Consider the following 72,089-nt stretch of genomic DNA (forward strand, 5'->3'; position numbering starts at 1 on the left):
CTCACCCTCATGTCGTTCCACAGCTGTAAGAACTTAAAAACGTAAAAACTTAAAAATAAACATGCACAGACAAATCCAAATTAAACCCTGCGGCTCGTGACAACACACTGATGTCCTAAGACACGAAACGATCAGTTTGCGTGAGAAACCGAAAAGTATTTATATAATTTTTTACCTCTAATACACCACTATGTCCAACTGCCTTGAGCATCCGGTGTGTGAGGTCTGAACGCGCTCTGATGCCAGAAGTGATCTCTCGCGCTTATACTTCAATGAGTGGGAGAGATCACTTCTGTTGTCAGAGCACGTTCAGACCTCACACACCGGATGCTCAAGGCAGTTGGACATAGTGGTGTTTTAGAGGTAACCAAAGATTGTTGTAATACAAAAGAAGACAGGAGGAATTAGAATGTGTGTTGATTTGCGGGAGCCTAATAATAAGGCCATAATAGTGGATGCTTACCCTCTGCCACACATGGACGAGACTTTAACTGCCTTGTCAGTTTTTTTCTACCATTGATTTGGAAAATGCTTACCATCAGGATCCGCTCCATCCAGATAGCCGTGACCTCACAACCTATATCACACATGACGGGCTCTTTCGGTTTCGCCGTGTCCCATATGGTCTCGCATCGGCTCCGGCCGCATTTCAGAAAATGATGTCAATAATACTCAAAGGCGTTCCCAATGTACAGAATTACTTAGATGACATCATCTGTTTCAAGGCTGTTTCACAGCAAGAACATGACGTTGCTTTGGATGCTGCACTCAAACGTCTCAGCGGGGCTGGTCTACGAATGAATGAGAAAAAGTGCAATTTTCGCCAGTCCTATCTTTCTCGGAAACATGGTCTTATTTGTAAAAATTATTTTATTAATTATTAGACTTAAATGAAAATATCATCACAGTGAGACCACAGGTAACCACAGGTAAAACTATACATGCTACTCACTACCACTGTCAAATGATATTATATTATGATGTGTTATATTGGTCTATAAAAAACACCTAAACACAGGTAAAAACTATACACACCTTCACAAAGAAATGAATTATATATTCCCCTACCCACCTAATATTGCAATATAAATGGCTATAACATAGTATTCAATATAAATATTACACATTTCCACTAACCATGCAATTTACTACAGTTTATTAATGGTAAAAGTTTGTGTGTTAGTGTGGTGATTTTGGGATTTAAAAGTCATATCTTCATTCATGGCACGTTTCTCCTGTTTCCTCATCAGTCTTGTTGGGAATGTTGAGACTGTTTCATCTGATTTAAAACTAGTTTAATCATCAAATGATTTGTAGATTGTAAGCGAGAAGTGTGTGTCGAATTGAAACACTTCTCACTGAATGTCGCAACGCTGTTTAATAATGGTGACCAGGAATAAACGCGGCTCCTTTAAGCCTTCGTTCCGTTATCCACTGGGACGTGCTGCGTAGTGCAAAGTAAACTAGTGAAACGCCTGAAAACAGCACTATTTGTTCTGTATTTGTTGTTACTAACCAAGAAATCACCTCAGATGATTAAGTGACAGAGCGGTCTGAGTGAATCCAAATCTTTTCAGATTGTTATGCAAGTGCGTTTGGCCAATTCATGGAAAAGAATCAAGACAAAAGAATAATTCATTCATAAATGACTGATATCGCTGGTTCCGTCGACAGAAATACGGGACACACATAATAACTGTTTAAATATTTGCACGGAAAACGTTTCTCGGGTCAGTCGAAGGAGCGTGCATGGTACAAACAGTGCGTATATAGCCGTACAGCTGCATGCGCCACTGCGGCCACGATATCAAACCAAATTTAACCGCACCGCCAGGAAAAGAGGAGGAGGGAGATGGGGTGCCGGATGAACATGATTGGCGGGCCGGATTTGGCCCGTAGGCCGCCAGTTGACAAGCCTTGATCTAAGCCATGGAAGCGACTTTCTCCAAGTTTACCGCTCTACTCCTCATGCCACCACGGGAGTTTCACTCTTTGAATTGCTCCATGGGTGGAGGATGAGAACAAAACTGAATGTTACCTTTCATTCCCCTGCCAGCACTCTAACCAGCAGCTGTTCGTAAGCAAGTTGTTATTAAGCAGTCTCAGATGAAGCGCTACATTGATGCAAAACGTGGCGCACAACCGGTTGTCCTAAAAAAGGGGGACAGGGTGCGGGTGCGCAAGCCCTTTCATGTGCCGAAGGGACACTGCAAATTTTCTGACACTATTGAAATTGAGGAGTTGGCGCCGATGGCCTCATGGGCAGCACGCCGACATAGCGCCAATGCGCTGTTCGGGCGACCCCAGTTTGAGTCCCGGTTCATGGTCCGTTCCTGATCCTGTCCCACTCTCTCTCCCACTTCGCGGACTGTCTAATTACTGTCCTATCACAATAAAGGCAAAAACGCCAAAAATAAATCTAAAAAAAAAATTAAAGAAATTGAGGAACAAGTGGGTCCGAATACCTTCTTACTGGAGGATGGATAGGAAATGGCATTCTTCGCAACTGGCACAAGCTGTTCAGATTCCTGACCCTGCACCTGATCTTGCGGAGGAAACCTCCATCTGTAATACTGAGAACTCTCCAGCAGGGGCTGGCGCAAAATGCGGCATCGGCATCTCGCAGCGGCACTTCCGGCGGCATCTCCAGCGGCCAGGGACTTCTTCGGCAGCTCTCCCTACAGCGGCATCTCCAGCGGCCGCGGCATCGGCATCTCATAGCGGCACTTCCGGCGGAATCTCCAGCGGCCAGTGACTTCTTCGGCAGCTGTCGCTAGAGCGGCATCTCCAGCGGCCGCGGCATCGGCATCTAGAGCAGCCAGGGACTTTATTCGGCAGCACCTGCCGCTGGCCATTATATTTCAATGTTGTTTTTTGTTTTATTTTAAAAACTAGGCCTACATTTAATCAAAATAACATAATATACCAGAAGACTATCATTTGTAAGCATTTATCACAAATTTTGTTAATAACGTTCTGATGCTCCACTACATAAGATAAAGTAAATCACATGCTTTGATAAAATAAAATTGCAATGTTATCCATTGCTTTGAAATGCACATGAATATAAACTGATATTTATACAGAAATTAATTTCTGATAGACTATGCTGCACAAAGCTGAAATTGCGGCATCTTGTAGCGGCATTTCAGGTGGCATCTCCAGCAGCCACGGATATTCTTCTAATTTTAAAAAGCTACATTGCAACAAAATAGCATTATATATCACAGGACTGTCATTTATCATTAATTTTTGTTAATATGTAGGCCTTTTCTGACGCTGCAGTTGCTATCAGAGCACGCTGAAATTACTGCGTGTGTATATGAGTCATTCTACGAAACGGATGCTATTTGGGTCCGCAACGTTTGATCAGATGCATAAGGCACAAAAAATGTCCCAATTTTTTTTCAAAGCTTAAAGTTATTAATTCAAGTGTTCTTTTTAACATGATATATGATCAAATGTTTGTTTTTTTGAAGATTAGCATACTATTTTTAATCATTTTTCATTATTACATAGCCAATTTCACATGTCCGTGTTAACCAACATGACACTTGCATCTAAAGTATCACCAAATAAGTTATATATTTTTTTTCAAACATATACTATTTTCAGGATTATATGTGTGTCCCTGTTTACACAAAATATATTTATTCACAATAAACCTTATTTTTTTGGTAAATATTATATGATTTGTGCACGTCCCTCAGTTTGACTTACCACCCTGTCACACTAACTTGTTTTATCTATAAATAATGCTCTGTTCCTTCAAATGACATCACAAAGCCTAAGTGACATCATTTGAGCCTTATAGCCACCAAGAACAAAAGAAGGCTATGCACAAACTATGCACATTTTTTTTTACATTGTTTATTTGTTGCTTTTTCATGTTAGGCAGGGCCCGTCAAGCTTAAACTTACCACCCCGGTGGTGGTAAATTTCATCCCAAAATGTCCCCTGATAAAAATCATATTCTGGGGGGTAAAACTTTTTTTTTTTGGCAGGTTTCCTTTGGTAAAATTTACATTCCAAGGGCTAAATATCATGTTATTTGGGCTCGCTTCAACCCGCGGACATGAAAAACAACCCACGGCAACAGTGTAAAAGTAGCCTAGCCCAATTTCGCAGGAAAAATGCAGACTTGGCAACAATGTTTGGTTCATTAATTCACTCATTCACTCACTCACTCACACACTTTTTACTCAATTTGAAGGTCTCCCCTCCCCCAGTTTTTAAAGTTTAAAACCAGCAGATCATATAGAGAAACACTTCGTCCATACCACCCCGTCACATCAGTTACCACCCCGTTACAGGGTCATTTTGTTAAAGGTTTATGGAAAGAAAATGAAATATTACATAAATTAACGTTGAATGATGTTCTTGTTGTGTGGACTGATCAGATAAATGTAACTTTATTTGTATTTTTTAAGTACAAACAATGAGGCCATTGAAAGGTCAAAAGGTCAATTTCAAGATTAAAAATCTAAAAATAAGAAATATATATGAAATTACAGACTTTCTACTGATGGTTTCCAAAAAAAAGGGACATTTTTCTATTATTAGGAAAACATTAGATTTTAAAAATCTGTTTCTTGTTTTACTATTCCAATGGACAAAGCTGAAATTGCTGAAATTGCGGCATCTGCAGCCACGGACTTTCTCTGGCAGCTGTCGCTGTTTGTGGCACCTGCCACTAATTCGGTGTAATATTTTCACTTTAAAACTACGTTTGAAGAAATTAATATTAAGCTGCTATATACACAGGACTGTCATTACATTATATAGCTACCATAAGTCATATACACACGCAGTAATTTCAGCGTGCTCTGATAGCAACTGCAGCGTCAGAAAAGGCTTACATAACAAAATTAATGATAAATGTAATATAATATAATGCTATTTTGTTGCAATGTAGCCTTTTAAAATTAGAAGAATATCCGTGGCTGCTGGAGATGCCACCTGAAATGCAGCTACGAGATGCCGCAATTTCAGCTTTGTGCAGCATAGTCTATCAGAAATTAATTTCTGTATTAACAAAATATCAGTTTATATTCATGTGCATTTCAAAGCAATGGATAACACTGCAGTTTTATTTTATCAAAACATGTGATTTACTTTCTCTTATGTAGTGGAGCATCAGAACGTTATTAACAAAATTTGTGATAAATGCTTACAAATGATAGTCTTCTGGTATATTATGTTATTTTGATTAAATGTAGTTTTTAAAATAAAACAAAAAACAACATTGAATTATAATGGCCAGCGGCAGGTGCTGCCGAATAAAGTCCCTGGCTGCTCTAGATGCCGATGCCGCTCTAGCGACAGCTGCCGAAGAAGTCACTTGCCGCTGGAGATGCCGCCGGAAGTGCCGCTATGAGATGCCAATGCCGCGGCCGCTGGAGATGCCGCTCAAGCGACAGCTGCCGAAGAAGTCCCTGGCCGCTGGAGATGCCGCCGGAAGTGCCGCTGCGAGATGCCGATGCCGCATTTTGCGCCAGCCAGCGGGAGAATTTCAAGATGTAAACGTGTAGTTATAAACTGCCTATCCCAGGTGAAAAAAGTTTTAATTTCTATAATATACTTAAAGTGCTCTATTTTCGTGCACTAATTTTGTACTTAATATACAAAAAATTCTTCTTTAGTAGGTCTACTTCTTAAGATCATCTTAAGAACATCTAAGTGTACTCAACTGTGCTATTTTCAGACAGTATGAAATATGAACTAAAATGTGCTTTTAAAAGACTATCTCTGTATTTAAAAAAATGTATTTAGATACCGCTTATAGTACATTTGAACACATAGGCCCGGTTTCACAGACAGGGTTTAGGCTAAGCCAGGATTAGGCTTTATTTCAATTAAGGTATTTAAGTAGCTTTTATAAACATACCCTAGAAAAAAAACATTACTGGTGTGCATCTTGAGACAAAACGACGGCTCTTGACATTTTTTAAGATATGTCAGTGCAAGTTACTTTCAGTTAAAGCAGCTCAAACATGCATTTTAGTCTAGCTTAAGCCTTGACTGTGAAACTGGGGATAGTGTACTACAAGTGGTAGCTAAATATATTTTTTAAATACAGAGATAGTATATTACAAGCACATTTTAGTTCATATTTTATGGTCTCAAAATAGCATAGTTGAGTACACTAAGTTGTTTTTAAGATTATCTTAAGAAGTACTAAAGAAGAATTTTTAGCATATTAAATACAAAATTAGTGCGCGAAAATAGAGCACTTTAAGTACATTATAGAAGTGTACTTTTTTCACCTGGAATACGCTCTGTTGCCTGTTATAATTAAGATAAGCTTGTTTTTGTTCTCAAGCAATATTCTGTTCAGGAAGTTATAAAAGAAGAAAAAAAAGTAATGTTCAAATAATTGTACTTCCTTGGATACATTGTTTAATTGTTGGATGGAAATTTGTTATTGTTATTTCATTGTAATTAGTGGTAAGGTTAAGGTAGAGAGGAAATCTTCTGTATTGGGGGATGTTGTGTCTACTTAGGCTGTTATTACTAATAATGAACACTAGGGGGAGATAGAGAAGGAGAGAAGGGTAGACAAGGGTGCATATACAGTACAGTCCAAAAGTTTGGAACCACTAAGATTTTTAATGTTTTTAAAAGAAGTTTCGTCTGCTCACCAAGGCTACATTTATTTAATTAAAAATACAGTAAAAAACAGTAATATTGTGAAATATTATTACAATTTAAAATAACTGTTTTCTATTTGAATATATTTCACAAAGTAATTTATTCCTTTGATGCAAAGCTGAATTTTCAGCATCATTACTCCAGTCTTCAGTGTCACATGATCCTTCAGAAATCATTCTAATATGCTGATCTGCTGCTCAAGAAACATTTAATGTGTACAGTTGTACAAAATATTTGTGTACAATATTTTTTTTCAGGATTATTTGATGAATAGAAAGTTCAAAAGAACAGTGTTTATCTGAAATCTAATCTTTTGTAACATTATAAATGTCTTTACTGCCACTTTTGATTGATTTAATGCATCCTTGCTGAATAAAAGTATTCATTTCTTTAATTTCTTTTCAAAAAAATAAAAATAAAAATTCTTACTGACCCCAAACTTTTGAACGGTAGTGTATAATGCTACAGAAGCTTTGTATTTCAGATAAATACTGTTCTTTTGGACTTTCTATTCATCAAGGAATCCTGAAAAAAAAAGTACACAACTGTTTTCAACATTGAAAATAATAATAAATGTTTATTGAGCAGCAAATCAGCATATTAGAATGATTTCTGAAGGATCATGTGACACTGAAGACTGGAGTAACGATGCTGAAAATTCAGCTGTGCATCACAGGAATAAATTACTTTGTCAAATATATTTAAATAGTACACAGTTATTTTAAATTGTAATAATATTTCACAATATTACTGTTTTTTACTGTATTGTTAATTAAATAAATGTAGCCTTGGTGAGCAGACGAAACTTCTTTTAAAAACATTAAAAATCTTAGTGGTTCCAAACTTTTGGACTGTACTGTTCATGGAAGAGAGTTGGTCTGGATTAAAAGAGTGATAATCCAAGTAATTATTGTGCCATCGTGTCTTTTATTGTTTTGTAAAGTTAAGTGACAGCACAACACTATATGCCTGTATCAGTTTCTGGTTTCTGGTTCAAACATTCAGTATATTAAACCAATATCTCCACTTGCCACTGTGTAGCATTTACTACATTTGACTGAGTGGATCGGGTAGTCTGAGCTGGTGTGATTGAGTGGAGGCTAGGACTAATATGAATTCATGGATCTGCGTATACAAAATGAAGCAAGGGTGTAGAGTTACTTTCAAGCTGTTTTAAGGCATGAAGAAATTATTTTCACAGGGGAAAAAAAAATGTCACTTTGGTGATCAAAGTGTTTTAAAGGGATAAAATTATTGAATACAGGGGGGCTTTAAGCAACACTGAATGTGAATACAATTAAAGGGGACCTATTATGCAAAATTAATGTTTAAAAGGTGTTTGAACACTGATGTGTGTCTGCAGTTTGTGAGAACACAATTTTTTTATTATTATTTCCATAAATCAGTCTCTTTAAACAAGCTGATTCAGATTCCCCCCTGCAATGACGTCATTGTAGGGAGAAGCCCCACCCACAGCCGGTGACGATCTACCCTATTAGCATAGATACAGTCCTAAGTGAGAAGCACAGAGTCCGCCATTTTCTGTATGCTGCTCACTGTAGCAGCTGGAGTTGTACAATGTCTGCGCCAAAGAGGCATTACAAGTCTTGCGTTTTGGGATGTACTAATGCATATAAGTGTCTCCATAGACTCCCACCATCTGAGTCATTTTCAAATTAAATGTCCTGAAGAAAATCATTAAAGTCTTATACGATCCAATTATTTTAAGGCAGACTGCTTCACAAAAGAGGGTCTTTTCAATTCTGGATTTTGAAAAGTTTTTTTCTAAAAGATGGGTCAATTATTGACTGTCAATACCAACACTTTGTGCACAAACTTCAGATCCAGACAAAGTATCACATGTCATATGTTGTGAGTCCTTCCAAATTGCCCTTCTGAAAGAGCTTGTTGTACAGCCAATGTTGCTAAAGCTACCATTGTCTCTGCCTGTTTTCACTGATGCTGCCCTCTCATTATATCAGAATTATCGTAAATACGAGTTTCCTAGTTAAAAATTGCACATGAACGCCATATGAAGTCGCCCACTTGAATGTGATGAGCCTGTAATCACAACTTCAGAAGTGAGAATTATGAAATTTCTGATAGCATGTGAAGGCACCAGGAGACTAGAGCTATGTCATTATATTTATCCCACAATGCTCACCATCTTCGGAATTCATAAACGCACATTTATTATTCATAGTACAGTCAGATGACGGATGAATGAACATATAAGGCTGAAAACCGCTATTGACAGTTTCTGACATTTTCAGTGCGTGAGATTGTGCTGTTTTGTTGTTTGCCAGTATGCTGGAGCATATGTGTCATATTATGTTTCTGCCAGTGGGTGCCCACACTCCATACAACACCCCCCCCGCAACGAGAACGCACATGCAAATACATTACCAACCAAATATAAAACACATTTTTATTCACCTCTGTTTCCATGAGCAAATGATAGGCTAACTGGGCTAAGTTATTATACACAGTGTTGGGGAAAGTTACTTTTAAAAGTAATGCATTACAATATTGCGTTACTCCCTAAAAAAGTAACTAATTGCGTTACTTCGTTACTTTTTATGAAAAGAAATGCGTTACTTTACTTTTGCGTTACTTTTTCTCACCGGGGCTGGGCTTGCTTGTTTGTTTGTTTTTTAATAACAACAAAAACTTTCTATTTTTGGCAAAAAAGGCCCTTTCACACCAAAAGTGAAATCAATAAGCCTCAGGCTGAAGGAAAATCTTATTTACACCTGTACAGTAGAGGGCGCAGCTCCAACAAACCTTTCAGATGTGCTGCCGTTCTGGATTTAAGAAGAATAGGATACAGGAGAAGGAAGTTCTAGTTCTTATTTCTAAATCTAATCTAAAGTATTTCTGCTTATTAGTATGGCTGAATTAGATATATTGAAGGTCAGCAGCAAATACATTGGTTAATAATTGAGATTAAATACATAAAAGATATTTGTGTAATTTAATATAGTGAATTATTACAGGTTTGCAAAAATTCTGAGATTGTATTTCACTGTTTTTATTCATTTTGAGGAATACTGAATGATTTCGTGCAAGTGAAATGAGTAAATGCATGTTCACATTTAGTCTAGAACTACAATAACCATCATGCTTACACAGCGCACACAATATCTCTGCACTTTATTTCTCTCAACATGGGGACAACATGTCAGTCAATAAATGTGAAAAAGTAACTTGCGTTACTTATTTGAAAAAGTAACTTAGATATTTGTTGTAAATTGAAAAGTAATGCGTTACTTTACTAGTTACTTGAAAAAGTAATCTGATTACGTAACTCAAGTTACTTGTAATGCGTTACCCCCAACACTGATTATACACATGCAACAAATGCCCCTTAAAACATTTTAACATTGTCATTACTCAGCAATTAATTATATTGTTAGTTTTTCAAGAATACTGTTGTTTTCTCCGTTTGATGGTGTGCTTAATGAATTAATTCTCGTTAAAAGAAATGCATGGACTGATTACCAACCAAACAAAATTGCATACTATCCATGAACGTTGTCAACGAGTCGTGCTCTTGCTGATTTAGGCTTACCTGATGATCAGTAGCGGTTCACTAAATAAAATAATTCAATAAATAACCTAGCTCAGCGTAAATGAGTACACCCCCTTTGAAAAGTAACATTTTAAACAATATCTCAATGAATACAAAAATAATTTCCGAAATGTTGACAAGACTAAGTTTAATATGTTTAAATTATAACATGAAAGTAAGGTTAATAATATAACTTAGATTACACATTTTTCAGTTTTACTCAAATAAGGGTGATGCAAAAATGAGTACACCCCACAACAAAATCTACTACATCTACTTTGTATTGTCATGATCACCTGCTGGAGTACCCTGGTTAGCCACTAGTGGGCACTCCACCACGAAATGTTGTTTCACGATCACGGACTCATCTCCCATAATCCTTTGTCCCAGTCATCATTGATCATTGCACACAGCGGTCACCTACATTGTTAGTGTTTGTCTATTTATACCAGTTTTGTTTCAGTCATCATCATCAAGGTTTTGTGCATTGTTACCTGCACGTCTAAGCATGATCTCTAGTTTGTTTTCTTGGACTGGTTTATGTGTTTTGACTCTTGACTGGCTGTGACTACAGTTCTGGATTTTCCTAATAAACTGCACTTGGATCTTACCCTAAGTCTCAGAGCTAGTGATGGGCAAATGCGCAACCCATTGCTTCACCAAAAGGTTCATTACCCGAAGCTTCATTCAGCATTGCTCACTAGTGACACCTAGCTAAAGAAATAGCAGACAAATTAATCCTGAGCCTATGACCTGAACAGACATTTGTGCATTGCCTGGGTATAAAATAAAATGTATCTTTCTCTGTCTGACTTTACTTGTGCAGAGACAACTGTCACACACACACACACACACACACACACACACACACACACACACACACACACACACACACACACACACACACACACACACACACACAGTTAATTCATTATTCATAAATTGTTTGGATAGTGACAGTATGCATAACAAAATTGATGCATGTGTTAAGTGCAGTGATTATTGTGGAGGGAGTGTAATACTGCAAACTGCAACAGAGCAGTTTGGGGTGGGAAAAGGTAAGAATTGTTACAGTTTTTGGTGCATCGAACAGTTTTAGTGCAGTGTTGTGCTTATGGGACTGGGGATATGGAGCAAACTGCAACAGAGCAGTTTGGGGTGGGTGAAGGAAGGATTATAATTGAAAATGATTTTTATTGAGGAACAGAATTTTTTGAAGTGTGTTGGGGTTTAGATGATTCCTCTTCTTGGACAAAACCTCTCCAGCCTTGGAAAAGATCCTTTCACAAGGAACAGAGGATGCAGGGGAACATAAGAATGCCAGTGCAAGCTGGTATAAGTGAGGATACAAATGCTTCTGTTGAGCCCAATATACTAGTGGATCCTCAGAACTAGAGAGATTCACTTCTGATAAATATCGGTCCACTTCAACAGTAGCATCTGCTGTTGCACTTAAGCTCCTTCTACTGTGATCAACTGTGCTATCCAGCAGATGCCAAAGGTCACCTAATAATAGAGGTACAAAGAGAAAAATGGTTCACAGTACTAATCACTTATGTGAAAATTCACAGAACAAAAAAATATACTACTTACTGTTGTTTGTACTGTAGATTGACCTGCTTCTGAAGAGGCTGGCAGCTGAACTGGGGGTGTATTGGTGGAAGCAGAATGGGCACCAGAACTTATGATTACAGTAGCACATTCTGATTTTAATCTTGATACTGCTTCTTGTAGTTTCCCTTGGCTTAAGAATCCCAGTTTTTTTAAATCTGGGATCCAATAATGTGGGTATGGTCATCACACTTAATGATTCAAAATGTACAGCATTTTCTCTGACCCTCCGGACCAGGCTGTCACCCAGCTGCCTTGTTAAATTGGACTTGAGGCCTTCCAGCTTACTCGTTATGGTATAATTTAACATCTTCATCAAAGGAATCACTTTTGAGGCAGACACTCTTTTCTCAGCAGAAAGCTCTACTGTAGCCTGGTGGAAAGGGGCAATAACATGTAAGGCATCTTGGACAGCCTCATACTCCAAGGCAGTAGGTAGAGAGATGTCAGTCCTTAGACAGGCAACTGATAGAGCAACTGATAGAGCCGTTCCAGCATGTTATAAGTGCTGTTCCAGCGAGTGTAATTTGAATTGGAAAAATAACATTGATTACCCTTTGGTTAACTGCAAGTTGGTCAAACTAGTTCTTAAGACACAGTCTTAATATAGTGACTAAGTTTATGCAACTGGCCCCTGGTCTCCCCATCTGCTCCTGTACTTGGGCCAGTCTTTCTTTTGCTGTAGTGCTTGTTCGGAAATATTTCTCAAGTTTCCTACATTTCAATCTAATGTCATTGAAGCTGCTGATGTCATCAAAGGACTTCCTCACAATGAGATTTAGTGCATGTGCAATGCATATTGCATGCCTAACATTTAATGATCTTACACATGCAATTATATTGGCTGCCGCATCAGTTACCAGACACTTCACTTTCTCCTTTATGCCCCACTCCTCCATGAGCTTGATGTGTTCAGTAGCCAAATTCTCAGTGGTATGGCTCTTAGGAAAATGCTCTACACCTAGTAAAATAGTGCAGAGCTTGTCGTTTTCATCTATAAAATGGCAAGTTACTGCTAGGTAGGCATCCATGTGTAGGGATGTCCACATGTCAGACGTAAGGCTTACAGCCGCAACTTTCTGCAACTGCTCTCTGGCCTTCTCCTTAGCCTCCTTGTATTTATTATCAACCATGACCTTCAAAGCCTGTGGATAAAAATAAATGCAGTTACTCTTAATTAACTGCTTAAATAATTATAAACCACTTTATTAATCATATACCTTTTGAGTTGGGATAACATAAGTGGGATCCAACACATGCAGGAGCTCCCTAAATCCAGCATCTTCCACAATGGAAAAGGGTTGGGAGTCCTTGACTACCATGTTCACCAGGGCCTCATTCACCATTTCTTTTTTGGAATCTATAATAAAATACAAAGCTGGTGTATTGTAGGAGCCTAACACCTTATTTAAATTAAATAAAGAAAAAAAATATTATGTATTACTTTGAGTACTGTGTGGATTGTTACTAGTTTCTGCATGTTCATGCAGTGCTCGATAATGCCTGAGCATGGAGGAGGTGTTATTGCTGTATGTCAGCTCCTCCAGGCACAGCAAGCATTTCACTTTGAAACATGAAATAATAGACATGAAACATTATACAGCCATATAGTGAGGATTATAATTATATTAAGACAGTTAAATATAACAATTACACATACCTTATTGTGAGCAACCATTTCAAAATGCTCCCAGACAGGGGAGGATTTCCTCTTTCTTGCTGGCTCCATTAAGAGGTCACAAAAAAGCAAACAAATCCACAAGGGCAATCCAAATCAACAAGCAGTCCAGTCCAAGTCCAAAAGTCCAAAGCAATCCAACTAATCTTATCTATGTAATATAATAATTATATAATATAACTAATATAAGTAATAATAACAATATACTAACACTAATATAACCTAATATAATGTAATAATATAGCTCTAATAATACAATAACTACAATGACACAACTCTGACTCTAACTCGGACTCTCCGACACTCACTACATGTCGTGTGTGGAGCCCGGGAATCCACTCCAGAATTTGCTCCAGCCCAGGAGTCTATTCCAGAGCCTGCTTCAGTGCCCGCTCCAGCCCGTGAGTCTGCTCCAGCCCGTTCCAGAGGTCACTCCAGTCCATGAGTCCGCTCCAGTGCCCGTTTCAGCCCTTGAGTCTAGTCCTAAGCCCGCACTAATCAAGGAGCCTGCTCCAACCCATGAATCTGCTCCTGAGCCGCTCCAGTTCATGAGTTTGCCTCAGAACCCACTCTTGCCCAGGAGTCTGCTCCAGTTCATGAGTTTTCTGACTGTTTGGCGGGGACCAAGGAGGTCAGCCATGAACTCCCTGTTCACCTTGATACGACCACAGAGGTCCCACATAAACTTCTTGTTTACCTTGACGTGACCTCAGAGATCATTTCTGAACTGTCTGCCTGCCTCAATACGATCAGAGAAGTCACTCTGGGCAATTCTTTGAAGGGCATTCCTGAGCTCCCTCTCTGCGCTTTATGTTCCAGTTTGGCCTAATCAGCAGTGTTGGCCTCTAGATCCACCTGATCCACCATGGGGGGTCTTCAAGCCCATCTGCACTGCTGTGGTGGTCATCTGCTCTGCCGTGGGGGTCTTCAAGCCCGTGTGCACTGCTGTGGTGGTCATCTGCTCTGCCGTGGGGGTCTTAAAGTCCATCTGCCCTGCTGTAGTGGTCGTCTGCTTCGCCGTGGAGGCCTTCAAGCCTGTCTGCGCTGCTGTGGTGGCAGGCTGCCCCGCATTGGCTGCCTACTAAGCCTGCTTCACCCTGGTCCTCCTCCGTTCCCCCTCCCTCCTGAATTTTTTTTGTTTTTGACTTTGTTGGAGCGTCTGGAATCCGCTCCTTAGAGGGGGGGTAATGTCATGATCATCTGTTGGAGTACCCTGGTTAACCACTAGAGGGCATTTCACCCCGAACTGTTGTTTCACGATCATGGACTCCATCTCCCATAATCCTTTGTCCCAATCATCATTGATCATTGCACACAGCTGTCACCTATGTTGTTAGAATTGTCTTCTCTTACAACACTACACTTTCTGAGAAAGAGCAAGTAGATTCATGAGTGCACAGCACAAAGTCTGAGCGTGCACACTTAAAATCTGAGCAAGAGCAGAGCCATGAGACCAATACAATAATGCACTCTCGACATTTGTCTTTAAAAATAATGCCGTAGAAACAGCCTCAAATAAACTATAAAAAAAGTTGTGTCTGAAAGCTTCAATCATTGTTTTTATTGATTAAAATGTATGGAGAATATCTTGTATTTTTCCATGGGTGCTCGACCATTTCGCTGGAGCATGAGCTCTTGAAGCTCCACCCTCTTCTTGAAAGGGGGCCAGGAACACCAGCTCATTTGCATTTAAAGGGACATACACAAAAACGGCACATTTTTGATCACCCCCAAAAAGTTGCACTTTTAAACACATTTTTTGAGATATGAACAGATATGTACAGGCTGCACATCACTGTAAACACTAAAACACTCATTAATTTAACCAGCAACTGAAAACTGATTATTTTTGCATTTTTCTAAGCAATTTTGTTCTTCCAGGTTGAAAAGCAAAGTCGAAGCAACGTCACAGACTCTGACGTAGAAGCGTACATCTGGAGTGTGTGATTGGCAGCCGGTGCTAGAGAACACAGTTCTACGTCATACGGTTCTGAGCACTTCTCTGCATTTGTTCATGAGAATGAACTCTTAACCCAATGACTGCGCTGTATTACGCATGAGATTGCATTACAATGGAGAATTCAAGCAACATGTTACAACATGTTACAGGGCCATCCATCTTTGGAATTCCTCCAGCCTCCAGTCACACGAACTGGACACACTGGCGTCAATGAGTCAGTGGTATCTCCTCTTGCGTTCTCCTCTCCACTTAGACATGCAGGCTCTATTTGCCACCAACTCTCTGCCAGGTCATTTCGAAGTTGGATTCCACATAGGAACTATTCATCAAAGACCGGACCAACGAATCGGAAAAGTGAGAGGGGAGAAAGAGTCTCCTCACTTAATCTAAAGGGATGTGTCGAGCGAGCTTTCAAATCCCCAGACCACCATCCTGGTTCCTTGTATATAACAGCCCATCACAGTTGGACCCGATCTTCCCATCGAGGTTACAGAGTACACTGTCGCTGACTCACTATGGTCAGCTTGGAAGAACAGCCATGGAATGGCATGCTAATTAAGCAGGATCACCCTCTGAGAGGGTTTAAGATGGGATTTCCCAATTTTCCAGCACCAACTGTCAAGAGCCACTGCCAAGTCAGGCCTCCCCAGGGACTGAATTTGACACTCAAATACTTCCAGGTTGTATCTGTGATGCTGGTTTGATGCTGGTCTAGAACCCATGGGGCACAGTCCTTGACCGAAAATGAATGGCTGCAGGGCCTGACGTGAAAGCTACAGCACTTTCTAGGTTGGACGTAAAGGCCAGGGGTGTAATATGATGTATGTGTAATGAGTTTGAACTTGACATCCACTCCATTCAAATGACCATTAACATACCATGCTTTATAATTTTGTTCTACTGATGTATTTGAATTTATGTGCAGGATTGTACCAATATGTCAACGTCAAAATCATTCTCAACGTTGTCAACACTTCTTGATGCTCTTGTTTTTGTTTTTATCAGGGCTTTCGTCATACACATCTTTGCAAAATGATTGTTCTTTCCACATTCGTGACATTCTACCCCATACGCCTGACATTGTCTTAATTTATGCAGTCGTCCACATCTCCTACATTTGTTTACAGGATGACACTTATTTTTCTCTTTACTTTTGTAATTCATCGTCATCCCCCTTTTTTTTCAGAGCAACGGAGACCCGTCAGACAGATTTCTATACCTGTAAAAACAGGATAAAATGAAAAGAACGGGAGAGTCGGGTCTGCTCTTCCACAGCTCCTCAGTTGATATCTTTATTTAGTGCACAATCAATTTAATTAATCAAGGTACATACAATTGCTTTTAAAGTTTTACTTCACATTTTGTTTCTGTGTCTTTCTTTTTTCATCACTTTAGTGTCACTGTTATCACAGTAAATCACATTTTACCATTTTTCTTGCCTCATGTGTTCAATTTACTCTTTTGTTGACACCTGAATACTCCATAGACATTTTATTAACATCAATACTACTATTTATAAAGACAATATGACTTAGAATTGGATTTACTCAATATATAAAGTGTAAAAGTGTATATTTTAAACCACTTCCTTCTCAAAAATATTATATAACACAATTTACTATTTTTTCCCCTCATAGGAGAGTATTTATAATAGAAGTAGCATTTCCTCTAATCGTTTTTCACTTCATTTTTGACTAAATATTAAACATTATAAAATAACTAGGTTTAAAAATAAATTTTGTCAATGTGAAGTATGAAATACTCAAAAAGTCTTAAGAAAAACTATAACTTTTCGTGTGAATTAATGACACAGAAAGCACCACACTTTCCCTTTATAATCACAGCAGCTGTCAGTCAGTGCAGCGCAAGATCAATGATTTCAGCACACTTGTAAAAACACACATTTTATTCAATTAATCTAACTAAAGTGCACAAGAAATATTTAATATATTTAAAACAAGCCCTGAATTGACCCAGCCCGCCAGCCCCAGCCCCCCTCTTTAATGAACCATTCGCAGTTTCACAGTACCGACCCTGTGCACTTAGACCTACATGGCTTAATCTTTGAGACAAGGTGGCACAGTAGGGTGGCATCAGAGGAGGAGCTGGGGGACTACAGTGGAGGCGCGGGCGAGGAACTGGAAGAGGAGGTGGGAGAGGGAGACTGGGCAGCTTCCTTGGAAATACAGGAGACTTGGAGCTGGGCAGGACCAGCGGGAATGGGAGACTCAAGAAAATAACATCTTCCATTTCCTCATAATGATAAACTTCTGCAGAGGCAAGTTACAGCTCACCTTCAGCAGCTGTAGTGTAGACAGGGCTTTCCTCCATTCCCACTACGAGCAGCCCCACGGGGGTTCTGAATGAATGAATGAGGCATTTATATAGCGCTTGCATATGGACTACTGTACACCCAAAGTGCTTTACAATCATATCAGGGGTCTCTCCTCATCCACCACCAGTGTGCAGCCATTAACATCTCATCCGAAGGACGGTGCTTGTTACAGTACAGTATCCCCTTCACTATACTGGGGCATTAGGACCCACACAGACCATAGGTGCTCACTGTCCTCACTAGCACCTCTTCCAACAATAACCTAGTTTTCCCAGGAGGTCTGGTCTCCCATCCAGGTACTAACCAGGCTCAGCCCTGCTTAGCTTCAGTGGGCAACCAGTCTTGGGCTACAGGGTGATATGGCTGCTGGCATTTCATTAATCATTTTAATATAGAATTTTAAATCAACAAATAGATTAAAAAGAAAACATCACTTTCTTTTGGTAGACCCATGGTCAAAAAAGCACAGCCCAGGGGCCTCGTTTATAAAATGTTGAGCAGAAATCATCCTAAATTTGATCTTATGATCATTTCTCAGATGTGTGTACGTGTGATTCATTGAATGAATGTACACACAGAAAACAAGCCTACGCCTCTCTTTCAGATGTGAAATCTATAAATTGCAAATGATCTTGAACTTGCGCACGCAGCTGAATGGTTTCAGTTCTCTGCATTGTAAACAACACCTAATTAACGTCATTTACATATAAAAGATTACCAGTCATCGTCTAAATCCTTTAATTTAGAATGGCGAGCTGCAAGAATAGCTTCTCCAGTAATCTGACAAGGAAAAGTACATATGTCTGCTCAGACACTGATGTGGCGCTAAGCACTTTTCCACGTCAAAGGCTGTTTTTATAAATATAAGCGTTGGCATGGATTTAAGCATACGCACACTCTAAGATCAATTCTGTGCGTATGCACGCTTTATAAATGAGGCCCCAGTTCACTATAGATGAAGATTTCTACAGACACAGGTTTTATGAAATGACTGATGCACTGATTAACCAGAGAGAGTGAGGCCAGATTGATGGTCTTTTGAGAATCCCTTAGCAAAACTAACTGAGTGCTATGCCTGAGCAAAATGATCAATTGAGTAGAGTATGAGGGTAGACAACTGTATCATGAGGATCCTTTCCCGGTATGATCCACAAATTGCAGTGTTTGTTGAAAAGTGTGCGTTTGTGGTCCAGGTAAACCCTGGACATGGGTACAAAATCCCCACAAAGATGACAATATCCGAAATCCTTGTGGGGACATTTTTAGTCCCCACGAGGAAAAAAGCTTATAAATCATACATAAGTGATGTTTTTTGAAAATGTAAAAAAAAAAAAAAAGAAGGGGGAAAGGTTTTCTGTGATGGGTAGGTTTAAGGGATAGAATATACAGTGTCACGTTTTGAGTTTGTTTTGATCTGTTTTCATGTTTTTCCCTGTCTTCAGTTTCTTAGTCAGTTTTCTTTATACTTTTAAAAATAAATATTTCAAAAGGAGGTTTTTGCAGTGATGCCATGGAAGAACTTGGGCTCCTCAAAGAACCTTTCAGGCAACATTTCTTAAAAGAAACATGTTTTTCTTTTTGTAAAGGAATAGTCAATTACGATGCAGTGTCAACAATGTGGTTTTATTTGACAGACTTATTAGGAAGTGGCATTAAGTGAAGGATGAATTTTCAGTCTCGGGTACAACAATAAACTTTCTTGTACATTTCAGCTTCATAAGAATCACAATATCTGTCATGATCACCGTCTGTTCCTGTCAGTTCCCAGACTACATCTCCCATCATCCTCTCTGCCACTCACCTGCACACACTTAACACTAATCACTAATCACCACACCCAGCTGCAGCTCATTACCAGGACTATAAAAGACTCCAGTGTTGTGCATGAACGCGTTCAATGAACGACGTTCACTGAACGCGTTCATATTTTCGCCGAACGCTGAACTGAACGAGTCACTTTTCATTCAATGAACGTGAACGAGAGCGGCGCTCACTCTGGCAGGAATGAGCAGCATGCGCAGTTCACGTTCACGCTCATTTGAAAACTCAGGTTTTACGACACGACTGTTTACAGCAAACACCTTGATGGTGCAGCATCATGACTAGTGCTAGTACTAGTTCACGTGATTCAAACTTAGCTACAGCTGAAGCCAGTTTTGAAGAGCACTTAGCAGAGTTTTATGTACAAACAAAGGAAGACTCAGACGGAAAAAACCTCACGTTTTTGTGCAAACTGTGCCCACCGGGACTAAACAAACAAGTACGTACGTCAGCCACATCGAGTTCAAATTTGAAACGACACATCGAGTTACGCCATCCGAGCTATCTTGGCAAATATCTGCGACTGAATGATGAACGCAAGAAATCATTAACGAAGAGAGGACCGCCGCCAAGCACACCCACCCAAGTTAAGCTCACTGCATTTAGTAAAGGACCTGCTGTTTCCTTCGTTTCCCAGCAACAAGTGGACAAGCTTGTGTTGGATTACATTGTGGGAGATCTGCAGCCTTTGAGTAAGGTCAGGACCAAAATTAAGTTTATATTACAGTACATAAATGTTATCTGGTCAAAACTTACTGATTTGTTGAAATTTGCTCATCTTTGTCAGATGACACAAATGATATTTTGTGAAGGACTCCTGAATATACCTTATTTTTAAGTCCTGTAATTTGGTTCATGCTGGCTAAATAAAAGTTTCACTGAACATACAGTATACCTTGACTGCACCTTGTTTTTTCCAATTTCTACATATCATGATTACACATTATTTAAGGGGTAAATATTATTTTTCTCCTGGCTATAATAATTGTCTCTTGTTTATTGGTACAATAATTTTGATTAGTTTTGGAGTTGCAGTGATTTGCAGCTGGTAATGGATGGTAAAGAGGTTCTATTGAGTAAGATAGTGGCCTATCTTAAAAAGAATTTAACAAATGAACGTGAACTAGTTCATTTTTAGATATGTGAACTTAGTTCATTTAAAAAAAAAAAGAACTATGAACATGAACTAGTTCATTATCATCTGTGTGAACTGAACTTTGAGCTAGTTCTCTTTAGGTATGAACTGGCACAACACTGAAAGACTCTTACACACATCACCGCACTGCTAGGTCTTGTTTTCCCTGTAATACATTTCCAAGCGTTTATATCTTGTCTGCCTGTCTGTTTCCCATCTACGATCCTGTGCCGCCTGTCCTGAACTTTGCTTTGTATACTGACCTGTGATTGATATCTGCCAGCCCTGACCCTCTGCTTGTTCCTGACTACGATTCTGCCTGTTCCTTGCTGTACCTGTTTGCTGTTATCTGACCCCTGCCTGTACGACCACGCTCACCTTTTAATAAAGCTGCATTTGGATCTTACTCTGAGTCCTGCCTTCGTTACAGAAGACCTAGCCACACCAAGATTCAGCAGCTTTGTTGGGCGTCCTAGTCCCAGCATGGATCCTGCAATGCACCTTGTCAGCCTTCGTCAAGGTAACTGCACCCTGGAGGCACATATTCAGAGATTCCTGGACATTGCTCATTTTTCTGATCTGCCGGACTGTGCCCTTATTGACTTCTTTGTTTATGGATTAAACGAACCACTAAAGAACAATTTACTCACCCATGGTCCCCGAGGATCGTTCATGGAATTCCTGGACTTTGCCCTGCTCGCAGTTGGTTCAACTTTCACTGTGGGTGTCGCGGAGGATTCCGACACCACGGTGAATCCTGTAATGGCTGCCATGCCCGAGAACACGCACAAAATGGCGGCCGCAACAACAAGTCACGCCTTCGTTGATTGCCCAGAGCCACGTCACGTCTCCGCTGATTGCCCAGAGCCACGTCACGTCTCCGCTGATCGCCCAGAGCCACGTCACGTCTCCGCTGATCGCCCAGAGCCACGTCACGTCTCCGCTGATCGCCCAGAGCCAAGTCACGTCTCCGCTGATCGCCCAGAGCCAAGTCACGTCTCCGCTGATCGCCCAGAGCCACGTCACGTCTCCGCTGATCGCCCAGAGCAACGTCACGTCTCCGCTGATCGCCCAGAGCAACGTCACGTCTCCGCTGATCGCCCAGAGACACGTCACGTCTCCGCTGATCGCCCAGAGACACGTCACGTCTCTAGATCAGTCAGGGAGCGGAGAGGGTTGCGTTCCAGTGTGGCTGATCCACCGCTGACTACAGCACGAGCGGCTGGAATTCCAAAACCCACGCCGGCCGCTTTGCATTCAAGCCTGCCGGTGGCAACGCACTCAAGCCTGCCGGTTGCAACGCACTCAAGCCTGCCGGTTGCCACGCACTCAAATTCGCCGGTTGCCACGCACTCAAATTCGCCGGTTGCCACGCACTCAAATTCGCCGGTTGCCACGCACTCAAATTCGCCGGTTGCCACGCTCTCGCCGGTTGCCACGTTCAACTCTTGCAACGCTCTCAAGTTTGCCGGTTGCTATGAACTCAAGCGCCCTGGACGCGATGGACAAGATGGCTGCCTTGCCAGTGCCCACGGGCAAGATGGCCGCCCCTGCGATGCTCAAGGATGCAGGGGTTGTTCCAGCCATTGAGTCCGCTCCAGAACCCGCTCCAGCCAGTGAGTCCGCTCCAGCCAGTGAGTCCGCTCCAGCCAGTGAGTCCGCTCCAGCACAGCCTGCTCTCCTGGTCTGTCCTGTCTTGGCCCAGAGGGCTGTGCTCACTTTTTATGTCTTGGCTGTCCTGCGTGCGTTGAGGAACTCGAGCTCTATTGACGTAGGAGCAGTCTACGAGCCCGCTGCAGCCCCGGAGCAGCCCGAGCCCGCTGCAGCCCCGGAGCAGCCCGAGCCCGCTGCAGCCCCGGAGCAGCCCGAGCCCGCTGCAGCCCCGGAGCAGCCCGAGCCCGCTGCAGCCCCGGAGCAGCCCGAGCCCGCTGCAGCCCCGGAGCAGCCCGAGCCCGCTGCCGTCCCAGAGCTGTCTGCTCTCCCTGATACGGCCACGGAGGCCGTCACCGAACTGCCCGCTCTCCCTGATACGGCCACGGAGGCCGTCACCGAGCTGCCCGCTCTCCCTGATACGGCCACGGAGGCCGTCACCGAGCTGCCCGCTCTCCCTGATACGGCCACGGAGGCCGTCACCGAGCTGTCCGCTCTCCCTGATATGGCCACTGAGCACCCTTGGTCAGCCCTGCCGCCGCCGCCCAAGCGTTCTGCCCTGCTGGTGCCATCCAGGCCTTCTGTCCACGAACCTATTATGGACCCTGTTGAAATCCCCAAGAACTTTTTGGGGGGGGGCAGTATACCCAGGGGTGGGGAGCTTGTGGGTGGGGACCCAGCCCGGCCACTGCCGTCATTGGCCTTTGAACAATTAGGGCCGTTTACAGACCCTGACCTGCCATGGTTACCCAGACCACCTGACCTGCCGTGGTTACCCAGACCACCTGACCTGCCGTGGTTACCCAAACCACCTGACCTACCGTGGTTACCCAGACCACCTGACCTGCTGGGGCTGCTCGAGCCATCTGACCCGCCTGACCTGCCGTGGTTGCTCAAGTCACCTGACCTGCCGAGGTTACCCAAGCCACCTGATCCCCCGTGGCCTGCTGACACTCCGGACTCGCCGTGGCTGCCCGAGGCTCCTGACCCGCCGTGGCTGCCCGAGGCTCCTGACCCGCCGTGGCTGCCCGAGTTCCTGGACCTGCATTGGGGACCCCGTTCCTGTCTGCATGCAGGTCTCCAATGCACCCACCCTCCCTCCCTAGCTGTTCCTTTTACGCCGCGAGGACGCGCCTTCCGGGAGGGGGGCGTTATGTCATGATCACCGTCTGTTCCTGTCAGTTCCCAGACTACATCTCCCATCATCCTCTCTGCCACTCACCTGCACACACTTAACACTAATCACTAATCACCACACCCAGCTGCAGCTCATTACCAGGACTATAAAAGACTCTTACACACATCACCGCACTGCTAGGTCTTGTTTTCCCTGTGATACATTTCCAAGCGTTTATATCTTGTCTGCCTGTCTGTTTCCCATCTACGATCCTGTGCCGCCTGTCCTGAACTTTGCTTTGTATACTGACCTGTGATTGATATCTGCCAGCCCTGACCCTCTGCTTGTTCCTGACTACGATTCTGCCTGTTCCTTGCTGTACCTGTTTGCTGTTATCTGACCCCTGCCTGTACGACCACGCTCACCTTTTAATAAAGCTGCATTTGGATCTTACTCTGAGTCCCGCCTTCGTTACAATATCATTAATTTTCCATTCAGTTTGATACATTGTATCATTCTATATATTTAACAGATTTTTTTAAAAAGGTGCCATTTACACGTCTCAACTTACACAAAACATTAGCACAACTGATATCTTTCAAACCACTTTATTTTATTTAGTTATTTTTTTACCTGGAGATAGCACTAGTGAATCACATTGTTCCCAATATCCACAATATTTATAATGCATCATAATAGCCAGCATTGTGAAGGTAAATGTTTGAAGTATTGTTTTTAAACATAAATTAAGTCTACACAGAGGTTACTGATTTATACGTCCATTTGTTGAGTGGCATTAGAGAAATGTACAATATAAAGGTAAGTACAGTTTCTAGATGCCAGATTTTATTGACATTTATAAATCAGTAATTGCTCACCACTTAGAGAAATAGGTGCTACAATCTCCTCTGAAATTATTCATGTCCTCACAGAGGATTTAAAAGATATTTCAACAACCAAACTGTATTTGCAAACAATGTAGAAGAAGTCATCCTACTTTCCAGTTGTCTAGATAATGTTGCAGCTGGATTGGAAAAACGTGCAAATGTACTGTGATGTACAAGCATGCTAAATAAAGTGCACCTCACCCCCCTTTAGTCACATTATATTAGGGCTGTGAGTGAGGACAGCAAGCTCAATATCAGAACCAGGAGGCTGAACTGAGTGCATAGTTGTCCAGAGTGATCTACACTTTCTAGCAAGCAGTCAGCATATGGCTCAATACAGGCAGCGTAAGCCATAGCATGAGGTATGTAACTCTGCTCTTGGACTCCGTGGAAGAGGTGGGCCATTGGTCCTTTGGCAAAAATTGCAACATCCTCAGAACCATGAGTTTCTGAATCAAGAGGTACAGCAGCCTGCTGAAGATAGTCATCACTGCCTGGGAACAACAGTCAAATATTAATTAATTATCTTATACAGTTATAATTTACTGATTTGTTTTATGATAGTTTACTGCAATCAGCAACATACACCATAAATTTCAGTGTGTTCCTAGCTCATACAAACTATTACAGATTACTTTAATCATATAGTATTATTTATATACTTGTCAGGGTTCTGTTCTGTTCTTTGTGTTTTGGTTCTGTTTTCCCTGTGCCTGTCATTTGTCCCAGTTTCCAAGTGTCCCTGATTAATAATTCCATTGACCTGTTCTGTTCATTATCTCATTAGTTCTCCTTGTTATTTAAAGGCACAATATGTACTAAAAATGGAAAAGTTTTTTCTTTGTACAGATGACATTTGACATTTGTACTGGCTACTGTATACAGGGCACCATACAGATTTTATCAAATAATTTTATGATTAGAACTGATTAGTTAGTACTGGCTGCAGATCTTAATTGTTGATGATTTTAACCCTTTCGCACGTAAGTTTCAAATATTCTGGCTGACCCCCCAGCGTGAGTTTTTTAACCCTTTAACATGTACGATCACACCGGTGTGATTAGAATATTTTGAATAACAAAGGAAAAATTAAATGAAAGCAGATTATCATTCATACAGTGCTGCGGTGTGTCACATAACAAGCAATGACGCATCACCATGGAAACCATAAAGTGATACGTTCTAACGGTTCATTTAATTTTTCCTTTTTTATTCAAAATATTCACAAATTTGTTAACTATAGCATGAAATATCTAATATTCCGATTGCCCAATATGTGCAAGTGAATGTGTTTTGCTGTTTAAACACCTTTATAACGATCGCGTTAGTTGAGCCATATGAGCGATGGGCGCCGCCATGTTAGTTTGCACCGCGCAGAGAATCGGATCTGTTGGATTTACAACCCGTGAATTTATCCACTTCTCCCGAAATACATGAAAGTAAGTGTGCCGGTGAACTGGGGAAGAATAGAGTAAGCTTTTAAGTTACTTTCACAATGTGTATCTGATATGAATTAAACGTGTTGTCAAGTTATAATGGAAAGGGTTGTTATTTCCGCTTCTATAGACATCATTGTGTATTTTACAAACTCTAAATATATTGTTTTGTTAGTACTCATGTGTATTTAAATGTCTGAAACCTGAAATGAACATTATTTGGTTGAAAACACTGCATATATGAGATATATGAAAAGCGCTGCGTGCATCCGTCTCTGGTTTAGCGCCAGTTAAAGCGCGCACGCACATTTGAATTTGGCAGTTGATCACGTAATGCACTGAACGTTCTAATCACACCGGTGTGATCGTACGCTCCTGGGGCCAGACAAGACTGATCACACCGGTGTGATCGTACGTGTTAAAGGGTTAATATCCATGTAGGCTTGCTTAGTTGGGGACACTTAATATTCAACAATATTATTGAGCTGACTGCACTGACACTATTTTATGAGAACTGAACTGAGCTGGTTCATGACATCACTGGAGAGCTGCCTTATACTTTTGTTAAGTCTGACGTCATGCGGCAGCGCTTCCGGGTCCAAACGCTCTATCTCATACAACAAGAAAACAACAAACGGTGCTAATGTACACACATGATGTGGTGTAAGACTACCAAAAAATGATAATCATAACCTTTATCTCCATACCAAAATCCCAGATGGCCAGACAGTGATTCATCTTATAAATAATTAAAATATTAATGTCTGTGACTGTTGTGTAGACTGTAAGTATTTTAAATATTTAACTTTTTAAAATGTTAAATGTCTAATATGAATAAATAGTGCTCATAAATGGCCGTCGAGATGGCATTCTCAAGTGAAACGAGCCAGGGCTAGGACCTAGAAACGGCGTTCCTTACGTCACGACTTAACAAGCGGATATCCTTACTAATTTAATAAGTGATGACCTTTACAAGGGAACTGAATCAACACTGAACTGACTTCAGCTGAACAATGAAATGCTGCTTTACAGAGGAATTGAACTATGTTCGCATCATTGAATCATTCTTTTTTGAAGCTATCTGTATTGTATAAAGTGCTATAAAAATAAAGGTAAAAAAAATACGTTTTAATACATTTTTGTCACTTTTAGCGCTTTAATTTAGTCTCCATTCAATATTATTATATGGTAAAGAGCAGCCTGGAGATTCTACTAAACTTCTTTTGTGTTTCATTCAACAGAGAGAAAATCTACATTTGGAACAACATAATAAAATAATTTTTATTTTTGGATGAAGTATATCTTTAGGCCTGGTTTTACAGACAGGGCTTAGCCTAAGCCAGGATAAGGCCTTAGTTCAATTAGGATATTTAAGTAGCTTTTATAAACGTACACTAGAAAAAAAAAACATCACTGATGTGTATCTTGAGACAAAACAACAGCACTGTCATATTTTAAGATATGTCAGTACAAGTTGCAACAACTTAATCATGCGTTTTAGTCTAGGACTAGCTTATGCCTTGTCTGTGAAACCAGGAGTTAATGTGTTACTGTGTTTGCAGTAACACAAATGACCACAAGATGGGGCATCAGTATTTTCAAAACACAGCTTGTGCCATGCACTTAAAATTCTCTTCTGCACTTGAGGGGAAAACAATTAAACTCATAAAACTTACTTGAGATTGTGTCATTCATGTCGGGACGAGTTCCAGTCGGGTATCCTGGACCATTTCCATAAAGTGCATTAGTAAAGCTCTTACCATCTTCAGCTTTTGAATAGGAAGTGCCTAAAAGACAAAGAAGTAAAAACGTTGTTTTTAATCCCAATGTACCCTCAAAATTGTTCTTGTTTTTGAGAAAAAAATGTATTACTACTTGGAAAATATTTTAATATAATTGGCCTCATTCAGAAAACCTGGATGACTTTCTTTCTTCTGTAGAACATAAGTGAAGATATTTAGAATTTTATTTATTTATTTATTTTTTTTTTAAATATGTTTGCCCTATACAATAAGTCAATAGGGTCCAAAGCAACAAAACATTGGAACCCACTGATTTTCTATGTATAAAAAGCCCCCTGATTCATCCCCCCTCCCTTCTTTTGTTTTCCACAGAACAAAGTCTTAAGACAGGGACAAACCAAGCCGACGCCGATGAACTAGTGGCGACAAAAGCAGACTACGGGGTTGGCTCACGTCGGCAGCGTCTGGGTCCAAAGTTGCCCTGACACACCAAACCGAGCCGACGGCCAAAGTTCGTTCTGCGCCTGCGTAAGAAGAAATGCCTTTCCGTGCCAGCAGGTGGCAGTAGCTGAACAGCCAATCAGAATGATCAGATGGCTCGATTGACCGACCAGCTCCGACGCTGATTCAACATGTCGAAATGGCCCAAAAAAAGTCAACGAGGACCAACTTCAGCCGACGGTGCGGAACACGCTGAGAAAACTTAGTCGGCCGACGAACAAAAACTGCCCAACAGCTGACGGTCGGATTGTAGTGTTCCTGCCTTTACAAGTTAAAAACTAAAAGATTGTGAGTAAATGATGACAGAATTTTCATTTTTGAGTGAACTATCCCTTTAAGCTATACAGTCATTTCCAAAGTTGTGATGATAGGCTACAGATAATTTTGATTTTGATATGAATCTGAATTTGCCTACCTAGCACAGGATTGCCCCTGTAAGAGTAGCCACCGAAAGAAAACACATGGGAATGGTCAGCAGTCACCACGGACAAGGTGTCAAGTTCACTTGTCAGCTCAGCTGCCCGCGCAATGGCCCTGTCAAATTCCACAGCCTCAGTCAAAGCGTACTTGGCCTGGCCTGCATGATGGCCATGATCTATTCTCCCACTTACAGGAAAGAAAACACACAAAAATAAGTACACTCCACACATCAAGGGTTACATAATGGAAATAACATGTAATATCCTCTTATCTTCCACAAAGAGGTAGAATCCTTTAGAGTTTTTGCTAAGAATCTTGATAGCTTTTTCCACCATCTCTGTCAACGATGGATCCATTGAAGGGTCTCGTTCCAACTCATACCTAGTGTCCTTTGGCTCAAAAAGCCCTAAGCACAACAATGAAATCAACAGTATTAAACCACATTGAGAATCTCTGAAAATCAAAACATTGAGAATAACATTGAGGTAAAAAAGGATGACCACTGATATAATTTTATACTGTAGGATCAAAATAATAGGTGGATTTTTTCTCTCCAAATAGAGCAAATAGAGAAGGAGGACTTACCCATCAAGTAATCAGTTTGTTCCTCTTTGACAGCATCAAAGTCTTTTTTATTCCACACATATTTGGAATTCTAAAGACATTAGGGTTGTTAAAGGTATACAGTAGTTCATCCAAAAATACCTGTCATTATTTACTCATCTCCATGTTGTTCTATATATATGGCTTACTTACTAACATAGAACACAAAAGGAGATTTTAGGAAATATATGAACCAACCAAATCTGCACTTGGAATGAATGGGAATGGATAGATTGCTTCACACATTATAGACCGCTTTGGTTGTGTCAAGTTTCACATCAATCATGACATGGAGTTGGTTCTTGTGACAAATTGAACATGAATGAGATTCGCAAACGGAGCAAGATTTGCAATAATACTGATTTGAATTTCTACTAAAAATTCCTCAATCACTTTTATTGTATGGAAAAGAGCAACTAGGACATTCTTATAAACATCTCCTTTTGTGTTCCATGGGAAACAAAGCAAATTTAGTTCCGAAACTTAATGAGGGTAAATAAATGACGACCGAATTTTCATTTTTAATGTATTATGGAGGTGGTTGACTTACTTTTCTGTTTTTTAACCACTCTTGAACTAGATCTGTTTTGTCTTGTCGGCTCCCTGTAAATGTGGGGTATTCAGGATCAAAGGTTTCCTTGGGAAACATGTACTGTCTTCCACCACCTAAAATAACCTACAATAAAATCATAGAGGTATTTCAGATTGATAGTTTTCTCTATAGTTGACAACTTATCTATAGTTCAATGTTCTGTGAGGTTTACTGTTTAGGGCCTTACGTTTATATCAGTATTATGGATGAGTTGGTATGCAATGTCCTTGCATCCCCCTGTAATAGCTTCAGAGGTCAGCTCTTTATCACTGTACCAGTCTCTTTCAGGGGAGTGGGAGTAACTGGCAGCGGGTGATGCATGCTGAACACGTGTCGTGCTTACTATGCCAACAGACTTCCCTGGAAAATACAAAACCAGTCCTTTTTATGGATAAGGTATTTATTACAAGTAAATTACATAAATTGTATTGTCTTCAACAGGTTTAGTGTTTTGTCACAGATAAGAGTTCAGCCTCAACTGCTCATTTAACCATAAAAGACATAAATGAAAGTACAACGGGTTCAAAGTCATGATGTTGATGAACAAATCGTTCCAACAAACTGTTCGAAAATGAGTCAATAGTTCAAAGTTTGCCTGCAATCAAAATTTTTTATTTGTTTTAAAAACAACAGGCATACAAGTGTCACAGATCCCTTGTTCCCCTGGACTACATTTCCCATGATCCTCCTGTTCTCCACACCTGCACTCACTTCCCTCGTCATCTCCTCATCATCACGGATCACCTGCACCTGGACTCTATTATCAGCACTCCCTTTATATTGCACTCACTCCCTTCACTCATTGTCTGTTCTCTGTTGTGTTAAGTGTATGTTTGGTGTTCCCTGCCTTTGTTTATTAAAGTACTCTATAGTATTGTGGAAATCTGTATCTGCCTCGTCTCTACACCAGCAACACGTAACAACAAGTAGACAACCTTAGGGTTAATTTTTCACATCTTGCTTAACAGTGTGAGAAAGAAAATAGTGATAATTGTCAGAAATAAAGTACCAGTTATGAAAAAGTCACTATTCAGAGAAATAAAATTGAAATTACGAGATATAAAGTTCAAATTTTGATATGTGAAGTCTCAATTACAAGAAATAAGGCAACTGTGAGATTTACTGTGAAGTTACAGTTATGAGAAATAAAGTTAAAATGACAAAATATAAGTTTCAGATGATGTGATATGAAGTTGAGATTTTGGTAAAGTCACAATGACGAAAAATAAAGTTGGAATTGTGAGGTATAAAGTCGTAATGATTAGAAATAAAGTCGCAATTATGAAAACTAAAATGTCAATTGACATATGAAGTCGCTATTGTTAGAAATTAATTTGAAATTGTAAGAAACAAAGTTAAATTGTCAGAAATAAAGTTGAAATTGTGATGTTTAAATCAAACCAAGCCAAGTCACGTTTTGTCAAGTCTTTTGTTTATATCTGTTCACGTTGGGATTTTCAGTAAACTCCACTGCAAACTTGCCATCAGTGGACCTCATTACAGAAATCTAGACTGCAAAATGAACCCAACAGTTTGTCTTCTTCGCCTACATCAAGGAAACTCTGATGTTGTTTTTACTATTGGGAAGTTCAGAAATTATTTTTATACCCAAATTCCTAAGATGGCCATGCCATAAACTTTACCCATGGTGGACTGGATAGCTAATACTGTGACAGGTATGATTTATTAGTTGTTTTTTTTCCCCCACAACAGCTAGATCCATCTTGTCATTAATGTAGTGCATATTTACATATATGAATAATCATTTGAAGAGTATTGTATGTTTTATACACAGCGGAAATAAAGCTATTTTTGCTGTGTTTAAAACATACAGTAAGCTTTCAAGGATTATTCATATATATGCACTACATTAATGACAAGACGAGACAGATCTACGGATGGATCAGTGTTGAGTCATTTGACAGATATTACAGAATCGTCAGCAAGTGGACTGTCTAGATAGCGTCATGAATTTTTATATGATTGTCAGTGCATGGGACACTAAATATAATTTTGTTTCAATAAGATTTTCCCAATAAATAGGCAAGAATAAACCGGGTATCTTACATGATTCCTGTTCATTCCGACAACAAAGCACTTGAATGCATCAAGCTCGACAAGCCACTATTGTTTCAAGAAAAAGTTGAAATTGTGATAAATAAAGTTGAAGTTATGAGATGTGAAATTGCTTTTGTGAGAGAGTCACTTTTTTTTTCTCAAATAAATGTATATTCCATATGTACCCATCAGTCCCTATTTTTTCTGTTCTGAAGTTCTCTTTAGATGCAAAAAAACACTTAAGATTTCAAAAGAACTGAAAATCTCTGTTCTAAAAGTCTCTGGGAAAGTTCAACTCATTAATGATTAACACGGTCCTGGTATTTGGTCTTCCCTGTCATTACCTGCCATCTTTGCCTGATGAAGAATTGATTTGACCTCGTTGCCTTCAACGCTGCTGCAGTTATTGCGGCGTGCGGCTGCACTGAGACCCAGAGTGCCATAGTTTGCCTTCACACCACAGTGATATGCAGTGGCTGTTGCTGCACTGTCAGGCATCTGCTGATCAACATTGTAGGTCTACACAGAGGAAAAAAACAGACAGCAACATTATTAAGAGTATTCAAGTGTATCAATCTCTTCTATTTAGCCAGTGAGTTTTCTGCACCTTGGAGAGAGCCAGATGAGGGAATGTGTCCATGGCCAAAACACTCTCCTCTCCTGTCCTCCCTTCCATCTGTCCCTTCATGATTCTTGCTGCGGTTACAGTGCTGATTCCCATGCCTTATCGATGGCCAAAAACAATAGGTTACACAACTTTAAGGCACACAAGTATACAAGAAACGTGTATTATTTGTAAAAACCCTATCAGAGTGTGTCTTTAGAGTGATTTAAACTGCATGATTCATTTATGATTTATTGATAATCTTAGTCCATACAGTAATATTAAACATTTGATCTTTATTAAATATAACATCTTTTTGATTTATCCATAAGTTTTATAACTTTGAATATGCACAGTTGACTATAATTACAAGTGGACTTAACAGTAAATGATACGATTATCTAATCTAAAGCTGGTTGCAAACTGTGCATTTTTTTTTCTTCTGTCCTTTATGATTATTGCATGTTAGATTGTGACCCTAGTGAGATTTTAGATAAAAGACAAGGTAGACTGTGCGACGTCAACTGTCGCTTATGTCAGACTATCAGATACGTATCTTAGGACTTTGATCACAATTGACAGTGGTGACTGGGTGATTATCTTCATTTACACATGAAATTTAAAGGCCCTGTGCTGATGTTCATTGTGTAAGTGTAATTTGTAATAAGTTGTAATAAGTGTTTCACCTTAATAACAGTGCTTGCTGATGCCAAGAATGATAATTAAAACTATAAAGTTTTAATAATTGCTCTTTGAGAATAGTCAAGTCCAAACCGCAGATATAATGATAATGATACAGGGGAACAATATTGTTGGAATCAGTGTTATTATAGTATTTATTAATACTTTGAATTAGCTTTTATTTTTGTCTATTACATATTCATTTAACTTTAGGTTTTAGTAGTTTCTTATGTGCTTGTAATTTTTATTAGAGTTTTAAATATTTCTATTTAGCTTTAATTTATTTATATTTCAGTTTAAGTTCAAGCAATTTTAGTACTCAAACTTATTTCAGTTAAAATGTCAAATTTTTACATTTGATTTTTTTTCATCATATTCTGTTTTATTTCACCGTTATTTCAATGACCACAAACAACTTTTAATAGTTGTGGTTAACAATTAATACTGATTGGAATCGCTTTCAGAATGGTTTTTTTTTTTTTTTTTTTTTTTTCAGATGACAAACTATAAAAATACCGACAGCCAATGAGAATCCACCTGACTTTAAAGAGCTCAAGCATTCAAAGTGGCAGACGACATATGTCGTCTGCGACATATGACATATATTTTATGTAAACGGCCTTTATGCTGCAGAAATTCAGACACTGTCCGAAATTCATTAGTGGTTCAGATTTAATGTAATGGCAATTATTAATTTGCTAATTTCGATGAATTCCCAAAATCTGTCTAAATTTTGGATCTAACTCACCATCTCCAAGGAAGAGGATAAGATTTTTAGCTCGGTGCCTGTTGAACGTCATGGAGATGGATGCATGAAGAGCCTTTTTAGCCTTGTTATACCAAAAGTTTGGGTTCTGCTCCTCCTCTTCAAATGAATTCCAGAAAAGAAACATCATTTCATTTTCTTTGTTTAGAAAAATAGAATAAAGAATAACTGCAAACTGTAAAATAGCACTTACCAGGACTTACGGAGAAACATCCATCAAAACCTACTAAAACAAATATTCCAATAATCAGAAGGGTCTGTGGAGTGGCCATGGTTTGTGTAACTGCAGCAACACTGACAGCTCTGTCAATCTTGCTGATGCTCTTCTGTTTATAGTCTTCTCTCTGACCAAAGGTTATTTGTAGTTCCCAGTCACTGTTTTGCAACGTGAACTGTTAATCATGCATGATCATATGAAGTGATTTGAATATGATGATATGAATACTGATCTAAAAACTGCACTTGTCTGAACTGTTCAGTGATTTTTTTTTTTGTGTTGGGTTCTGAATTATACTGTTCTTTAGTGAATTGAGCTGAGCTGAGTTAACTGATCTGTACCATGCTGTTCTTTACTGTGATATCCAGATCTTTACTGAACTATACACTGATCAGCCACAAAATTAAAACCACTAATAGGTGCAGTAAATAACATTGATTTTATCAATACAATGCCACCTGTCAAGGGGTGGGATATATTAGGCAGCAAGTGACCAGTCAGTTCTTAAATTTCATGTGTTGACAAATGGGCAAGAAAAAAGATCTGAGTGACTTTGACAAAGGCCAAATAGCGATGGCTAGAGCAGTGTTTCCCAACCTGGGGGTCGCTAAAGATTTACAAGGTGTCGCCAAGCTCACTGTAGTTTGAGGGTTGTTGAGGAAACAGTTACCAGTTTGACAATAAACCACGATGCCATTTCCTATGGTTAGTATTACATTTTAATATTTTAATCATAATTAAAACCGTATTTAATTACCGCGATTTGAAAAACTCAGGTTAAATACTGTCCAGTATTAAGCAAAGTAAGCACTCACGCACATACAGCAGGAAGTGTGGGTTTCGTTTGCAAAAATTGGCGAAAAAAGTGAGAGGTTTTACTACAGAGTTTTGAGGGAAATTATATGAATTAAAGTATGAATGAATTCTATGAATCTCCAAAAGGAACTGACTGCCTTGAGAATAGATTTGATGGCATTTTCTTTTCATTGTCCCTTTGTGTAAGGAGTAGTGTTTATAAGCGCAGCTCTGCTTTGTTTATGGGGTTACCTATTTCTGCTGTTACAAAAGCACCACCTACTGACAGAGAATGGATTTACATTTTCGTTCAGCCTGTCTGCGTTTTTTGTTTGTGAAACTCAGACCACATTTCTATGTGCTGTTGTAAATTTAGAAGTTAAGTAAAGTTAATGGAATTTTTCGTTAAGGATTTTGAATGTTAAAATAGGGGTCTCCTGGAAAAAAGGTTGGGAACCACTTGGCTAGATGACTGGGTCAGAGCATCTCCATAATGCTGGTCTTGTGGAGTTGTTTATGTTATGCAGTTGTTAGTACCTCCTAAAAGTAGTGTGAAGAAAAACAAAGGGTGAACCGGCATCATGGTCATAGGCGCCCAAGACTCATTTGATGCACGTTGGGAGCGAAGGCTAGCCTGTCTGGTCCGATCACAAGGAAGAGCTAATGTAGCTCAAATTGCTGATAAATGTAATGCTGCCCATGATAGAAAAGTCACAGAGATCACAGAGACCAACACAGTTTGCTGCATATGAGGCTGAGTAGCTGCAGACTGGCTAGATTGCCCATGATGACCTCTGTCCACCACTGAAAGCACCTACAATGAGCATGCCAACATCAGAATTGGACCATGGAGTAATGTAAGAAGGTTGCCTGGTCTGATGAATCCCGTGCTCTGGACAATGCTGGGAAGCGTTGGGTCCTGGCATTCATGTGGATGTTACTTTGACATGTTTCACCTACCTAAAGATTGTTGCAGACCACATACACTACTTCATCGCAATGATGTTTCCTGATGGAAGTGGGATTTCCTCTTTCAGCAGGATAATGCTGTTTTGTTTCGGTCTTGAACTGTTCTGTACTGACCTGAATGATTGAGTTCATATTGTACTGGTCCAAACTGGCTGGCACTTCTGTGCTTTTCTTTTCTAAATGTTCTGTACTGAATTATTCTGTTCAAAAGTCATTTTTTGGTCCTTGGTTGAATAATCTGCATTGCTGGTGGTCCACAGAGAATTAAAAAAACTTGCATTGCATACAAGGTTTATCAGCTCATGCGTTCTCCGCATGCAACCTAGCCAATGGAACTGTAATCAAATATAGTTAAGACTGATTGACATATTCATCATGACTTAAAGTTATGCAGATCATTCTTGGAGACTAGTTACAGTAACTTCTTGTACAGTAATCGATATATATAATCACTTTCAATATCTGACAGCAATTATGAAACTGCTATTTAATTGATAATACCAACAATATGACTAATGTTTTCTTTTACAAAGTTTATTGGTCTCACATTTAAAATTTATAATCACAGTGCAAAAGAGTTTTCCATTGTGCAATATATACAAAAAATTTCTGGATATAAATCTCCTGTAAAAAGAAAGAAAGAAAACAAAACAATCTTTACATTTATATACACAGCATTGCACATCTGGAGAGCACCAAACTTCAATATAAACTATTTGGGTTATAAATCTCCAAAAATCCCCAAAGAGTCCTGGGGCCTCAATCACTCAGTCTGTCATCTTGTGATAAGCCAAAACATGCCGGTTAGTGAGATAAGAAGCCCTGAAAGAGTGTTTTTACATCCACCGGAGTCATGAAGATGCAGTGGACAGTTAGTGTAGGGCTCCAGGCATGCTGCATAAGCCATGACGTGGGCCACGTAATTCTGTTCCTTGACTCCATGAAAGAGGTGAGCCATTGGGCCTTTGGCGTAGATAGCCACATCTTCCCCTCCATGTGTCTCTGATTCTAAAGGAACGGCAGCTTGTTGCATGTACTCTTCATCAACTACAAACAGAATAAAATACTGTATGATAGTAGCATATATATACAGTATACAATACTGTGCAAAAGTCTTAGGCCACCACCAGCTTGTGTTGTTTTAGCAATGTTTTAATGACCATCCATATTTATTTTTTGGTCTTTATTACAATACAAATAGAAAATAGAGGACAAAATGGCTTCTTTAAGCAAAAATCAGTATTTAGTGTGACCTCCTGGACTTCTTCCAGTTTCTCAAAGAAGAAAATCTGAGAAAGGATTAGTGAGGGGTAATTGAGAATGAATGGGGGAAAGTCACGTGAGAGGAGGCAATGCCTTTATTGCGCTATGATTGGATATGATTGGTTCGTGCCTAAATTCTGCCTCTTGTTTTCGTGTGCTTTCTGCGTTCGTGAATCGGCCTGAATGAATATCATGATGCCATTAATGGGAAAACTAATTAAAAAGTAAGTAAACAACTCAGCCAATTAAATATCACTGCTTTATGTCACATCAAAATCAAACTTGAAATGGCCTGAAAACATGATGACTGCGGGGGTTTTTAGTGAGCAATCAGCTTGGTGAAATTAAAGGTACATCTTTGTGTCTGTGACCAGTGTGTACAAACTTGATGACTGCTGAAAATATGTTGACTATTAAAAAGAAAAGCTGAACATTAGTTAAAAAAAAAAAAAAAAAAAAATTGGTTAAATTGGTACTGCCTTTAGTTATTATTTTGGAATAAATGTAAAAAATATATATATACACACACTCTTAAAAGTTCTTAAAAGTTCCAAAAGGATGTTTTTGCAGCCATAAAAGAACCATTTTTGGTTCTCCAAAGAAAGTTTCTATGGAAGCTTGTCATAGAATGAAAAAATAAAAAGGGTAATGATGACTTCATTGCAAATTCAGACTATTTTTCTCAGAATTGTGAGTTTATAGGTGCATTCATGACATGTAGAAAGTACCATAATTATGAGATTCCAACTTGTAAAAAGCGTTCACATCCTCTTAGAACTTGTAATTACAACTTGTAAACTGGGAATTTCCCAGACTACCCTCCAAAAAACAAACAAACAAAAAAAACCCCCAACCTTATAACGACCTATATTTACATTTTAAAATCATGCGCCCTCTAGCTGGCGAAAAAATAATGACAGTGTCATGTTACATCTGTCGTCATAAAATGACGTATGACTGTCGTTACCAATCAAAATGTGTATTCATTTAAATGCAATGTGTGGACCTTTTACATCATTTGTCCTGTTTCTATTTAGCAATTTCTCATTTTTTTATTAACAACTACACCCACCCCACCCCTTAAACCTACTCTTAGTGATTTATAGTGCATATATACTTTATGAGCACATGCGTTCCCTGGGATCAAACCCACGATCGCATGATTGCATATTGTTATATATTGCAATGCTCTGCCAATTGAGATATGCAAAACCCGAAATATGACGTGGATAAAAGGGAACAATGCATTAAAATGAAAGTGTCCTGTTGTCGATAGGGGCGCAACTTTAGCAAACACTCCTATGGGTTGTATTTCAGGTAAGTGATAAATTACCTATTTAGGCGTATTGGTTGGAGAACATGTTGGAATTTCCTGAGAGCTCTCGCTTGTACTACCTGACTACCAAATGACTGCTGCAGATTCATTTTGCCATTGATAGTGTTGCCATAGGAATGCATAATTCTAAGTCTGAGGACATGAACAGCTTAGAGTAGAACATCATGGTAATTACGACATGGTATTAACACAGCATCTCAAAATTCTGACATAATATTATACAAATTCTGATATAAGCTCACAATTGCAAGTTATATAGATATAAACATGCAATTATGAAGAAAAAGAATTGTGAGATAAAAAGTGTTTTTTGAAAGTTTCCATAGATATTAAAACTTCATGGAACCAAAGATACCAATAACAAAGATGACAACCTTTATTTTAAGAGTGTAGGTACAGGTACTAAAATAAGTGCACACTTACAATAATCCACCGCTGAAACGTTTCCTCTTGTTCCGTTCACATGAAAGTATCCTGGTCCATTAGCATACAAGATACTAGTGAATGGTAGACTATCCTCAGCCTTCTTGGGTGCCAGACCTGAAAGACAAATAACACAGAAACGATGGCTGTGTTTTCAATGCAATAATATATATATATATATATATATATATATATATATATATATAGAGAGAGAGAGAGAGAGAGAGAGAGAGTTTATTGTAGCATAGCAGTGAAAAAGCACCCTGAACTTTCTAAACTCAAACCTAACCTCTAATATCAACTGAAACTTGCGTCATAACCCTCTGCTGATCTTCAGCCATTTTTGGTACGAAACTTGGTAAAAGGTTTGGCACTTGCTATGTTAAAAAAAAAACAACAAAAAAAAACAATCATGGACATGATTCGAAAAGGTTAAATGGTCCTGAAAAAAAATAGTCACTTGTCCTCCTCATGGTCAAAAATGACCCCGCATTGGAAATGAATGAGAGATTAATTTCATCTTGTGGAAACGTTTGGTATTGCTCCCAAACAAAATCTTACTGAAAGCTTTTTTTTTTCTTTTTTTTGAGATATCAAGCTCAAATTTGGAACACAACTTATGTATTAGATTTTCTCGCAATTTTGCAACATGTTTTGGATAATATATAGGCCTATTTCATATAAAAATTTAAATTAGTATTCTTATGCATTTTTCATAATAAACTAAAAGTTCTATAACTTTTTTAAGATAACTTTTTATTTTATTTATTTATTTATTTTTTTTTAACTTTTTTTCACTTTAGTGATAATCTGCCAAGTGTCTTTTGTAAAAAAAGATCTAACTGAAGTTTGTGCTCCAAATCATTCAAGATTTATGACAGTTAAAGTTAGAAATTTCATTTTCAGGTCTATGCTCAAAAAAGTGAATAAAAGCATTATAACTGCTACATAAATATAATTTAGTACCATAAAATCCCCTAAAAAAACAAAATATTAAATAAAAAACATTATCAAACTAATACATAGTACATTCATTTCATTGAAATATAAAAAAATATGTCATTTTTGGCCACCACACAAGGATCACCAGAAGGTTATTTGTAACTACATATTTATAAAGATAAAGTTGCAATTTTGTACATTTAAAAAGAAACTAACATTAAAATTGAATAATGAATAACATACTACAGTTAAAATTATAATAATGACCTTTAGATGTGCTTTAGTATATTAATCAACACATCAAAATAATTGTACTTCTTTAAAGCACGACAAAGTCACTTATAAGTGCACTTAAGTGGCCTTTTATTTCAGTGCTATTTTATAGTTTTTCAAAATATATTTTTAAGAACTGAAGTGCACCACAAGTGCACATGCTCACTTCTTTTTTTTTTTCAAGGGTAGCATCCAGTTCGTCACCTAAAATGGATATTTAACTTCTTAAAGGTGCTACAGAGGATGTTTTGTTTTATACATTTTTGCAATATTACTTGAAACTGTCTTTACGAACTGATAAAAGACTATTTATTAGGTGCACTGAAAGGAATAATATTAATATACATCATCTGTGCACGAGGTAGGGCCTTAAAAACATCAGCCAATCGTTTACGCGATCATCGCGTAAACGATTGGCCCTCTGTCTTGTCAATCACTGCCAAGATGTTCCTTGTGAGAGACGTGCGCGGCTGCGCGCTCCAGTAACTTTCCACACTCCACAGGCACCGCATGCAATGTTTTTGTCAGGAGACAGGAGTAACAACTGCAGATTATGAGTTACCTGCGGTGAGTCCAACATAATGAATCCACTAACACGACACAGAGAATGCCGGTGGTAAACACTCGTGTTCCAATACTCGTGCACGAGTTTTGGGAGGCGTTCCCTCAAAATGAGCTGTGAAGGAGGGGGGCTGTTCTTACACATGCGCTCATTTCAAAAACTCAGTAACAGTCTTTGGTTTCTCAGTCGACGAAAAGATCCTCTGTATCACCTTTAACTTAGTGGCTATTTAGTTTTTAAATTACTTTTAGCATATTGGTCTAGATCTAGATAATCAAAAGAGCTTAACCAGTTAATGCTATGCTAAGCTAGTAGGTTATCTTTGGTTCCAAAGAAAGTGAAATATAGGAGGATCTATAGAATACTTTTGACATAATCAATAGGTCATTTTATTATGCCTTTCTTAACATTGTCATTATTTGAATACAAAGACAGGAATTAAGGATGTACCAAAAATAGGGTTTCCTCGGGGGGTGTTTCCACCAAATGTGAAGACATGGGAATGATCTGCAGTGACAACAGTGAGAGTGTCCGATTCACTGGTCAGCTCAGACGCTTTCTGAATTGCCCGGTCAAACATGATGGTTTCAGTCAGAGCAAGCTTGGCAACTCCATCATGGTGTCCATGGTCTATTCTACCTCGTACAACACAAACAGAGATAAGTTTCATTGTTAGCAGAACATCTTGATAAAACAGTTACACCACAGCAAATGATAAATACTCATCTTCCACAAAGAGAAAAAACCCTTTAGGATTCTTGCTGAGGATCTGAATGGCTTTCTCTGTCATGTCCACAATAGAGGGGTCACGGGTACGATTCCTAAACACTTCAAATCTCATATCTTTGGGTTCAAACAGACCTGAATGAGAAATATGAATGAGAATATCATAGTGGCAGACAAATACTTGAAGTCAGTGGCAGACTGACAATGCAGAATCCTTGTAAACTAGCATTACCCATCAGGCAGTCTGTTGTTTTAACATTCACTGCATTAAGTTGCTCTTTGTTCCAAACATACTGGGCATTCCTTCCCTAATAAACAAAACAGATTGTAACAGTGGTTTACAATCACAATTCGCGCTGTGATAAATGGATTTCTTGGTGATACCTTACAAGCCTTTAGCCAAACGTCAATGAGGTTCTTTTTGTCTTTGCGATCCCCTTTGCGAGAGGATGAAGAGGGGTATTCTGGATCAGGCGTACCCTTGGGTGTCATGTACATACGGCCACCGCCAAGAATTACCTACAATGGAGACACATATTTGACTTTTACAAACCCCTTGTCTCAAAAAAAAACAATTAGTTATTTAACATATGCATTTGGTATTTAAATGATGCCAATGTGTATTTAAGTCACTGCATTGTTGAAAAAGCTACTTTGCACCTTTAGCTTGCCAAGCTACAAGCTAATAATAATTTGAAGTTGTTAAACGCTATGCTACAAGCTAAAAACAGAAAGTAGCTAACTACACTTAAGTTACTTTACAGAGTATTCTGTTTTTATATATCTGTTACTTACAGAGTATTCTGTTTTATATATAATATATACTATCAATATATACTATCTAGGGATGTGCCCAAAGCCGAATTCCAAATTCATAAATGCATGGAAAATGAGTAGCCTAACACATTCTGCAGAGCCCCTAAAGGGACATGGTTAGGCTTGCTGCAGTTGTCGGTTACATTACAGTACATCAGTTTTCACTTATCACGTGCAGATAGTAATGAGAGATGACTGACAGGACGATGTTGGAGGATTTGGTGCGCAACAGATCCTGAGCACCATTGACAAATATCTTTTCTTGTAAAATGCGTGTACCGCCGCTCCCTATACACAGAGTATGCATGATCGCAAATTCGAAAGTTAAAGTAAAAAGCATTCAAAAGTGATTTCAGTACCCCGCATATTGAAAGCAGCTCCCTAATATTTTCCCAACTAATTGCGGGAGAACACAAAAGCATTTAAATATATTTTTTCCTCCCATCTCATATATTTTTTTTTTCTGTCCCTTTAGGGGCTCCATAGAATCTGTTATCTTTTTTCCAATTTTGGGATTCGGCTTCGGCACTATAAATATCTCAAATAGGGTGACAGTGATATTGAAATGTAATATCAAATAACACACTACAGTTAAATTATAATCAAGCAATTGTGCTTTAGTATGTTTAGTATGTTAAAGCACCATGGGCCCTATTTTAACCATCTAAACGCAAAGTGTAAAGCGCACGGCGCAGGTGCACTCAGGGCGTGTCCAAATCCACTTTTGCTATTTTAACGACGGAAAAACGGTCCGTGCGCCGGGGCGCATTTTTGAAATGGGTTGTCCCTATTCTCTTAATGAGTAATGGGCGTAACGTTCAATAAACCAAACAAAGTGTCATCTCCCATTCCCTTTAAGAGCGAGATGCGCTCGCGCCATGGCGGATTTCTATTTACATGGCGTACACGCGATGAGTCAGTTAATATGTGTGTGTATTGGCACGATTGTTCAATTAATTAGCCAATTTCGTTCATCTTTATAAGTAGTAATAGGCTGAATTGAAAATAGATAGCCTAATTCTAATACACGCAATGACTAATTCATCATTACATTTTTATATTTATGTAGCCTACACAATAATATTCTTTTACACTGTAATCCTTTTGTTTTTAATATTTGGCATATTTGTGTGATGGGCATCCTTGTGTGTAATAAGCAAAGTCAACGCGCACTGTGGACGCGCCCAGAGGCGCAGTTTCTACCAACGCGCTCTAACAAAAAAATATTGCGCCATTGGGCCCTATCTTGCACCCAGCGCAATTGACTTTGTACACCGACGCATGTGTCATTCCTATTTTGCACCCGCGCAAAGCGCGCTTTTCCCTCCACAGAAGCACGTCGCTAAACTAGTGAATGAACTTGCGCTCCCTGGGCGGTTCAGCGCAAAAAAGGAGGCGTGTTCCGGCGCAAACAATCCCTGGTGCTATTTTGCTGTTCCATTAAACAATTGCGCCACTGACCAGAAAAAACCTAGTCTAAAGTCAGTGGCGCGTTGCGCGTTGTTCATTATGCTATTTTAAGGGCGCATGCTTGACCATAATGTATAGCGTGCACAACGCGCATACACTTTGCTCATGTAATCTACACAGATGCAACAGTTATTTTTGCAAATCATAAATTGTTACACTAAAAAAATATTAACACATGAGATGACGGAAATCATTGTGGTGTGCCACGAAGATGTGAAAAAACCTGTTTAACCGACGCTATTTTGGGTGGGTTTCTCCCATCCCCATACAACACAACTTCTCTGTCTTTAACTGCTCTTACAAGAACATCAGTCTCCTCGGCTGTGAACCGCTCCTGGCGTGCGCCTGGTAAATACGCCATAATAATAGCAATCCATAATGGAACTTGCGCACCTGCTTTTAAAGGGAATGTTGGATGACGCTCTGATTGGTTTATTTCACGTTACGCCCAAACCACACCTATGAATAATGAAGCTACTTCAGACCAACCCATTTTAGATTTGCGCCGGGCGCAAGAGCCATTTATCCCGCCGGGAAAATAGCAACAGCGCCGAGACCCGCCCACAAAGTTACTTGCGCTTCGCGCTTTGACACTTGCGTTTCAGATCGTTAAAATAGGGCCCATTGACTTTAGACTTTAGACCAGGTTTGAGTTGGTCTATGGCGCAGTCTATTTTCAGCTCCTTAAAATAGCAATGCGCCGGCAATGCGCCTGAACACACCTCTTTTTTAGACCAGCACGCCCATGGGCGCACTAACTGGCGCAAATGCATTTACTAATTTAAGGACGTGGCGCTGAACGGGAAAACGCGAACGGCGCCGGACGCAAACTAGCAAACACACTTGCGCTGCGCCTTGCGTCGCATTGCGCCGGGTGTATTATAGGGCCCCATGTGCTTTAGTATGTTAGTCAACAGATCAAAATAAATGTACTTCTTTAAAGCACAGCAAAAGATTATTAAAACACAACTTAAAACTTTTAATTTGACATTATTACAAAGTGCACTTTTTAAAACTTAAAGGGGTCATGCCATGAGAAATCAAATTTGTCTTGCTTTTTTGACGTATAAAAGTTAAAAAATACTTTTGCATATGCCTGCCTCCAGAGCAAGACATCAACGAATAGTTATTAATGATTCTACACTTGAAGGATGAGCCACGCCCACTGGCATTCAGTTGCTTAATGGCTAACATTTGCCAAACTGGATGTGAGCATCGCATCAAAAGCAAATAGAAGCCATTATATACACAGACGATGCCTATACAGTATACAGATGCCCATTCAGTTTTTGATGTACTCCATGCGCTTGAGGCCAGATTTACACTAGGGCCTATTTGTTTTAAAACAGCGTTTTAAAATGAAAACGATCCTCGTATACACTGGTGTTTCCTCAGTGTTTCAAAAACTATCTCCGTCTACACTACATGGCCGAAAATGCATGTCACATGACCGTTCATGCACACTGGGCATGCGCGTACAAGTGTAAACAGTTGCCTCTTGCGCATGTAGGCAGCTGCAGTATTAAAAAAAATGTTTAACTGCACAATAGCTGCTAAAAATTACAACAAAGCCAGCAAAAATTGCAGTTAGTCTCCATGTTATTGTTCACACAGTTGTCAAGGATACGCAGAGCGAACATGGGCAGCCATGCCATCCTTTTTAAAAGTCTTCATTTTGGTCCGCTTGTACTGAAATGCAACTCCGGTGTTATAACAAAATAAAACAAGGTCAGTAGCATTTTTGATAGTCTCCGTTTTTGAGGTTCGAAAAAGCTGGTGTAGTGTAAATGACAGGCGTAACCATAGCAAAACTTAGGCGTTTTAAAATGAAAATGCACTAGTGTAAATGGGGCCTGAGTCTGTTGTCAACAGGACAAATGGAAATGTTAAAGAACGTTCGCTTTGACGCATCCAGTTTAAGCAGCTCATTTACATCTCTGTACAGACTTTGGAAAGAAACCAATGTCGGAAACAAAGGGATTGTTTATTTTAAATGGCATCTAGGATCGTGTCTGAGGATTATATGTTTGTTCGGAGCATTTTGTTTTGTCAGCGAGGCACAGTGTAATGGAGAGTTCACAAAGAAACCTTTGCTGGAAGATGAAGCAGCCAACTGTCCTGGATCTAAGAGCAGCTGCATCACGAACCGTAAGTAAATGATTTCATAATGCTTTGTCTGTAAATGACGGTTTTATATGGATTAATTTCTCACGTGCAATTGCGAGTAGGCATTGATACTGTTCCCTATGCAGTGATGTTAATCAACACTACAAGTGCACATTCAATACAATTAAGTGCACTTCATTTTCGTAAGGGTAGCATCTAGTTTGTCACCTAAAATGGAAATTTGATCAGTCTGATTAAATTCTTATTAAGTTAAAGTAGAGATGTTAAATATGGTAAATGGTAAAAAGGTAAATGTTCACTAAATACAAGAAAAAAACTTTATTTAAAATACAGAATTTTAAATATAGTAGGGTCTCGAAATGGTGAATCATTTTTGTGAGTCCGTTCATTTACATGAACCATCTGAATGAAACAATTCACTATAACAAATCAATTAAAAAAACAATTATTTATGAACTTATGGCATCAGACATTGGGGTAGTGCTTACATCAATGTCAGTGTTGGTCACCAGCTGCGTGGCGATGTCTGTGCAGCCCTGTCGGAGGGCGGCGGAGGGCACGTCTGCATCACTGTACCAACTGCGGCTGACAGAGTGGGCGTAGGCAGCAGCAGGGGAAGCGTGCTGAACTCTGGTGGTGGTCACAATGCCGACAGACTTTCCTTGATATTCATATAAACCACACACCATCACATACTGCATGAGTAAGGCAATCTTATAACACACTGTGACAAAATAAACCCAAAGGAAATACTTATTCTAAAAATCGATTGAAAGATTTTTATCTAATTTAAATGTACTATTTCATATTTTGCACATGCTTAATATGTTTTATTTAGCTTATGTTGACTATTAGATTTTGCAACATGCCAACATTAGAACCAACACATCCAACTTTATTTGCATACATAGCCTACTATGCAGTGCACTCATATAAAGCTATATATACTATATAGAAAATCTTGACTGCATGATTGTTTATATAGTATACTATATACTGTGTATATATAGTATATCCAACTTTATCCATATACATACAGTACAGTAAACTAGTGTAGGGCGATATGTACTATATAGCAAATCTACTATATATACAAAATAAAAAAAACTGCTTGATTGTTTATATTGTCACAAAATGTAAACTATATTATCACCCAGCTCTAATATGCTAATTGCAACTATAAGGCATGAAGATATTAAGATATTATAACCATTAACATCATGCTTTTCTGTAAAGCTGCTTTGAAACACTGTGTATTATAAAAAGTGCTACACAAATAAATTTTACTTAGCGTGACATTTTTTCTTCTGGAGAACACAAAAGGAGAACTTTTCAAGAACTCTTTATATTTATAAATAAAAGGAAATGAGGACTGGAGTTGTCAAGCTCATGACAAAAAACAAAACAAAACCAGTCCACATGACATATGTTCACTATATAATTTTAACAACAACAACAACAACAGAAAAACATTGTGATAGTGAGTCTAAATAGAAAATACCTTGTGTTTTGGCACGATGTAACACTGAGAAAACCTCATTGCCAAAAGTTGTGTTGCACTCATAGGCCACGGCTTTGGCACTCAAACCCACTGTCTTGGCATTAGCCTTCACACCACAGTGGTATGCAGTAGCTGTGCTGGCACTGTCTGCCACTTGCTTGTCAACACTATAAGTCTGTTTGTAAACACATTATATTATCAACTTAAGTCATCAACTTAAACTAATGATAGTGTTAAAAACAGGCTGCTGTTAATAACTAGATAGTTTCCTTAGTCCATAATTTGATAAATATTCCTATACAGTAGGGGTGTGACGAGACAGGTATCTCACGAGACGAGACGAGACTCGAGATTGAGTTCACGAGACAAGACGAGACGAGACAAAATTTTTACACATTATTTATAAGAAATCCTCAATGGTGAAATACATGACTAGAAAAAATATTCTGCAGGTGTATTTGAAATGTTTTAACTAATCATCTTGTAATGAATGTCATTTCAGTTCTACTTAATAAAAACAGTATAAATAAAAATGTTAAAACTTTACAATAAGGTCTCATTTATTAACATTAATGTATTAACCAACATCAACTAACAATGAGCAATATATTTGCTACAGTATTTATTAATCTTTTTTATGTTAATTAATAAAAATAGTCATTCATTGTTAGTTCATAGTTTACAGTGCATTAACTAATGTTAACAAATTAAACCTTGTTGTTTGTGCTTAATAAGATTAAGAGAAAACTGTTATTCGTTTTCATGGTAACACTTTACATTAAGTGCAACCATAATGGCACTCTCTCAATATTCAAATTGCAAATAAGACCAAATTTTTCTTTGATACAGAGCTGAGAGATGGTTACAACTACACTGCCCAGCCTAAAATAGCTTTCATATTGAGAGATACTTGCATTCATCATGGAGCCGCTTTCAAAATGCGAGGTATTGAAATCGCGTTTGAATGCGCGCTCGCGTTTACTTTCACTTTCAGCGATCGCGCGTACTCTGTGAATATGGAACGGCGGCGACCGTTATCCAACTGAATTTAATGTTTTTTATTTAAATACAAAGCAAAACGACAGTGGAGGCGTAATGTAAACGTAGCGGTGGCATATTCTTTCCTAATCATCCTAACACTCTGTCATGGCAACATCACGAGACTACTTTTCGCCTCGACGAGAAATCTCGTCACAGTTTAGTCTCGCGAGATCTCGTGACATGAGATCTCGTCACACCCCTACTATACAGTAGTCATTATAACTATGCCATACAAATATATATATTTATATATATATATGTAAGCAAAAAAGTACGAGAGGCTGTGCTGTATCGTGAATAAGTCACGGCTGAAGGGCATTGTTAGCAACCCCTTCAGCTGTGACTGATTCATGATACAGCACAGCCTCTTGTACGTTACAATACAAATATAAATACAAATATTACAAATATTAAAGGCAAAAATGTATATCAATGCATCTTAATATATATCAATGCAACTTTCATGAAGTAAACTTTCACTAAAAGCTTTCCTTCCGCCAGAAAAAAATAGTCCCTGACCGTGAACAACAACAGAAGTTACATTATTACGCCATTAGATGGCAGAAAAGACTGTCTTTATAAGTGTGTCAGTCAGTAACGAAGATTTTTACTTTGAAAAGACTGAACTGAACTGTTGTGAACACGGAACAAGACGCAACTGACAAATGCTTTGCCTAGCACTGTCAGTCACAGGAAAACTCCTTAACTGTTAAAAGGACAGGATAATACATCAGACATTTAAACAGATTTTTTATTGTGAACATAGGACACAGTTTTATCGTGAATAAAACACAGCTATTGACCAATCAGAATCAAGGACAGGAACTAACCGTTTTATAAATATATATACTCCACATCTATAGTATCAATATTCGCTCTCTCCCTCATGTGTGTTTTTCAGCGGCACAGGTTGCAGTAGTATCTAAACTCCTCAGGAATTTTTTTTTACTTTGTTTGCTATTAAAGCAAAGTTTTTTTTCGATAACTTCCCTAAACCTACACCTATCAGTAATTATTGCCATCAGAAAAACAGTTAGCCAATTATATGTCAATTATAATGTAATATGTATATTATCCAGAAGTACTGTTTTTTTTTTTTTTTTTTATGTACTTTTAAGATTTGAAGTACACTACAAGGGCACATTCAGTACAATTAAGCACACTTCATTTACAGGATCTTAGTGATTTCAGTGTAATTAAAGTTACATTTTGATAAATAAGACATTTTTATTTGGAATAATGTGCACTGATGTGTAGTAAGAATGTAAATAGGTTTTTGTGTTGTCTTTAAAGACACTGCTCTGCTTTTCAAGAGTTTACACCCAGAATCTCAATAAGGAACATGAGAAATGCAATCTCAGGACAAGCATGCAGCAAACTTTTTCATACACTGCATAACCAAAACATGCCTTTATCCTTGCATAACGAGACTGTTATTAATTATATCTTCAGCTGATTAGCATAGAGATAAAACCAGGTGGGAAATGGGAAGCTTCAGACCTTTGACAGGGCGAGATATGGAAATGTATCCATGGCCAAAACAGTCTCCTCCCCCGACTGCCCTTCCATCTGACCTCGCAGTATACGGGCGGCTGAAACCGTTGACACACCCATCCCTGAAAGATGAACAGATAAAAGTTACTGTCATAAATAATATCACAGCTTGACCCTGAGCCCAAAACCGTTCATAAACTCTAGAGTAAAATATGGGGTAAGAAGTAACAGGTATGTGCGTAAGGGGTAATATACAGATAACCAATCATTATTGTAAAATAAACCCCAACAGATGGATTAGGAACATCTGACTGTGCATTATCCTACTTATTACACAGCTGCTTATGAAATAAACCATAAATATACTTAAAATATTTTGTTTTATTACTGTACTTGAGAAGAATGAGATATTGGAGTGATACAGAGGAATTTAGAATCAAGTATTCCAGAGAGCAGTGTAAAAATTGTTATACTGATAAAAGCAACAAAATTTAGTTATAAACCCTTGCGAAAAGAAGTGTGCTTAATTGTATTGAATGTGCACTTGTAGTGTACTTCCAATCTTAGAAGCAGTGTTGGGGGTAATTCATTACAAGTAATGCGAGTTATGTAATCAGATTACTTTTTTCAAGTAAAGTAATACATAATTTTTAAATTTACAACATAATATTGAGTTATTTTTGTAATGTTTTTTTGTAATGTTACTTTGTTTTCCCATGTACTGACTGACAGCTTTCATGTCCTCATGTGGAGAGAAATCGTGATTAATTGCAGAGGCATTGTGCGCTGTGTGAACGTGATAGTTATTGTCTAGACTAAATGTGAGCATGCATTCACTCATCACCAAAACAGTTTCAATATTCCAATTCAGAATATACTGAATTCAGATTCAGTATATAAATGTATAAAAACAGTGAAATTCAAACTCATAATATTACCCAAACCTGCAATGATTAAATATGTTAACACTAATATACTTAATGTATTTAATCTCACTTTATTAACCAATGTCTTTGCTGCTGACTTTCGATGATCCAATTTAACCATACTAATAAGACAAATTACTTCAAAAACATCACATTTGTTTGAGCTGCACCCTCTACTATACAAGCGTGAATTTGCATTTCCTTTAGCCGGAGGCTTAGTCATTTCACTTTTGGTTTTACTTTAAAGTTACTTTTTTTAGGTAGTAACTCAATATTGTAACACATTACATTTAAAAGTAACTTTCCCCAACAGTGCTTAGAAGTATATTTAAAAAAAAATAATAAATAAAATACTTTCATGAATGTTTCTTAACACACTTAAGTGTCTACATTTTAAATCATTGTTTAAATAATCTTTTGTTGTGTTTTAAAGAAGTACACTTATTTTGATGTGAAAGCATACTAAAGCACATGTAAAGTACATGAACTGTATTGTGTTATTCAGTATCACATATAAAGCTTATATATTTAAAATGTACTTAATCGTAACTTCCTCATTACAAATGTGAAATTACAAATATATTTAAATGCATGAAATACAAGTTTGAATAGAAAAGACAGTATATTTCATTTTGCCCTAAATGCTTGTCAGTATTATATTTCAAAGTAATTATGAAATTACATATAAATTTGTACTTAAGTTCTGCTTAAGTGGGTCAAAAAGCTCCCTTAATGGGTTAGTTCACCCAAAAATGTAAAAATGTAATTTCTGTCATTAATTACTCACCCTCAAGGTCACACCCATAATACAATGAAATCAGAGGGTATCTGATCCACACATAGGCAGCAACGTCATTGCATTTGATGTCCAGAAAGGTAGTAAAAACATTGTTAAAATAGTCCACGTGACTACAGTGGTTCAACCTAATTATTATGAAGCGACGAAAATACTTTTTGTGTGCAAAAACAAAACAAAAAATAACTTTATTTAACAATCTGACGTTGACAATGACTTTGCTGCCTATGTGTGGTTCAGATACCCTCAGATTTCCTCAAAAATATCTTAATTTGTGTTCTGAAGATGAGCGAAGATCTTAGGGGTTTGGAACGACATGAGGGTGAGTAATTAATAACAGAAATTAAATTTTTGGGTGAACTAACCCTTTAAGTGAATGAATTACATTTAATTAAATGTGTTGAGTTAAGTTGGATTAATAACTCACCATCACCAAGGAAGAGGATGATGTTTTTTGCGCGGTGCACTCGTAGTGGCAGTGTAAGGGCAGCCTGCAATGTCCTCCTGGCCTGATCGTTCCAATACGCAGGTTCTTTCTCCCATTCATCTACATACCAGAACAAACACAACACTTTAAACAACTTCTCCTTCTTGGAAATAGCGTTGGTCTGAGGCTGTAACTCTTCTGAAGAGGCTCCACCACAAACCTGCCCTGACAAGACCTGAACACCTCTTGCTAACGGGAAAGCAGCCACAGTGAGACTTTTCAACAAAGTGGTATAAATCAACACTCAACTTCTCAAAGAACCTCCAAACACTGGCTCTTGACGATCCAGATTCAACCTACACACCTACATGCAAAACACCCACGAGTCCAACAGAGGACATTACCTGTCTACCCACCAAGCGCTAATTTTAGAAATACGGACAATAAGAGCGCTGTGTCCTTACCCACGGGCTCTACACTGCAGCTGGTGCTCAGGAGGAGGTGGGCCAAAAGGAGCAGCACGCCGGGGGCCCGGCAATAAACCAAACACATCCCGAGCCACAGAGAAAAGGAGCGACTTCACTACACCTCGACGCTGGAAAGGAGTGTCTCCACAAAACCTCCAGCCCCTGCTTTTTAAACTCAGGGTGTGTTGCAAGCCTGGGCCCCAGACAGCTCATAGGCTCGTGTTGATGATGGGGGACCACACAGGGCCAGGAAGCCCCTTGACTTTTTTTTTCCCCAATTTTTTTTTGTTTTTAGAAAACTGTTCTTCCTTGTTTCTTTTCTTCCTTTCTTTCCCCAGCTCTCCTGAGATTTGCTCTTGGAAACCGAATGGCCCCTTTGATGTTGCAAATTGCATTAATGTGTGTTTTTCATTCAATGGTTAATCGGCAGGAGAAAAAGCAGCATTCATGTTGGCACTCAAGCCATATTGCTTTTTTGTTATTATTATGACTTGGAAAATGAATCTAGAGTGTGTGAAATGTCAAGCACGCCAATTCTTGTAAGGTTTCATACTACGATGTAGGCTACTAATGTAACATTGACCCTTGATTGTCAAAACTGTGTTAACCTTAGTGAACTTAAAGAGAGTACACTTCCATGATTGTTTCTTAACACACATAAGTACACTTTTAAATAAATAGTGCACTTTGTAATATAAAATTACTGTAGTTTTGCTAATCTTTTGTTGTGCTTTAAAGAAGTATACTTATTTTGATGCGTTGACTAACATACTAAATCACATGTAAGGTACTTGATTATAATTTTAATGTAGTGATTTACATTTAAATTTGATATATTTTAAATGCACTTAATTGGAGCTTCATTTTAAATGTGTAATAAACATATGTAAATACAGTTTAATTACATTAGAGTAGATTTTGTTGAGCATTTGGTAGTACACTTTAACCATAGTTCAACTATGGTGAATATTTTACGTAGATTTTACATATAGTGAAGTCCTACTTAAATGGATCAAATCATTCTAAAGTTCAGCTAATTGCATTTAATATAAATTTAAACTATAATACATTTTCATTTATTTGTAAATAACATGCATTTAAGTGTCTGAAAACATTATATTCAGTTTGCACTTAAGTATATTCTTTTAAAGTATATTATTTCCCTATAAGTACACTTTTTAAAAGCATGCTAAAGTGTACTTCTTTTCCAAAAGGGTATAAAACAGATGGTCACACCTGTTATTATTGACTGCAGCAGTATTTTACATTATTTACATATGAAACATGAAGGGAAAATACAGAGCTCATTCTGTCCCAAACAAGTCAAGACGGGGAAGAACTTGTTATTAAGGGATGTGCATACATACAACCAGTATTTAGTTGTTTATGGTTTCCGAGCAACGTCCCATATTGTTCTTTATATAGAATTCAAATGATGTGCAATAACAAGGGTGTATTATGGCTATTTTACGACTTCAAATAGGGCTCATTCAAAAAGAGTCAAAGTTATGCTATTATTATCATCATGTTACTATATTTGATTTATTTAATGTGAAGGTAATTTTAGATTGCAGCCATACAATTCCAAAAAATTCAGTTAACATTGGAGTCTGGTCATACCCTCTACCCATAATTATTCTTATGAATAAATGTAGCTAATTATTGAACAATGGTGTCTTTTATTTTACTGCTGTCGCTGTTGTTTTATGTAAACAATAAACCAATTTAAGTCCATGTGTTACAATGATTTTACTTTAGTAATTGATGGTTTGCTGACTAACTCTGCACCCTTGGATTGTTTTGTGGGAAATAAACGTAAGCAGCATTTTTCTTCAATGAGGTAGTGGAGAATTAATGTTGTAAAAATAGAGAGAGACAGAGAGAAACCGAGAGGAGAGGAAAAAACTGAAGACAACAGTATGAAAGAGTCCAGGAACGTTGACTTTAAATCCAGAAATGCTCTTGCTGCACACTGTTAATGAGGCTTAAAGAGCATCTCATCTGTATCGGATGGACAAGATGTCCAACAGCACTGCGGACTCCACACTCATTTGTGGTAAATCAAGCAGCTAATAAAAGCAGAAATATTAACCATTCTTTCACTGAGGCCTCACATGATGTGACCGCACTGCACGTACCAAAATATGAGCAGAGAAACTTAATACTCGGCTAGCTGAGACACGTCAGGCCATTGTTATGGTAGGCACTGCTTTTAAAGGCTGAACTTGAGATTAAGCTAATAATGAGTTGCGGTAAAACTAAAACCAGCTCAAGCTCTATTTGGAACTATTTTCCACTATCCTTCTAAGATTTTCCCATAGCCTTTACACTGGAAGTGTTGTTATCCAAAAACCTTAACTAAACAGAGACTACAACTGTTTTGGATACAAAAACTGTGGTAAATGTAGTGTTAGCGATTGCAACAGTTACATTTCGGAAGTATAAATATATATATATATATATATATATATATATATATATATATATATATATATATGTGTTAATTCCAGATAGGTACCAAGGCAAAATTTCTTATTTTCATTTAGTTAACTTGCTAGTTCACTAGAAAAATTAATAAAAATGATACTGACATATATATAAAAAACACAACAAAATTACTAAAAGTTTAACAAAACTTCAAATGAAATTATAATAATAAAATCTAGTTTAAAATATTAATAAAAACTCTAGTAGTATCTCAATGATACTAAACTGTGTCTGACTCTGATGTGAATGTCAATAAATCTCTTAATGTAAGAGACAATTTGACCTTTTTATGAAAAAAAAACCAAAGAAAAAAAAAAACAGTCAATGTAAAATGTCATGTGGTACAATACCAGAACCTAATGATAATTATTATTTTAACTATTTTTAAATTATGATTTAGATTAAGAATACACTAATGATGTATTTAATTATGTACTCAAGGTGTATGAAAATATATTATTGTTTCTTTTTTACTTGGTGGTTACACCACATGACATTTTAGTGTCCTTTAATTTAAACTTTTCTCGAAATTGCTATAAATAAATGTTAAACCATATGAACCACATTTGTAAGAACTACACACATGAGTTAAAATAGATTTCTGAAAAAGATTTTTTTGTGGACACCCATGAAGAGTTGTGAAAGACAATGAAGACAATAGTTTAATCTTTTTTCAATTAAATTAAGTCAGTAGTAGTAGTTCATTCCCTTATAAAATAACTTATGTGCACATTTTTTTTTAATACAAATGCTTTAAACCAAACATAATTAATTTGTAATTCAAGTTAATTCATTTCAGAACAGCAGCATTTGTTCAAGGATTTTTTTGAAATGTCAATGGAGCAAAATTAGAAAAATACTTCCGTAGCCTCGGCCACTTGAAAAGTGGTCAAAAAATAAAATACTAAGAGGTAAAATATGATAAATAAAAGCGGACCAAACACTGACCCCTGTGGAACACCTTGAGTAACTGACTGGCTCTGATTGAACATAAAATGTCTTTAATAGTTCTTCAGTTACACACTTGACCCAAAAAGATGTCTGATCCATTTAGTTGTCATCTCAAAAATAACAATACGAGACAAGAGTACAAATCCATATGTATAATCAAAATGTACTAGAGCCATACATGACATTTATGTGAACTGAAATCAAAGAATAGCAATGGAAGTAGGTTTCCAGTAAACAAGAAATTCTTTACATCTGGTAGAGCACTTCATGGGAGAGAATGAGCAGAACCATTCATGCAATACCATTGAGTTTCCAGTTCCTAGATATGACTCTTACTTTATTACTTTTACTATAAGATTGTGACAACTAAGGAGTTGAATATCTGTCAGTTATGCTACTGAAGAGTTGCACATAGTGACTATATATTACTTAAGAAACATGTCTGATTGGTGTCTGGTGGATGTGATCCTAAACAAGACTAATTCAACAGCTTTTTAAAGGCACAACCCATTGACTAGTTGATTCTGTAAATATGTAATGTTCATGCATAATGTCATACTTTCCACACATAAACACAAAGAAAATAATCAACCTTATAGACAATGAAACTGCAGAAATAAACAAGTAAAGCGTTAGCAAAAACAGCAGTTACACTCAAACAGCCTGTTGTGACCCATCCTTTACAAAACACCAAACAATAGCTGGCGAACTTTCTAACCTCAAAAGAGCGCCAGAGCAATAAATGACTGACGTAAAATAGTTTTGCTAGCCCCTTAAGCATTCTGTTTTATGTGAAGAAAAAACAGCCCTCACTGCATTTAAAATCATAAATGTCCAAACTTAGATGTAAAGCATCTCTCTTCTCTTTCAGATTGGTGCAACATCTGTGTTTAGTTTTAAATAGTAAGCAGATTGGCGCAGTCTTGTCTATATCGCTTATAAAGATTTGAGAAAGATTCATTCTTTTACTCTTGGAGTTTGTTTAATGGTTTATGATCTGGTTTGCTTACACAATATTTCCAGCTTTGAATCTAGATCCAGTAGTGACATTTTGGAAAGCACTTACTCTAAGGTTGCTCCAGAAAAAGTCATTCTAGAAATGCGGGGATCAATAACATGAGTGTCCACAATAAAATAAATAAATAAATAAAAATCTTTCAATAATTTTGTTTAAAACACTAAGATCTTAGAAATGTACTTTGGTTGAGCAACATTCAAAGCCATTGTAAATTACTCTAGAAACATACATCAGTATTACTGCACCACTACGTCTGTGCACAACTTTTTGGAAATTTCTGCTCCGACTGGTAAACTCTTCAAACTACCATTGGTCTATGGTGATAATGTAATATATAGGTGTGGCTCTGATGCCTCGCCTTCTTTGGCTTGGAAATCTTCTATTTATTTCTTCTGTTCAGTCCATCGAGGTCAGATGTAAGTGAAAACATGAACACACTGGAAAGCTGATTTGTAGTAGAAACTGAAGTTGTAATTCTAACTGAAAGGGACAGTGACACTGTTTTTTTCATGTTTAATACTGTAAAGTTGCTGCTTTAAAACAATCTATTGTATACAGTGCTACATAATTAACATGACATGACTTGACTGTTGAGTGCCAAATTGCAGAGCTGGTGCAAACATCCACATTGCTTTGATCAGATGCTTTCTTAACTGCTGTTTTCTCACCTCTGCCAGTTTTGTTGTTTATTTTGTTTGTAAGAGGAAAGTGTGCAGCACATTAAATATTCATCTAAATGGTGCTTTCTGCAGCTTGGACGTGTTGGGATGTTCACTAACGGTATATCGCTGCAATGGTATTTTCAAATTATTTTAACCACTGAGAGAAGAACAAAAAAGAATTTTGCCACGAATATATCAGGGCCTTAACATTCTGGTACATTTGAAGTTTGCGACTACCAATGAGAAGGCACTTTAACTCTGTCCCCTAGCAGCTGCCTAAACTACCACCCAGCAGGACTTGAGTGTTTTGTTTCTGCACAGTCTAACAGTGACCGCACCGTGAGTCAAGTGCCTGAGTACTAAGGGCTGGGAGTCAGGCACGTGTTTATTTCCATAACCAGCTGTGCTGGAGTCAGGAAAGCAAACCTCAGACTTGACTGCATCCACAAACATCCTTCGTAGGGAGCACTCTGCCCTACAGGTGTTACCCAGACATGGGCCAAAATAAGGCCAAGGAACTACGAGTTATGGGTAGAGGAGGCAGAGCATTCACTAAATATACATGAATTTGCTACTGCAGACAGTTGAATCACATTCTTGGCACAATTCTGGATATAAACATAATGCCACTTCAGTGGAATAAAACACAATGATTGCTTGTTTCCAATGAGCTTTAACTTTTAGGGTGACCATGATTTTGCAAAGTAGGACATGTTACTGCACTGCTACTGCACTTAAAAAATTGTTAAGCCTCTTTTAAGATTCCATTAAATTGAATTCCTTACACAATTTAATTGAATAATTGATTAAGGATTGTTATTCAATTATTCAATTAAATTGCGTAAAGATTATTCAATTCAATTTGATGGAATTTTAATATTAATTAAATTGCATAAATCTTAAATCTTTTTTTTTTTGAGTGTGGATCTTTTGCTTTGGTTCTAAAACAACATTTTTGAAGAAAAAAAAAATCTACTTCACACATACAATGACTTTTATAAATACATCTCTTCCATAATGACCATGTTTATAATTTATGAATTAATTATTTTTCTCTCAAAATTTAAAGGTGTTACAACTATCTTGAACACATAATAAAGAAAAAAAGCCTCATTCAAATTTAAATGAAAATGAGAAATATTCTACCACCCCTCTGTGGTGTGGATCCACCTTGGGCCAGCTGTTTACCAGCATTGCCTGGATGTATGGATCGCCTGGCTCCGCCTCCAGCCACTGATCCTGTTGCTCCATCTCGGCCCGTTGTCCAGACTCCTCCGCCTTGGCTTCTCCCTCCCTCGGCTCCACCTGGGACCATTGGTCTTACGGCTCCACCGGGCTCCCTCGATCCTCCAGTCAGACGTCGACTTGCCTGTGCCACAGACTTGTGAGCAATCTGGTGCGCTCCGTCTCTGCCCTCCCTCTGGCTCCACCTCAGCCCTCAGGTACCCTGGTTCCTCCTCGGATGGTCATCGCTGCGGCTCTGTCGCGGCCGCCATGTCCATTGGTGTTGCCCAGTCCCATCAGCTCTCCGTCTGCACCCAGGGCTCCACCGCCATCGGCTCCATCTCCATGATGTAAGTGAGGATTTCTCCACCATGGCTCCTCCCATCCTTGATGCTGCCGTGGGCCTCCTTCTTGGTGTGGATTTCTACATTGCTTCTCCTGCTCCTGGCTCTTCACTGGTTCCCCCTATCCTTCACTCCCCCATGGACAGTGTTTACCCTGGACTGTTTTTCTCCATCTCATGTTCCACGTCCCCCTCCAGAGCCCCCACCCTCCCACCCTCCCTCCCTCCCTCCCTCCCACAGTTGCATCTTGTGCGGCATGAGGATGCACCTTTACAGAGGGGGCATACTATCAGGACTATGCTTCGTTTGTTCCTGTCTTGACCTAGTTTCTAGTCTGTGTTAGTTTCATTCAGTTCACCTGGTGTTCGTTAATTAAATCAGTAGTTCCCTTGTTTAGTTCTAGTATAAACACTCCCTATTTTGTTCAGTTCCTTATCCTGTCTCGTCTGCGTTTCTTCATGTGAAGTTGTTGGTTTTCCTTGAGTTCTGTGTGTACATGAGATTATACAGTTCTTACCTTTTTGCTGATGAATTGCTTTCAGTTTTCAGTATATTTTAGGTAATCATGACATGAGCAGATATCTGAGAAAGCGATAATTTAAACAAAACATCTTTTTTATGACTGATAGATACTGCAAATCATGCTCTATCAATATGGTTATACAACACTGTACAAACCCAAAGCAAAGCTCACACAGGTATGATTACCCTTAACCATGAAACTATACGAGGAACTGAGCACAGTATGAGCACAGATTATATCACAAACTCATTCAGTTATAATATAATATAATATAATATAATATAATATAATATAATATAATATAATATAATATAATATAATATAATATAAGCTATAACAGCTATCAGATATATAGGAACACTGCAAAGGGTATTATCAGCCATCAGGAACAACATTTATGGCAATGCTGGCTCTGTAATGTGATATACATGAGAGTTAATTAAAGACAGGAAGTATAGCAGAGCATTTCAGTGGCAGCAATGAGTAAAGAAGACAAGTGTGAGCTGACCTTTCCACAGATGGCAATAAGTCTTGAGAAAAGCAGCTGGAGGGAGCAGATAATGAATGCTTCTTTGGAAAGCTCTAATTATGTTTAACACTAGCAGTTTTGGGAAGACAGAAACAATAGCGCTAGTCTTACACATGGGGGCATGGTTATGATTCAAAGTCAAGATGTGTAAAGCTTTATATTTGTTAGTTTTTAAATGAGATAAACTGATATAACTACTTTTTATGATGGTATATCTTTAAGACTTATATAAAAATTATCTCTTTTATGATTGGCTAACATTCCTTCATTCATTTGATAGCCTCTTTGTAAAGCTGCATTACATTGTGACAGATTCAAACAAACTGTGATGAAACGTGCTGCTCAAACTTTAAAGGAAAGGGTTTATAGTTACCGGGTTTACACACAAGGTTGGCAGTTCTATCACACTTGAATGAATAAACATAATATTTAAGTCTGGTGGCCAATTTATGACTATAAACAGTTATCAGAGACAGGGTTATCAAGGTTGATAGATAGATAGATAGATAGATAGATAGATAGATAGATAGATAGATAGATAGATAGATAGATAGATAGATAGATAGATAGATAGATAGATAGATTGCTTATTATGATATGCTTATGACAATGCACTTTTTAAATTGTACAATTTCTGCATTTTTTTGCAATAATTATCTATCAGTCAGCTGATGTTTTGTCAGATATTCCAATATGTTTTGTGGTATACAAGAGACAGCGCCACATGAAAAACGAGGGCAGGATGACTTGCATATTTTCCAGAGGACAGTAGGTTTTGTGTTCCACAGCCATTACCAAACATACACAGGTTGGCACATGGTGCCCAAGATTACACAAAATGAAACTACAGTTTACATCATTTCAATTGGGAAAGGATGAATCATGAGTTACAGGAAGAAAACCCACCAGTATAAATGGAAAAAGGGAGGTTTGTCAGCCTGTATGCAGTGTCTTCATGAAACTAAAACTTTGGGATCAAGGTGTTACGGAGCACAGGCGTATCCATGGCCTCACCAGACTGCTTATTCAGATGGCTGTGTGTAAATGGTGCATACTTTGCTTGTAGGAAGTGTACTTCCCATGACACGCCGTGAACACTGAACATCTTCAGAACCCCAATGGTCCACCACACAAGTCTGGCAAGGATTTTAAATGCTCAGTACACACGTGTAAAACAAGATCCAAAAACAAAGCTTCACATTTCAGTTGTTGGAATCAGACTCTTATGGGACAGTTTTTTTTATTGTTTGAAAGTTTTTTGATACATTGTTGCAACAATTGCCAATTACTACATTTTTTGGGGGGCCTTTTGCCACTTTTACTGAGAGGACATGGAATCATGGGGAAGCATTATTACATTAAAGGAGGAACCCAAATCAGAACAGAATATTATAGAGATTAAGATTGAGCTGTTTTAAGCTGAGCCAGTAAATCACCAAGCAACCACATAAAAAAAACCCTAGCAACTCCATAGCAACACCATACCACTAAGCAACCACAAATTCCCTGGCTCAGACAAGCACCACTCACACTTTTACACTTTTACTTTTTGTGGGGTTGAGGGTGAAGCGAGGACTCAATTGTGCAGAGTTGATGGGCTTTATTTAAAAAAAACAAAACAAACAAACAAACAAAAACAACAACAACAAAAACAACAACAAATTACCTTGTTGGGGAAAACAAATGGGTAAGACAGGGCTTGATACAGCAGGGCTGGAACACAAGACGTGTATACAACAACGATCAAGCCTGAGTCCTCGCCTCATCGCTCAACCCCAACCTTGACAGTACGGACTGGCCAAAAGAGGACTCAGCAGAGATGGGCATCTTCCTCTTCCCATCTCCCACTTACTGTCCAACACCTCTTTCTTCATCAAGGGGAGGTTGACATAAGAAACTTCGCTTGTGACTTCCTCATTGCAATGAATGAGCTGGATTATAATGACAATGCTGACCTCAAGAAGGTTTTCAACACCTGCCTCAGTGAGCCCCTTAGCCCCTGGGAGATGGGAAGGCTGGGACACTTGATGTTTTGGGACTTTGTGCATTACATCTACCATCCTAGGGAACTGGAGTCCCCACTCAACATGGAGTCTCCTCACACTAACTGTCCATTCATTCCACCTTCAGTCAGTGGAAACCTCAGTCCTCCAGTGACCCATTCAGTAAGACGGAGGAGGAAGAATTGCCCTGCCACTGTTCTTTCTGCAACCTTCACAGAGGCAGCTGAAGCTGCTGCAACTCCCCCAGATATGGCTGAAGATGCTGTAGTTCCCCCAGAGGTGGCTAAAGATGCTGCAGCTTCCCTAGAGGAAATTGTTTCCACATCATCTCACCTTCATAAGCAGAGAGAGAGGAAAAAAAAGGCTTCCTCTGTCTCCCCTAGTCTGGTCCAAAAGCTCCCAAGTCCGGTGGTCCGAGAGGAACCCTTGCTGCCTGCCCAGCTGGCTCTGCCTTTGCTGCCTGCCCCGCTGGCTACGCCCAAGTTCCCTGCCCTATGGCTCCACCCAAGCTCCCTGCACCGCCTTGGCCCTCAGCCAGGACTCCAGACCCTCTGGAGCCCACTGCTGGTCATGGAGGCCATCCTAGAGACACCTCTATCTCAGACAAGGCCACGGAGACCATTCTAGAACCGCCCAAGCTCCCAGCACCACCCTGGCCCTCAGCCAGGACTCCAGACATGCTGAAGCCTCGCTGGTCCATCCCCCTGCCTCCACCCTGGCCCTCTGCCAGGACTACAGACCCACCCTCACGCTCTTCTGTCTACGTGAGTCTCGTGTGCAGAACGTGGTGTTCGGATCCCAGCACTTTGGTCTAGATGGCTTTGGTTCTATGTCAGTGTCATGATCATTACAGGGAGTGCCCTTGTTTGCCACTAGAGGGCACTCCAACCCGGACTGTGTCTCACCTCACTTATGAACTTCATCACCCATAATGCACTTCTTGGACCTATTATCTCATGTCATTGCACCCAGCTGTTTTGAGTTCTCTCATCAGTGTCTGTCTATTTATACCCTGTTTGTTTCTGCTTTTGTCATGGAGTTTTCAGTTCTGGTCACCTGTTTCTTTGTTTGTTTTCTGTTTTTCTGTTTTTGACTGCTTTGTGGATTTTGACCCCTGCCTGTTTCTGGATACGACTTTGGATTACCCATTAAACTCTACTGCACTTGGATCTGTCTGTTGTCTCCGTGATCCGAACGTGACAGAAAACTCCATCCTAACTAGATCCAGCAGAATGGGGATTCGAATCACTCCTCCGGCTACTGTGAGGGAGCGGATGGATCGGCTTGAGAATTTAACCACCCTGAAACAACAGGGCAATGAGGTGGGTGGTTTTGCCCAATTGTTTTGGACCCTGGCGGTAGGGCTGGGATATAATGATGCGGCCTTAATGGACCTTTTGAATGAGTGCCTGGATAACTCGCTACCTCTGTGGGAGATGGATGGACTGGGAGACCTGGACTTTTGGGGATTCGTCCACTACCTCCAACGTCGGAGTAGGGGGGCTGTACTGTGTCAACCAGAACACGCTCCAACTCATGAGTTCACCCCAGTCAGTGTGCACGCTCCAGCCCGTGAACCCGTTCTAGAAGTCACAGAGGAGGTGGGCACTGAGCCTTTGCTTCACCCAGGTAAAAGGAGGAGGAGGAGAAGGAAGAAGGCTTCCTTCATCCTTCAAGGCCCGGAGCCCGCTCCAGCCAGTGAGTCCATTCCAGAGCCCGCTCCAGCCAGTAAGCCCATTCCAGAGCCCGCTCCAGCCAGTGAGTCCATTCCAGAGCCCGCTCCAGCCAGTGAGTCCACTCCAGAGTCCGCTCCAGCCAGTGAGTCCACTCCAGAGCCCGCTCCAGTCAGTAAGTCCACTCCAGAGCCCGCTCCAGTCAGTGAGTCCGCTCCAGCCAGTGAGTCCACTCTAGAACCCGCTCCAGCCAGTGAGTCCACTCCAGAGCCCGCTCCAGCCAGTGAGTCCACTCCAGAGCCCGCTCCAGCCAGTGAGTCCATTCCAGAGCCCGCTCCAGCCAGTGAGTCCACTCCAGAGTCTGCTCCAGCCAGTGAGTCCACTCCAGAGCCCGCTCCAGCCAGTGAGTCCACTCCAGAGCCCGCTCCAGCCAGTGAGTCCACTCCAGAGCCCGCTCCAGTCAGTGAATCCATCCAGAGCCCGCTCCAGCCAGTGAGTCCACTCCAGAGCCCGCTCCAGCCAGTGAGTCCATTCCAGAGCCCGCTCCAGCCAGTGAGTCCACTCCAGAGTCTGCTCCAGCCAGTGAGTCCACTCCAGAGCCCGCTCCAGCCAGTGAGTCCACTCCAGAGCCCGCTCCAGCCAGTGAGTCCACTCCAGAGTCTGCTCCAGCCAGTGAGTCCACTCCAGAGCCCGCTCCAGCCAGTGAGTCCACTCCAGAGCCCGCTCCAGCCAGTGAGTCCACTCCAGAGCCCGCTCCAGTCAGTGAGTCCGCTCCAGCCAGTGAGTCCACTCTAGAACCCGCTCCAGCCAGTGAGTCCACTCCAGAGCCCGCTCCAGCCAGTGAGTCCACTCCAGAGCCCGCTCCAGCCAGTGAGTCCACTCCAGAGCCCGCTCCAGTCAGTGAATCCACTCCAGAGCCCGCTCCAGTCAGTGAGTCCGCTCCAGCCAGTTAGTCCACTCCAGAGCCCGCTCCAGTCAGTGAGTCCACTCCAGTCAGTGAGTCCACTCCAGTCAGTGAGTCCGCTCCAGCCAGTGAATCCACTCCAGAGCCCGCTCCAGTCAGTGAGTCCACTCCAGTCAGTGAGTTCACTCCAGAGTCCGCTCCAGCCAGTGAGTCCGCTCCAGCCAGTGAGTCCGCTCCAGCCAGTGAGTCCGCTCCAGAGGAGTTCGCTTCAGAGTCTGTTCCAGCCTGTGGGTCCACTTCCGTGCCTACAGATGAGGTAGGCACAGAGCTACAGCCTCACCCTCATAAGAGGAGGAAAGGGAAGAGAAGGGCTTCCTCCGTCCTTCAAGGTCCGGAGACCACTCTAGAGGTTGTTCTTCGTTTTCCCAAGTACCTTGCCCTGCCGGCGCCAACCAAGCGCCTTGCCCTGCCGCCGCCGCCAGAGCAGCCCGAGCCGTCCGCTCTCCCTGATACGGCCACGGAGGCCGTCACCGAGCTGCCCGCTCTTCCTGATACGGCCATGGAGGCCGTCACCGAGCTGCCCGCTCTCCCTGATACGGCCAGGAGGCCGTCACCGAGCTGCCCGCTCTCTCTGATATGGCCATGGAGCACCCTTGGTCTGCCCTGTTGCTACCGCCCAGGCCGTCGGAACCATTGAAACCCGCCTGGTCTGTTCCTCCAGCGCCACCCTGGCAATCAGCCTGGACTCCAGACCTGCCGGCGCCCGCCTGGTCAGTTCCTCCAGCGCCACCCTGGCAATCAGCCAGGACTGTAGACCTGCTGGAGCCTGCCTGGTCAGTTCCTCCAGCGCCGCCCTGGCAGTCAGCCAGGACTCCAGACGTGCTGGCACCCGCATGGTCAGTTCCTCCAGCACCACCCTGGCAGTCAGCCAGGACCCCAGACCTGCTGGCACCTGCATGGTCAGTTCCTCCAGCGCCGCCCTGGCAGTCAGTCAGGACTCCAGACCTGTTGACACCCGCTTGGTCAGTTCCTTCAGCACTGCCTTGGCAACTTGCCAGAACCCCAACCCCACTAGAGTCTCCATGGACTGTTCCCCCGGCTCCTCCCTGGCCTTCTGTTGGAGACTCTGGACCTGGCCCACCATCCCTCCCCCTGGTCCTCCTCCTTTCCACCTCCCTCCTGAGTTTTTTTTTTTTTTTTTTTTTTTATGTCTGGTGGAGCGTCTGGTAGCCGCTCCTTTGAGGGGAGGTAATGTCATGATCATTACAGGGAGTGCCCTTGTTTGCCACTAGAGGGCACTCCAACCCGGACTGTGTCTCACCTCACTTATGAACTTCATCACCCATAATGCACTTCCTGGACCTATTATCTCATGTCATTGCACCCAGCTGTTTTGAGTTCTCTCATCAGTGTCTGTCTATTTATACCCTGTTTGTTTCTGCTTTTGTCTGTGAGTTTTCAGTTCGGGTCACCCGTTTCTTTGTTTGTTTTCTGGTTTTCTGTTTTTGACTGCTTTGTGGATTTTGACCCCTGCCTGTTTCTGGATACGACTTTGGATTACCCATTAAACTCTACTGCACTTGGATCTGTCTGTTGTCTCCGTGATTCGAACGTGACAGTCAGTTTTTGGACATTCACGCTTTGTGTGTTTGTCTCCTGTTGTGAGTGCATGGGATGAGCATTCGCTCATTCTCTGTGCATTCTGTCTTATTGTGTGAGCGTGCGGTTTCGAGTTTGCTTAGGGCTAACACTTTTCTGTCTACATGTGTGTTGATTCGGTGTAGCATGTGGTTTGTGTTTATTCGTGTTGTCATGTTCTGTGTGGACACACAGTCGGTGGGAGCTCAAATTGGCTCCATGTTCATGTCATGTTTTGTTTGAGCACATGGCTTGTGATTGTGTTCACTGGCCATATGCTCGTTTGTTTTTTGTTTTTTTGTCGTGTTTGGTGTGAGAGCACATGGCACAAAGAAACAAACATGAAAAGCCATGTGCTCTCCTGTCTATTGTCTTAACCCCACCTATCTTGTTATCTGATTGTTATCTGTTATTGGTTCAGTTGCCCCACCTACTCTCCCTTGTTACCCTCCTTGTTTTTTTGCCCTATTTATTCTCCTTATGTTTGTCCATCAGCTCTGCACAATTGAGTACTCGCCTCATCCCTCAACCCAAACCCTGACACTTTTACATTTTTATTTTTATTTATTTGTTCCGATTTTATTTATTTGTTACAATTTTTTTTGCATTAAGCCTTACTGTGTTTTGCCATGTTATATATATATATATAAGATAAATATGGGAGTTTTGACATTTTTCAAAGTTAGACATTCATCCAAGAACTCGAAATATATATTTTTTTATCTTCTTTTTCTGAAAATATACATTGCCACAAAATATACATATACAATATATTATCATAACATGACAGAGTGGCTACACTACAGCATGATAACAGTAATTATGTTTTTATTGGCTTGGTCTATGATTGAAGGTAATAGTGCAACATTTCATTTGACAGGTTAAAGTCCTTCAAAATCTGCAACTCCAAGAGGTTCAGTGATAAATCTATATATCTGTGAACATCACTGTCATAAAAAGCCAGATTTCTACATAAAAAAGATAGATAAATAGATAAATAAAATAAAAGCCTAACTTTATAACAATTTATCACACCCCCATTAACTTCTTCCATTTAAGGAAGAAGTCCAACACAGACCAGAATATCATAACTTGGGCAGTAAGTAACCACACAGAAGCAACCACACACAACAACCGCATAACATAAGATAAAGAGGGAGAGAAAAAAAACATTCTAAACACCTTAGCAACCATAGGTAAGGTAATAGGTGACTCCTTGGCAACCATACATATCTCCATAGAAACATTATAGCATCAGAATAGAAATGATTCAGAAGACCATAGCAACCACATAGCAATGTCCAGCACCATGGCAACTACAGCAATTGCACTGCAGCATGTTGAAAACACTCTTTAGCAACTGCATATTAATCCCCTAGCAGCCACACAATAATGACCCGAAAACCACCCTAGCAATATCAGAGCTATTTAGAGGAAACAACACCTAAGCAATCACAGGCAACACCATAGCAACCACCCACAATGCCATAGCAACTGTTTAGCAACATGAAAGAAACCACTCAGAACATCTTAGCAACCATTTAGCAACATGAAAGAAACCACTCTGAACATCTTAGCAACCATTTAGCAACATGAAAGAAACCACTCAGAACATCTTAGCAACCATGTAGTATCGCCCTAGCAACATCATAGCAACTACACAGCAACATCCTGTAAGTACCTACAACACCTAAACAACCTCATACTGTAGCTATACTGTAGACGCTACTCAGAATACCTTACATCACACCCTGACAACCACCCACAACACTATAGCCCCTGTACAGTAACAAACTAGAAGCCTCTCAGAATTCCTCAGCAACTGCATAGCAACACACTAGTAACCTCGTAGAACTCCTCAGCAACTTCATAGCAACAACTTTTCTGGGGTGTGTTTCCCAAAAGCATCGTTAGTCAACTATGGTGGTAAATCCCACTGAACTCTATTGGTAATGACGGAACTTGCGACCATAGTTCGCTCTGGGAAACGCACCCCTGTGCGTTTCACTTCATGGCACTGTTTTGACATGGGGGTGGATTCAAGAAACTTGGGCATGTTTAGCAGGTCTGGTCACGCCTCCCTCCAAGTGACGTCATCTGCTCAAGTGAACTAAATGTGTATTACCAGCATTTGCTTAAATAAAGAAGTTAGAGATCGGTTAAAGTCTTTGAGGCTACTCCTAAAATATCCAGCATCTGCTGCTATAGGCTATGAGCAATATCACACGAGAAGCTGTGCAATATGGCTGTATATCAGCAAGGCTGTGATTTGCCGTAGGTCACAGCGTGCTGATATGTAAGGAATAATTGACGACGGGCCGTTGAAATCTTAGAAAATAATGCACACTCGAGGTGGCACGCGGAGTGGCCGTTACACCAGCCTGAAGATGATTATTCCGCTTATACTACAGTTACCACACCTCAAGACACTGTTTTGATGTTGTATTTCAAGACATTTGTCAGGTTTTTGTCCTTAAAGCACTTTTGTGTGTGGGACTAATTTCTTAGACATCTCATCCAAAGCCTCCGTTGCTAATTCCAAAACGTCATTTCAGAACTAGTAACGGAGGCTTGAGCCTTGATAGCAGAATAATACAGTTGATTCAGTTATTAACGCAGTTGAGAGAATAAGCATATGAATTAGCCTGCCTGAGTCTGCACGTGTCTCTCATGGAAGCAGCGACTCTACTAATAGCGAAACTATAAGTTTATCTCAAGGACTGCACAGTTATTACCTTACTGGTGAGTCAAGTTGCTAAACAATTTTACTGATTAATTCATCAGAGCAGCACTGAAAAAAACGTTTCAGTGTGAGTGTGTGTTTGTACTATACAGTACGTGTGAATGTTTGAAAGAGAGAGAGAGTGCGAGAGAGTATGTGCTTTCAGGACACAATAAAACGTATTTTGTGGCAAAAAACATGACAATAATTTGTCGTTTTTATCTTATTGTTTACTATATTTATTTGGTATATTTATATTTATTTGGTCGGTGTCGTTGTGGGTTTTGTTTCTTTTGTGGTTGTAGGCTGTAGGGCCTATTGAAATAACTTAAAACATTTGACGAAGTGATATGAAACTGCAATGCGGTCAAGACCTGCCTAGAACTACTTTAGGCATGCGTTTCCTTGAAAATAACTGCACACCTTACACCTTAGATTGTCCTCACTGCAAGATCCAGGGGGTGGGGTTGTGTAGGGACTCGTTCGACAGACGTTACCAAATGGCTTTATCAGCCAGAGGCATGATTGAACAAAGCTTTGTTTGGTCCAAAAGATCCATTTCCTGACAGGAAAAACCCAGCCTGAAGTGATGACACGACTTCTTTTAACAAAGGACTCTGTCTAAAGGACTTCTTAGCTCATCAGCAATAAACTAATCAGAACCCATCACGTGGATTTGATCACATTAAATCTATTGATTCTCTCACAAAACCCTCTTGTATTATCGGACGGAACAGGAAAATACCCATCAACGGATTTAAAGACGAATCTGTCCTATCAATACCTCCCTTGTGTTGACCGTCCATCGTGACCCGGTCACTCGTGACTCCGGTCAAAGTTTAAACTATGCTTAAGAACTCAATCTTGAATCTCAAAAGGGACAATTGTCGATTACTTAAAATATTAACTATATACAGAATAATACATGCCATGATGTAATTACTAACATGTCTATTCAATGTATTCAATATGTGGGTTTTCTTCAAATGCATTATTGTAATCATTGTTTTAATTAGGTCAGTCTAGTAATATGTGTGTAAGAAGTGTGCCATGTTTGAGTTCTAAATGCAGAATTTATAATTCTGTGTAATTCTGTGTGAATGAAACATTGAAATTCAGTATCAGGAAAATATTAAGAAACTTTATAAAGTTGTTAATAAAACAGGAGAATGTTCTGCAGATATCACGCGATGTGATCAATAGACAATAGACGAGGCGTGTCTAATCTCCGTAGCAACGTCTCATTGGAGGATCGCTCCCTTAAAACTATGCTGTCCGAACAAGCTAATGTCAGAAGTCAGAAGCTGGAAGCCAGAAGTCGGTCAGAAATCGCTCGAAATCGGTCAGAAGCCGGTAGCCGAAACACCGCTACTTTGACCACGGCGGAAAAGTCGCATGGGTCATTGATAACTGATTGACCGGGGCTGATTTTCCATCGAACACCCGACTTCAACCACGAGCTGCGCCGCTGATCATTCGACAGCCGTCACATCCAGACTCCAAAACACTTCGTGAAATATCTGACCAAAGTCTCCCAAGAAGAGAGCCGCTCAAGCCAGACGCTCAGCCAGCAGCATCCTTCAAAGCTTCCGCGCAACCCACAGGGCTTTCCCGAGAAGACGTCACCTGAAAGACAGCCAATCCAGAACGGGATTCCGCTGTACACGAGTCACGGAACAACCCGATTACCTCAGCTGTCACAGCAAACGCAGGTACAAGCAAACTTCTCTCTCTCTTGCTGGAAACTGGTGAAACTCCTTTAAACCTAAAGAATCAAGCCAAAGCTCTGCTTTTGTGATTTTCCTCAGGTTATGAGTTAAGTTAGCACTGAACTTGGGACTTTTCATAACTCATCAACTCCGCAAATGTGTGTGCATGTATGTATGTGTGTGTGTGTGTGTGTGTGTGTGTGTGTGTTTAGCCTTAGTTTCCTGTAATCATTAGAAGTAGTCAATAAATCTTGTTTTGATTTTCACATATACGAGTTTCTTGTGCTGTGTATCAAATTACTGTCTTAAACTTAAAGATCAAGTTACCTCTTGCTTATAATATAATAATTACAATAATAACAATAATCATAATAAAATATTGTTACTGTGGGCCGCAGAATAATATTTTATCCAGAATTGGTAAAATACTCTAACCTCAATTTTCGCTGGACGAATAATTGATGAAGTGTTAAACATTAATTCTGAATCATTTACAGTGAATCATTTACAGTTGATTCAATTCTTATTCCCTGTAACAATTAAATTGAGCTAATAAATAGGCTAAGTCCTTACATAATGGTGGAGAATGCGGGCAGTTTAATCTAATTTGTACACAAAACAAGTAACTTGTGTGATTGTATCTTTTCTTGATCCGGAAGATAGATTAGAAACAGAAACGAGCTTTTTGATTGTCATAACAATGATTGCACATAAGGCGCTGTGGATGAATGAAATCTGAACTCGAGTTGTTTGTCTGTACGTTTTGTTGTTGTTGTTGTTGTTAAAACTGCAGTAAATGAATCTAAGATTGTCTGCCAAGACAAAAGGAAAGTCGCCTGAGAGCGCACCAGGACAGAGTGAGCGTGTTCCTTGCTTTGTTCTTTAAGGCCTTAGCTATAGTGGATAATATTGCGTGTTCCAATGTTATTTCAACTAAGCTAAAATCCCTGCATGGTCACATTAGAGAGTAGCTACCTAATGTGCCGCCTATATCCGCTCATTCGTGAGATGAGATATTAATACTCTAAACACTATACGTGTCTGAGTTTGATTTGAATGGGATTGTTTTGAAAATTCTTGATCAAGTATTGTTGCAGTAAATCCTGCATGTTGTTGCGTGTCCAGAAACTGACACGAACGATTCAGATCGCTGAGATCTCAGTAATGTTACTATTATTAATTGCAGAAAAATCTGTGGATTAATGTGCCTCACTCTAACGTGTGGGGGTTGTTCAGCTCGGAAACAGGAGAAGCTGAATGGTTCATTGTCATTGAGAACTGCGCCGTCAGTTCAATGATTAATGTGATTTTT

General features: G+C 39.6%; 2 protein-coding genes across 2 annotated transcripts; both read right to left on the bottom strand.

Annotated features, from left to right (window-relative positions):
- Window positions 1-24,121: 24,121 nt before the first annotated feature.
- Window positions 24,122-34,130, bottom strand: alpi.2 (alkaline phosphatase, intestinal, tandem duplicate 2). The gene is made up of 11 exons (XM_048169917.1): window positions 34,013-34,130; window positions 33,802-33,918; window positions 32,376-32,491; window positions 32,113-32,287; window positions 29,898-30,070; window positions 29,669-29,794; window positions 29,101-29,170; window positions 28,787-28,921; window positions 28,511-28,702; window positions 27,529-27,639; window positions 24,122-24,910 (listed from the first exon to the last, which is right to left on the bottom strand). The coding sequence occupies exons 1-11, from the start codon at window positions 34,089-34,091 to the stop codon at window positions 24,633-24,635; spliced, it is 1,572 nt and encodes a 523-aa protein (XP_048025874.1). The 5' UTR covers window positions 34,092-34,130; the 3' UTR covers window positions 24,122-24,632.
- Window positions 34,131-36,306: 2,176 nt separating this feature from the next.
- On the bottom strand, window positions 36,307-52,938 carry alpi.1 (alkaline phosphatase, intestinal, tandem duplicate 1). Its single transcript, XM_048169930.1, has 11 exons — window positions 52,388-52,938; window positions 51,924-52,043; window positions 49,781-49,896; window positions 47,240-47,414; window positions 46,227-46,399; window positions 41,710-41,844; window positions 41,558-41,633; window positions 41,326-41,460; window positions 41,050-41,241; window positions 38,823-38,939; window positions 36,307-36,847 (listed from the first exon to the last, which is right to left on the bottom strand). The coding sequence occupies exons 1-11, from the start codon at window positions 52,473-52,475 to the stop codon at window positions 36,576-36,578; spliced, it is 1,599 nt and encodes a 532-aa protein (XP_048025887.1). The 5' UTR covers window positions 52,476-52,938; the 3' UTR covers window positions 36,307-36,575.
- Window positions 52,939-72,089: the final 19,151 nt, after the last annotated feature.

Source organism: Megalobrama amblycephala, linkage group LG2 (assembly GCF_018812025.1).
Source record: "Megalobrama amblycephala isolate DHTTF-2021 linkage group LG2, ASM1881202v1, whole genome shotgun sequence".
NCBI lineage: Eukaryota > Metazoa > Chordata > Actinopteri > Cypriniformes > Xenocyprididae > Megalobrama > Megalobrama amblycephala.

Coding starts and splice junctions, on each gene's coding strand:
- alpi.2 (XM_048169917.1), bottom strand. CDS start 34,091: ATGGCCACTCCACAGACCCTTCTGATTATTGGAATATTTGTTTTAGTA. Junction 33,919..34,012: donor ATGTTTCTCCGTAAGTCCTG/GTAAGTGCTATT, acceptor ATTCATTTGAAG/AGGAGGAGCAGAACCCAAAC. Junction 32,288..32,375: donor CTCATCTGGCTCTCTCCAAG/GTGCAGAAAACT, acceptor TCCTCTGTGTAG/ACCTACAATGTTGATCAGCA.
- alpi.1 (XM_048169930.1), bottom strand. CDS start 52,475: ATGTGTTTGGTTTATTGCCGGGCCCCCGGCGTGCTGCTCCTTTTGGCC. Junction 46,400..47,239: donor ACATCGTGCCAAAACACAAG/GTATTTTCTATT, acceptor ATGAATATCAAG/GAAAGTCTGTCGGCATTGTG. Junction 41,845..46,226: donor TGACCAACACTGACATTGAT/GTAAGCACTACC, acceptor TCTCCATTGTAG/GTAATTCTTGGCGGTGGCCG.